This window comes from Acomys russatus, chromosome X (genome assembly GCF_903995435.1).
Source record: "Acomys russatus chromosome X, mAcoRus1.1, whole genome shotgun sequence".
In the NCBI taxonomy this organism is placed as follows: domain Eukaryota; kingdom Metazoa; phylum Chordata; class Mammalia; order Rodentia; family Muridae; genus Acomys; species Acomys russatus.
The window spans coordinates 87,032,399-87,104,487 of NC_067169.1; the positions used below are offsets into that span (position 1 = coordinate 87,032,399).

The 72,089-nt window shown below is 37.5% G+C and overlaps 1 pseudogene; it reads right to left on the bottom strand.

The window, feature by feature from the left end:
• Nucleotides 1-47,475: 47,475 nt before the first annotated feature.
• Nucleotides 47,476-47,885, bottom strand: LOC127185713 (40S ribosomal protein S17-like; annotated as a pseudogene).
• Between the last annotated feature and the right edge of the window lie 24,204 nt (nucleotides 47,886-72,089).

A 72,089-nucleotide genomic window follows, 5' to 3' on the forward strand; every position in this document is an offset into this window, starting at 1 on the left:
TATTTTATTCATTTATTATCTTGTATTTCCCTTGGGGGAAATTCTACCCTAAAACTATTCCCTACCTTTTGGCCAATATCTTATTTTCAGCTGATGCAAACTGGTGGTTTGCTTCCAACCAGCTTTGCAGTGAAAAAAAAATCTTATAGTTCTGCTGGTTTGAAAGATAGGATTATAAACTTTTTGAAAGAGTTAAAGGTTAGGAAAGTTTTATTTTATACCAGAAATTTCTTTCAAGCGTTGGGATCTCTTCCAGAACAAATGAATAAATGGAAAAGTATGTGCTAAACTTTGTCTTCTAATGAAAGGCACTATATTCAGTGTCATCGTAGGAAGTATAAAAGAAGGAAGTCGTATAGAAAATATAGTTAACTTAAACTGGAGAGGAACTGAAGTTATTTGAAAAAGAAAATAGGAATGATTTTGGTCTTTCCACGTCTTGAGGGATGCATGCAGTGTTCTTTTTTATGCTTGTTTAATTCAGAAAGATAGACAATTTTAACAGATAATTGTGTGTGTGTGTGTGTGTGTGTGTGTGTGTGTGTGTGTGTGTGTGCCCTTTTTTCCTAACAGTGACTAACATCTTTTGGCCTTGATTGGGTGTCATTGCCATCAAGAGTATTTTGGGGCATCTTCTGAAAAACTCTATTACTAAATCATGATTTCAGAGCTGCACTCTAAGGAAATTGTTTTTATGTAGTTGTTGAATTTACCATATAAATATTAGATGTAGAGTTAAGGAATAAACCACCAATTAAAAAAATCAGCCTAACAGAAAACAACTTCCTGAACAGTACACCAACAGCCCAGGCCTTAATGTCGACAATTAATGAATGGGACCTCATGAGGCTGAGAAGCTTCTGTAAGGCAGGGGACACTGTCAAGAGAACAAAGCGACAGCCTACAGAATGGGAAAAGATCTTCACCAACCCTTCATCTGACAAAGGTTTAATATCCAAAATATATAAAGAACTCAAGAAATTAAACACCACAAAACCAAACAACCCAGTTGTGAAATGGGGCTTGGAACTTAACAGAGAATTCTCAACAGAGGAATATCAAATGGCCGAGAAACACTTAAAGAAATGCTCGTCCTCGTTATTCATCAGAGAAATGCAAATCAAAACGACACTGAGATTCCATCTTACACCCGTCAGAATGGCTAAGATCAAAAACTCAAATGACACCACATGTTGGTGAGGATGTGGAGAGAGAGGAACACTCCTTCATTGCTGGTGGAAATGCAAACTAGTACAACCACTTTGGAAAGCTATCTGGCGCTTTCTCAGAAAAATGGGAATAGGGCTTCCTCAAGACCCAGCTATCCCACTCCTTGGAATATACCCAGAAAATGCCCTACCACACAACAGGGACATATGCTCAACCATGTTCATAGCTGCTCTATACATAATTGCCAGAACATGGAAACAGCCTAAGTGTCCCTCAGTAGAAGAATGGACTAAGAAACTGTGGTATATTTACACGATGGAATACTACTCAGCTATTAAAAACGAGGAATTCCCAAAATTTGTGGACAAATGGATTGATCTAGAAATTATCATAATGAGTGAGTACACCCAGAAGCAAAAAGAGACAAACGGTATATACTCACTTATATCAAAACACTAGTCCAAGGGATACCTACCATGAAAAGCTTTACTTACCAAGAAAGTGGGTCAGAGGAGAGGACATCTTATTGAGACTTTAGGCAAGAGTAGCATGGAAGAAAGAGGAAATTGTAGGACCCACAGGGTCCTGGAAACCTACAAGAAGAACTTTATGACAGGCAGATCTGGATCCTGGGGTCCTCTTCAAACTAAGGCACCAGCCAAGGAGAATATAGGAAGTAAGCTTCGAACCCCTACCAAGACCTAGCCGACGAACATGATACTCTCCACCGTTGAGTGGAGAGTGAGATCTGACTCTCACATGAACTCTGGTGCCCCTTTTCTGACCATGTCCCCCAGATGGGGAGACCTGGTGGCACTCAGAGGAAGGATAGTTAGTTACCAAGAAGAGACTTGATATTCTGAGAGCATATATAGGGGGAGGAGGTCTCCCTCGGTCACGGACATAGGGGAGGGGAGAAGGGAAGAAATGGGAGGGAGGGAAGAATGGGAGGAAACAGGGGAAGGGCTAACAATCGAGATGTAATATGAATAAATTAATAAAAAAAATCAGCCTAATGCTTCTATAGAGAAACAAAGGAGCTCAATTGTGCAGAAGTGTTTGCAGAGCAGTTCTTTGTACAGATAGTCTATACAGATTGTATCCTCCGCACTGGGACAATTTGTTGCTCCCAGAGATTTATAAGTGTATGTTCCATGGCTATGGACTGGCTGTGACAGTGCATCAGTGACATTGTCTCATCCACCCTCTAAGTAACCAGTGTAGCTATCACAAACATTAATATACTATGTTAAGTCTTTTCTTGAGTTCAACTGTCTCTAATGGCCAGTGTCAGATCACCGGTTAGGGTTAATCCAGAAAGGCAGCACTAGACTTTGCTTCTCTTGTTTGGATTTTCTTATGTGTTAGTTTTGTTTTTTGGAGTAAATAATAAGCCCCTTATAAAAAGGTGCTGTTTTACAAATAAGTTAATTTCTTACCCTTGCTGTATTGGTGAAGTTGTTAAAAACTCAATAACAGAATTTATGGATTCACAAGTCTAGGAATGGAATGAAATAATTTAGGAGAAACATCAAATTTTAGAAATCCCTGGGAAATCTAAATGTATAATCTGGTAGATTTTTATGCATTAACTCTCTTTGACTTGCTTGGTTAGAGTTACACCAAGATATTTTATATTTTTGTGCATTAAATCATGACCAATCATTGACATTATTATTAGATTAATTGACCAAGAGAGTTTAATGAGTGTTCCTAGCTGAGAATATGTTACAGGGAAGAGTACATTTTGACATTGTTTAGCAGGATTCTGGGAAACATGAACTATGTTAAGGAAGTACCAGAAAGGGGTCTTCCACAAGGGTGGATGATAGTGTATTTAATCATCAACTATTTATTAGCTCTGGGACAAATTAGAGTCCAAGAGTGGAATGAGAAGTAACTGTTGGATGAAGAGATAAAAAAAGAAATAATAATAATAAAAAAAACAATATGTGAGACTTGATCTTTGGACATCCAAAGGTTGTGCTTTCTACAAACATGTTATCTCTTCTTGGTTCAGTTTAGACTCTCTAGGAAGTTTCCTTTTCTTTGTGTCTCTGTCAGTTCCTAGTTCCTTTGCCCCTTTAGGTACAGCAGGGCAGTAAGGAGCCACAGAGATTGCTGGCTTCCTGCTTCCCTCTCCAAACCTACAGAAGACATTTTAATGCATTCACTAAATTGCCTTTTGCTGAGCTCGGGAGAGCCACATAAAGAGCTGTGGAGTCGTCATGTGAGATTAAAAGTAGACATTTCCTATAATGTTCAAAACACAAACTACTTTGTTAAGAGGAAAAATTACAATAAATTCATTTCAGGGTTACGGTTGGCTCCATTTTGTAATTGAAGAATTAAATGAAACTTTCTTCCATAAAATACAATAAATGTCCTCATGAGCAGAGCAGAGTTAGTTTTATGAACAGAGAAGATCTGAATGAGAAAGAAACAGAACAAAACTAGATGAGCTCATTGCAAAGTTCTTTTCCTTGTAAAGCCAGGATAGTGATACAGACAATAGAAAAATAACATATAGCTCAATATCAGATTCCCTCAGGTTAAAGCACAGGGATTGTCATCATAGAGATAGAAAATGACCTGCTCAGGTGCTTGACAGTTATCATATTCTTGACATCACAAAAAGCCAAACTAACAAAGTAGTTTTGCTTTGGCAACATAAATTTTGAATTTTAGTCTGGTTTGTTGGGGTCCAGTACAGGATCCCAGCCCCAAATAATGGCCTCCTGTGATTTTTTTTTTTTATTTAATAGCTAATTATTTAAAACTAATCTGTTCTGGGCTAGGGTTGTATCTCAGTTGGTACAGTGTCTGAGTCACATGCATGGAGCTCTCTGTTTGATTCCTGGCACAGAAAAAAAAAGAGAGATTTAAAATAAATAAAAGTAAAGAATTGATCAATTCTTCCCCTTGCTTGCATTGATGGAAAGATATGGTTTCCTGGATAAGGAAACTTCAATAATGCTCTTATCACACATTCTGGTTTTTGGTTGTTGTTTTATTTTGTTTTTTGAGACAGAGTTTCTCTGTGCAGCCTTGCCTGTCCTGGACTTGCTTTGTAGACAGAGAGTGCTGGGATTAAAGGCATGTGCCACCACGCCTGGCTCTATCACACATCCTGAATTAAAAGGTTTATAATACTTGTAGATGAAGCTGTGTTTCTCCTCCCTTCCTTATGACATAATATCTTTTGTATTTTTAAATTGGGGCAATTTCTGTTTAAGCTTTCGTTGTCAGCAAATAGCCCTGGGCACTATTTTTTTGAGCTTTGGTTTTTAGTTGTAAATGCAGGTTTGATTTGAAAACATTTATCAGTTTTATTGGCATTTAACATGGATTGATCCAAATAAAAATCTAAGCAACTCCTTTTATTTATTTATTTATTTAATTTTGGGGAACAGTCTCATCGTGTAGCCCTGGCTGGCCTGCAACTTACATGTGTTGACAAGGCTGCCCTCAGGTTCAAAGAGAGGAACCTCTGCTTCCTGGATGTCGGGATTACAGGTGAAACACCAAACCCAGACAATTTATTTTATTTCTAAAAATAAACCCCAAGTCACACAGCAATTGAAAAACTCAGCTCTAGTGACCATGATTATTCTGCCTTTCTGGAAATTTGACTACTCTGAATAGTTTGTATAGGTGGAATCAGACAGTGTTTGTCCATTTTTGTGCCATGGTTACTTTATTCAGTAGAATGTCCTTGTGATGCAACATGTACTGGGCCTACCTTCCTTTTGGCAGTTCGGTATCATTTCATTCTATGTATACAGAACATTTTGTTTATCCATATATACATATGCTGATAGGTTCTGTTATCCTTTGGTTATTTTGAATGATGCTGCTCTGAATGTGCATGCCTAATTATATGAGTGAGTCACTGCTTCCAATATTTTGTATAAACCTAGAAGCAGAAGATTCATATGCAAATTCTATATTTAACTTTTTCAGGAATCAGCAGCTGCTGTATTTTACACCTTTATCATGCATGTGCAGGATTCCAGTTTTTCTTATTCCTGACAACACATCTTTTATATTTTAAAGATTATATAGGCCCAATAGACTTGCAGTACTTCTGGTTTTGATTTGCATTTCCCCATGGCTAATGATTGTGAGCATTTTTTTTTCTGTATGCTTACCAGCTGTTTGTGTATATTCTTTGGAAAAGTTAACCATTTTGCTCGCTAAAACTTTTTTTTTGAGGTAAGACTGCTTTAGATTTATGATTTAGACCAGGCTGCACCTAAGGCAGTTTCCCAGCCTCTGCCTCCCCAGTGCATGCTAGGATTAAAATTGTGAGCTATCATGATTTCTTCATTCCCTTTGAAAGGGGCTTATTTTTATTTTTGTGTTTATTGTATATATTTGTGCATCAGTGAGTACTTGTGAAGGCCCCTGGATCTGGATTTACACCACCTCACATTGGTGCTGTGAACTGAACTCTGGTCCTCTGCAATAACATGGAGCCATTTCTGCCAGCCTCATCTTTTCTTGTTTCTTTGTCATCTTTCTTTCTTTCCTTCCTTCCTTCTTTCTCCCCCATGTTTTTTTTTTTTTTTTTTTTTTTTTTTTTTTTTTTTTTTTTTTGGTTTTTCGAGATAGGGTTTCTCTGTGTAGCCTTGCCCATCCTGGACTTACTTTGTAGACCAGGCTGGCCTTGAACTCACAGCGATTCACCTGCCTCTACCTCCAGAGTGCTGGGATTAAAAGCGTGCGCCACCACGCTGGGCTCTCTCCCCCATGTTTTTGAGATAGGGTTTTTCTATGTAAATTTGGTTCTCCTGGAACTTGCTATGTAGACCAGGCAGGCTTTGAACTCACAGAAATCCTCCTGCCTCTGTCTATACCCAGCCCTTTGGCTCATTTTAATTCAATTTTAATAAAAATAAAATTAGTTTAAGACTATAAGAAACAGAGCGGAATAAAGCTTTGAAGGAATTATGGAGAATCAATTCCGTATTCCTTGCGAAGAAGAAGAAAGAGAAACCAGGCAAGAGGCCAAATGACGCAGGGAGATGAAGAGACCTAAAATTTTCTTCAGTTTAGTCAGCTAGGAAGGGAAGCTAGTTTTCTTAACTAAGTCAAATGTGTGCAGAATATGACTATCCACAGAAGGTAAGAAAGTCTAGGACAGAAAATTCCAAACAATTGTAGGTATGAAGATTTACATTCTCCTGAAACCTTGGTATATTACTGGAGATAGATAGATTCTATTATAACTTCAGAGAAATGATTAGAAAACCCTTGAATTCATTTATCTGACATTTGTTATATAGTATATGCTTTTGATAAAAGCAAGGTGAAAAAGAATTTCTCATGTCAATCAAATACATCCCTTTTCTTATACCCTGGGGCTCATGGCTAGTAACTGCCCTCTGGTGGTGCTTTGTTGTCATAGCAGGGTTAGATATTTTCAAACAGGCAGGCAAGAGAAACAGACAGCCACTACTTGGGAGCGAAACTTGCAAACCTACAGAGATAAAGTGATAGCAAGTGCCTTTGGGATATAAACTAGTTGGCGAATTATCTAGTCCAGCCAAGACTGCATAGTGAAACCCTCAAAAATAAAACGCATGCGTTTCTCATTTATTATTGGGTCTAGAAAGTTCGCGGCTGTGAGTAGTTTTATTGTCTTGGTGATCTGCTTTACACTTCAACATGCTGTAAATACAAATAGATGATGAAATTATTAAAATAAAAAATCAAGTACATACGAAAGGCAATATGTTGGAAGCTCAAAATTATTTATTTAAAAATTTTAATTTATTTTTAATATTTTTGCAGACACAGTCTTGACATGTAACTCAAACTATTATCCCTGAGTCTCCTCAGTACTAGACATCTGTGTGCCACTACACCCAGAAAAATAATTTATTTTAAAGTTTATGAGTTAAGTAAAATGAAACTTTTAAGAATATAATTTAATCGTTTTTTGTGTTGTGCCTTAGAGCTTGGAGAATGTAGCTTGACAGTAAGTAGATTGTCAGCTTGGCATGTACAAGGTCTGGGTTTTATCCCTAGCGCCACCACTAATAATGAAAGTGTATTAGTATATGCTGGAAAAATAAACTAAAAACATAAATTAGCAATTGAAGCGTGATGATGATTTTATACTTAAAGGGCCTGATTTTGAATTTTAAAGATTTATTTTATGTATCTGAATGTTTTACTTGTGTGTGTGTGTGTGTGTGTGTGTGTGTGTGTGTGTGTGTGTGTGTAATTCCCATGCATATTTAGTGTTCACAAATGTCAGAAGCAAGTGCCATATGTAATTGCAGTTACAGATGCCTGGGAACCTCTATGTTGGTGCTGGGAACCAAATACAGGTCTTCTGCAAGAGCAACAAGTGCTCTTAACCACTGAGTCATCTCTCTAGCCCTAGGATCGTCTTTTGAAAATAGACACAGTGGTGCTGGGGCATAACTCCTTGGTAGTGTTCTTACTTATTATGGCCAAAGTGGAAAGATGGGTGGTCAGCACCATGCATACTCATTATATATGCATACACACACACACATACGTGCGCACGCGCGCGCGCACACACACACACACACACACACACACACACACACAATGTTAGTGACAAATGTAAGGTTGACAAAGATAGAGGATCCAGTCTTTAGCTGTCTTCTTTTTGGAGTCCAGATGATGATAGATTGCCTTTCTCCAGTGTCTGCTTAATTAGCTGCTCGGGGCTTGCAATTATGAAGTGGTCTGCAGGAAACCTGTGGGCTACTCCACTGAATACCACCAGACTGGCAAGGCAGGCTTTCTGGCCTAAGAAAACATAAAGTTATCATTTAGTTTAAGGTGAAGAGCACAGAGTTAGTGAGTAACAGAGGCCTTAAATGGATTTATTACTTCTGAGGTCGAAAAGGTTTTCTCAAGAAATTCTATTTATATAAAGAATATTACTCCCCTGAGGAAAACAGTCACATGATTTTCTACTTGTAATGTGGTTATTTCCCAACAAATCTATTGTAATCCTAACACTTTGGAGGTGGCAATAGGAGGATTATAGATGTGAGGCTAGCTTGACCCTAGAACTCTAGGCCAGTGTGGACTATATAGCTCGATCCTGTTTCAAATACAAAACACGGAGCACCAGCCATTTCCCATTAGGGACTGGGACCTGGGGACCACTGACTCTGTTCAGCATCACAAGAGAGTATCAGACATCCAGACATTGTATCTCCAGCTGGGGAAAATATCCAAACTGAGACTTGAATGCATATCTTTTGTTCTGGGACAAAGTTAACAAAATCCTAAATCAAGTTGTCAATCTTAAATCAGAATATATTTTGTTGAGTAACATTGGTTCAAGTTTTGACTTCAATTTCTTTGCAGGTCCCTTTGTGAGCAATTAGGTTTCTATGTCTTTGTTCATAGTCGGGAGTTTCAGACAATGGAAGAAGCTGAGAGTGACAGGAAGACATTTTGTTCAGTCATCACAAGGGAATTGCATTGGTCATTTTCTTGACCCTTGCTACCTTAAGCAGTTATGTCTCATTATAAATCGTAATTGATACTTTACACATTCATTAAGTAGTACGTTATGGCTCTGACATCTTTAGTGTTAGCACCACACCCCCTGCCGCCCCAATGGGAGTAATTAGATAAGCATCTTTAAAAATAGACATAAGCCTATATTTTTCTCTTTTTTTCCTTTTTTAAAAAATTTTTTATTAATTTATTCTTGTTACATCTCAATGGTTATCCCATCCCTTGTGTCCTTCCATTCTTCCCTCCCTCCCATTTTCCCCTTATTCCCCTCCCCTATGACTGTTCCTGAGGGGGACCTCGCCCCCCCCATATATGCTCATAGGGTATCAAGTCTCTTCTTGGTAACCTGCTGTCCTTCCTCTGAGTGCCACCAGGTCTCCCCCTCCAGGGGACATGGTCAAATATGAGGCACCAGAGTATGTATGGAAATCATACCCCACTCTCCACTCAACTGTGGAGAATGTCCTGTCCATTGGCTGGATCTGGGTAGGGGTTTAAAGTTTACCGCCTGTATTGTCCTTGGCTGGTGCCTTAGTTTGAGTGGGACCCCTGGGCCCAAATGTGCCTGTCATAATGTTCTACTTGTAGGTTTCTAGGACCCTCTGTATCCTTCTACTTTGCTACTCTCCCATGCTTCTCTCATCTAGAGTCCCAATAGGATGTCCTCCCCTCTGTCCCAGTTTCCTGGTAAGTGAAGGCTTTTGTGGGACATGCCCCTTGGGCTAGTATGCAGATATAAGTGAGTATATTTTTCATTCACTTTTATTTCCATCTCCCTCTTTTTAGAGGTGCAGGGAAATTAAGTACTCCAAAGTGCTCTAGGACTGAGCTGTACTCCTTCTTCTCTTCTGTAAAGTTTTTATTCATTTGAAATGAGTAACTTGAACAGTGTTCCCTGATAATCAGTTTTCAGAGTCAAATAGACTGTAGTTACGGATGGTTGTGAGCCTCCTACAATAGTGGGAATTGAACTTGGGTCTTCTGTAGGAGAAATCAGTGCTCTTAAAAACACTGAGCCTTCCCTCCAACCCCCAAGACAGCTTGTGAGGATAAATATAAATGCCTCATCCTCTTCCCTCTGTCTTTTAAATGATGAAGTTACAGGCATGGCAATCATATAGTAATAAATGTCTATTCTTTATGTACCTTTTAAAACGGACTCTGCTCACCAGTGGACATTAGTATAAAATTTGCAATAACTAAGTGGTTTCTCTGCTTCCCATTTTGATCCTACCTGGCTTATGTTACATGGAGAAAGTTACATCAATTTTATTGAGCATGATTTTCTTGTAGTTAAGTTCTTAGAAAGTTTACAATTCATAGAATACAGCCAGATTAAATTCAATGACTTGATTTCAAAATTCTCACTATGGTTCTCATTTCTAATTTCCATAGAATATACTTGTTCTAATTTCAATTAAATATTTTAAATATATACATGTGTGTGTGTGTGTGTGTGTGTGTGTGTGTGTGTGTGTGTGTGTTTGTAGATTTGCGGATGTGGTTGCAGTGCCTTCAGAGGCCAGAAGTGAGTGTTGGATTTTGATCACCTGGAGATATAGTTACATGTACTTTTGGGCCAGCTAATGTTTAATGGGAATCAAACTCAGGTCATCTGGGAAAGCAGCATGTACTCTTAACTGCTGAGCCATCTCTCCAACCCAAGTATATTCTGTTCTGAGTTCTCAGTGTGTGTTCTGTTCTCTATGAGTCCAACATGATATAGATATCGCTTTATCTCATTCCATCTACAACAACTTTGAAATAAGTATTTTTTTTTAATTGTTGCTGTCATTCTTGTTTGTGATAAGGTTTTCCTGTGTAGTCTGGGCTGGCCTTAAGGCAGCAATTCCTTCTCTCTCAGCCTTCTCATTACAAGCCTAAGCCATCATGTCAGGCTATGATTTGAGTACTGATTCTGCTTCTCTGTCTCTGTCTCTCTCCCTATCTCTTTGCCTCTGTTTCTCTCTGTCTATGCCTCTCTCTCTCTCTCTCTCTCTCTCTCTCTCTCTCTCCCTCCCTCCCCCTTCTCTTTTGTGTGTGTGTGTGTGTGTGTGTGTGTAAGATACATATGTGTGAAGGCTAAAGGACAACCTTGGGTGTTTTTCCTCAGGTGCCATGCACCATTTTTGTGAGACAGGCTCTCTTATTGGCCTGGAGCTCACCAAGTAGGCTAGGCTACCCACCATGGTCCAGGGATCTGCTTTTTATTTCCTTAGCCCTAGAACATGTGTCACCACACTTATATTTTTTACTGTGGGCTTTGAGGACTAAACTGAGGTCTTTGTCCTTGCACAGAAAGAACTTTATCAACTGCTCTACCTCCTTGGTCCAATTGTTGTTCAATACTTTCTTTTTTATAGTAATGAAGATTGAACCTAGGCACATGTAAATGTTCTTACACTGAGTTATAACCCCAGTCACCGTTCACTGCTACTTATTCTTTCTTTTCATAGACAAATTAAAGACTTTCTCTTAAAGGCAATGAGACTCGTTAGTATGGAAAACCCTCCAAAAATAAATCTACCATATGGCACAGCTCTATCACTCTTTGTCATGTGCCTAAAGGACTCAACGTTCTGCTCCACAGACACTTGCTAGGCCATGTTTATTGCCACCCTATTCACAAGAGCTAGGAAATGAAAATGACCTAATTATCCCTCAGATGTAAATAATAATAGATTTTTTCCTTCATCCAGAGGACCAAAAACCAAAAACCAAAAACCAAAAAAAAAAAAAAAAAAGCCCAAATATCCCCAAACAACAAAACCAAAAAACCCTACAAAAAACAACAAAGAAACCCATTGTCTATGCTCTGGAATTTTTGACACAAATAAGGTCACCAACTGAGGTAGTTTGGATGGAGAATGCAACAGACTAACACAATAAAAAAAGGTGTAAAGCTTTTCATTATTATCAGAAGAGTAATTACCAGTGAACTGCACCACTTATAGAGATAGCAACAGGTGTGTGACAGGTGAGCTAATGGAATGTCTGGTAAGTCTTTTTCTATAGAATGTAATTCTTTGTGCATACTTTAAAGAAGAAAGTAAATGTGACCAGTCAATTGTCAAATGAAGTGAATAAACATCACCCAGGGGATGTTCTGATCTACTCAACCTAATGCTTTGTTTTCCTTAGCTTGCAAGGTAATGTGGCAATTAAGTTCTGAGAGTGAAACATTTTTACATCTTGAAAGCACATACTATTATAAAGTTATTTGGCAACGAGTTTGCTGTAGTGTGTCGTAGCTTCAGCTTTTACATAAAGGTTTATTTCTTTTAAAGATGAACGTATGCAGACACACTCCCTTCTGAACACTACCATGTGTAAGTATGAATGGCACTGATGTCATTCATTTTGATAGATTCACCGACTTACAATGCTAGAGTATTATCTGAGTCTTGACTCACATAAGAAAGGACAATTAATTGTCATCAAGGATATCAAGTCTGGTCACTCCATAAGCTTGTCACTCAAGAGTTCTAAAATTGTAGTGCTGATCTGTATCATCTGGAGGGCTAGGCATGGAGGTGCATACTCATAATTGTAGCATTCAGGAAACCGAAGCAGAAGGATCACTAGTTTAATGCCAGTGTGAACTATACAAGGAGTTTAAGAATATTTATTTGGGTAAAGAAATGCCCTTTAGTGAGAGTTACTGTCCAAACTTTACTGCAGTTGCTTTGTAGCTATTCTGTCCTCTCTCCTCTATCTCTCTTCTCTAGCCCTCACATGGTTATCCAAGAAGAGTTGCTGTTGAGGGGGAGGGATTGTTTTGCAGTATTGAGATGGGGTCTTTCTCTACAGTACAAGCTAACTCCTCATGGCAATCCTTCTGTCCTGAATAGTACTGGGATCGCTAACATAAGCCACTATACCTGGCTAATAATGCATATTTATTTTGAGGTTGACATTTCTTTTATTGAAGGCAATGAGTCCCAAGACTAGGTCTGGGACCCTCACAGCACAGCTTGAGTCATTAAGCTCTATTACATCTGGAGTCTCCAGTAGAATGGAGAAGGGCTTGATATGCAGAGCCTTAAAAGCATCATATTCATGGAAGATCAGGCTCACTGTGGCTGGAGCCTGTGTATATGCTATCTGGTAGGGGAACTTACACTCTCTAAATATTTTCAGCCTTGAACTTGCATGGGTGCTGTGTGTGATGTCATAATCACTCTGAGTTTTTTTCCAGAAGAGTTTGTATTAATTATTCCCATGCAAGTTCAAGCCAGACCCACAGAACAGTGGGGAGATGGGCAGAAAGTCCCAGCCATGTATGAGGAGCTATTGGTAACTGATAGATGCCTGGAGAGGGAGAGTCAGTTCTCTTTAAGGATGTGGAGTACTTACTCTATACTAATCAAATTTGATATGTTAAAAAAAATGATGTCCAACAGTTGGGTAGTATGGAAAGAGGATGGATTTGGGAGGAGATGAGAAGGCAGATGAAAATATTGAAAATAAAATGTATAAAATTATCAAATATTTAATAAAAATATTTTTAAAGAAAAAATGTTTTCAGCCATTATGAGCTCATTGTCATTGTTTGGCTGCTGCTCCCCAGACAGCCTCCACTTAAGGATGTCCTTCATGACGTACTTCAGCTTGAGCATGCTGTTTGAAGCTTTGTTGTTGGGTAGCATGGGGAATTATGGCATGAAATGATGAGAAATATGTACCTCATAGCAATTGACTGAGATTGGTGAGACCTTTAATAGACTCTCCCTTCTCTACTGTGTCTGTGTGGCTTGCTCAAACAGAATTACCCTAACTAAAGGTCTTGATCTTAATTCTTCCTTGATTATATTCTCTTATTCATTTTAAAATTATTTAGATTTCTCATATGTGTGCACCAATACTTCCATATAACCTAATATACAAAATTCAGAGTCTCCTGTAGCTCAGAGATGATGAGAAATTTGCTAGGTATAAGAAATCTCAATGGTAGACTCATACAAAAATCAAAGAGATGAAGAACAATTAACAGGCTCATATAATAAAAAGAAAGCTAGAGAAGTTCTATCTATTATATATTATATCCACACATCAAAACAAGGTAAAAATTAGGTGTGAAGAAAAGAATAATAAAAATAGGACTGAACTCTCCAAGAAGACATAACAGTCTTGAATGTGTATATGCCTAACAATGGTTTGTTAACATGACAGGCAAAGCATAACATGGCAAAAATAGAGAGAAATACTACATTATAGCTGAAAAAATCACCACCCTCTGTCATAAATTGATAAATCTAGTAAAAATCTGTGAAAGATATAGGTAAACTCACCATCGTCATCAGCTGGAGCTAAGTGACATTTACAGAATATGCTATCTAACAGGAGCAGGTGGCATGTTTGTCTCCAGTTCATAATGAGTATTCACCAAAATAAGAAAATACTCAAAGGCTTTTCAAATAATAATTCTAAAAGACTGATAACCATATACATTCATTTTTAAGATGATGTATTATTCAGGGTTCTCTAGAGTCACAGAACTTATGGAATGAAGCTCTCTCTCTCTCTCTCTCTCTCTCTCTCTCTCTCTCTCTCTCTCTCTCTCTCTCTCTCTCTCTCTCCATATAAATAAATATGAAGATAAAGTCCAAGCATCTAGTTTTTCCGTCCCATAAGGCTGTACATCTCAGTTGATCCTCTGTATATGCTGGAATCTCAAAGAAGTAGTCTCCAATGCCAGTGAAGGAATGGATGTGTTATCAAGTTGCGAGGGCAAACAGGCAAAGAGCAAAAGCATCCTTCTTTTATGTCCTTATCTGGACTTCCAGCAAGAGGTAGTGCCCAAATTAGAGAGGTATGCGTTCCTATCTCAAGATTTGGATTAAAGACACATGTCTTCCCAGCTCAAGATCCAAATTAAAGGCCTGTCTTCCCACCTCAAGATTCATCAAAAGTCTGTGATTTTCTACCTTAAAGGACAGGCATAGATGTGGCTTCACCTACTTCAGGTTAAGAAAAGTATCTCTCACAAGTATTCCCTTCCTTTTTGGATTGCAGTTCTTTCCAGATATAGTGCAGTTGACAAGCAAGAATAGCCATCACAGATGACTATGGATTAAACAGTAGCTCAGTAAGAGAATGATGTATGGAATATTGTAAACATCGATAGTAAACAGAATAAGTCTATATAGGACATGGGTCAAACAAGAAGTCTCAAGGGGACTTTTAAAAGTAATTGGAGCATGCAGAGCATGGTGGGACACACCTGTAATCCCAGCACTTGGAAGACAGAGGCAGCTGGATCTCTGTGAGTCCTTAAGTCCAGCCTGGTCTGCAAAGTGAGTTCCAGGACAGCCAAGGCTACACAGGAAAAAAAACAAAAACCAACCAAACAAGTAAATAGTGCTTAGAGCTTTGAGTATGGCTCAGGAATGGAGCAGGAACTAGATGTGTGTGAGGCCTTGTATTGACACTTACCACCAAAAGAAGTAAATAAACCCTGGTATTTTGAGGAAAAGTGAAAACACAATTTATCAAATTTCTGAAATGTAATAAAAAACAATGCTTTGGGGAAATATTCTGGCATTGAATTTATGTGTTTAAAAAACCACAAGATTTAAAATCAATAACACAAACTTCCACTTTAGACACAGGAAGAAGTTTCTCAGATAAAAATAAGAAAAGAAATACTAAAAATCACAACACAATTTTTCTTCAGAAGATAAAATCAGAGAAAAGACAGCACAACTCATTTTAAGAGGCCAGAATTATGAGAATACCAAACTAAAGATAAAGTGAGAGAAACTTTTACACCAGTATCTTTCATAAAGATAGATGCAAAATTTCTCAATAAAATATGGGTGTATCAGACCCAATGACATATAAAAAGAATTATACACCACAACCACATAAGATTTATTAAAAATATGTAAGGGCAGTCCAACATTTGAAAGTTAATTAATGCAATCCATCATATTGACAGGCTCAAGAAGAAAGGTCATGTGATTATATTAATAGGCATTAAATGTATTTGATAAAATATAAACACAAGGTTACTAGATTATCCTCAACCGCTTTGCTATACAGCAATAGGAATTTGAATTTAAAATGAAAAATCTGGTCAGGGAGATCGCTCAGCAGTGAGAGCTCTTGCCATCAAGCCTGAAGACCTGAGTTTGATCCTGGAACCTACATAGTGGAAGGAGAAAACCCACTCCCACAGTTTGTCCTCTGATCTGGATACACAAACCATTGCACACACCCCCTGAAAAATCTGTCTCTGTCTCTGTCTCTCTGTCTCTCTCTTTCACACACACATACACACACACAAACACACACTTGTAATTTAAAATTTGACCTGCTTTACTGTCATTTTGTTGAGGTTTCTTGTGTCTATATTTTTCTGTCCATGGTGTGGTAGAAATCTATTACCCTGTACTCCAAACAAGTAACAAAAAGGGGGACTAACTCTTTCAAATTGATAACAGAAAACCTACATTAAATTTTGGTATGAAAGATCAAACTTGAGACCTGCTGTATGCTAGACAAACAATGTGCTACTGCGTCTTAATATACTAGTATGTCTTCAATCTCACATACAATTCCCCTTTTTACAAGATTTTTTATTGATTCTTTGGGACTTTCAGATTGTGCACCCTGATCACAGTCACTTTCCAGTCTTTCCATGTGTGCCCCCACCCTTTTGACCTCTCCTCTAAAGAAGTTAAAATAAAAGTAAGAGTTAAAAAGAAGTTCAATTTGTGTTTATATATATATATATATATACACTCAGTGGAGCACGGTCAAACAATTCCTTTTTTATTTGTAATATTATTTATGCTTCTTTGAGAATTTCATGAGATGGATTTTGATCATATTCTCTCTTCTCCCCTTATTTCATATAGATCCTCCTTAGCCTTGTACTTCATGCCTTTTTCAATCTCTTAAAAGAATCTTGAAACAGGCGTCATGAACTTCTGGCACTTAGAATCTTTCTGCCTCCTCTTCCACCATGTTACATGAGGCTGAGTTGAAGGGTTTGCATTGTAAAATGTAGTAATCGAGGACAAGCGCTGCGTAGTCAGTGGATCTCCACATTTTAACAGTGGCATTCTTTAATGATCTCCATCTGTTTCAAAGTTAAGATCCTTTGACATGGAAGTTTCCCCTCTGACGACTAGCTCCCATAGTATTAGAAGGAGCCATGCAAGCTGCCAAGGAAGTAAAGCAGTCAATACTTCTAAGTAACTGGAATGCCTAGGAACCACAACAATGACAGTATATAATCTTCCCTTTTCGAATATCCAGTACCCACTAATGGTTATACCCTTTGGAAAATGCCAAATGGATATATATATTTTTTTCTTTTCATTTAGGATTATGCATTTCTGTTTTATTCATGTCTTTTCATGGCTTGAGATTTATTCTTAAGATTTAGATGCAATATTGCTATGTAGCTCAGGCTGACCTTGAACAAATCAGTCTGTTCTCTCAGCCTCTACAGTGCTGATATAGCAGCTATTTCCTATACACCAGACCTTAGGAAATTTAAGATTTTTAAATCATGGAATACTGTCCCAATTTGATGGGCCCTTTCTTTGGCAATCTTTGAAGCACTACTTTGATTGTTTCCAATCTTTGACAATTATGAAAATTAACTTTCAATAAGCATGTAATATTATGAATCTTTGTGTGGATATTTTCTGTTTATTTGAGTAGATACAAAGAAAAAAAATGCAAGGTCATACAATCAAAGTATGTTTAGCTTTATGAATACTGCCAAATTTTCCTATTCCTACCAGAAATGAATAGAAGTTCCTTTTCCTTGCTAAAATTTGGTGCTGAGTCTCTGATATCTACTGTTCTATTAGGTATATAGTGATGCTTGATTATTTCTTTTAGTCTCACTCTCTATGTAACCAGGTTGGCTTCAAACTCACAGAGATCAGCCTGCCTTTGCCTCCCAAGTACTCAAATTAAAGGCATGTGCCACCATGCCTAGCTTTGCTTTTTTTTTTTTTTTTTTTTTTTTTTTTTGAGACAGGGTTTCTCTGTGTAGCCTCTGCTTTCCTGGACTCACTTTGTAGACCAGGCTGGCTTCGAACTTACAGCGATACACCTGCCTCTGCCTTCTGAGTGCTGGGATTAAATATGTGCACTACCATGGCCGGCTTATTTGATATTTGTTATCACACATGTCCTTGTTGGTTATTGCACTTTTTAATTTGTGATTCATCCAAGCAGAAGCAGGGGACATAAATAAAACCTAGATGTCTTACGCTAAGTAAAACTCTTCAATAGGTCTGAGAACATGCATATTCTTTGGATACAATTCTAGTTAGATGGAAAATACAGACTGCATACAAAATATGTTAAGGAAATGTATTTTGCCAGCAAAAATACCACTAACTTTAAAATGTTTATTGTTATTTATTATGTGTGGGAGTACTTTACTTGCTTTACTTTTTGTTTGTACCATGTGTGTGCATGCTATGTACAAAGGACAGAAGAAGGTAGAGAATCCCCTGGAACTGAAGTTAAAAGTGCTTCTGAGCTAGCTTGTTGTGCTGGGAATCGAACCCCGCTCCTCTAAGAGCAGTCAGTGCTCTTAACCACTGAGCAATCTCTCCAGACCATTAGCGCTTTAAATCTGTGGTCATGTAGTTAAGTAATGGTGAATGAGTCTTCTGGTTCTTAGTCTCCTAGTAATGTACCCAAACCATGAATACAGTATGTGGCATCATGACCTTCCTTGTACTTGATAAAATAAACGGCGGGCATGGTGGCACAAGCCTGTAATCCCTGTACTTAGGAAGCAGAGGCAGGTGGATCACTATGAATTTGAGGCCAGCCTGGTCTACAAAGTGAGTGTAGGACAACCAAGGCTACACAGAGAAACCCTGTCTCAGAAAAAAAAAAAAGAGAAGCAGAGGAATATAGTTTTTTATCTCAAACCAACTGTTGTATAGTGTCCCAAGACTGACTAGTATTTAGTAAAAATGACATCTTTTAATATTTTTATTAAGAAAATTTGTCATCTCTATATAATCAACAAGAAATTCCCAATGCAGGTAGGATTAAAAATGCTCACTCTGCACTTGCCATTAGGATCAATAAGTAGAAAGAAAATCTCCACTATTTTCATTAGCTCTCTTCTTCATCTGCACAGTATTTCCCAATATTCCCTTTCCTGAATCTCCCTGTCTTTTCTAATATGAAGTGCTCCTCATGAGCCTTTCTTGCACAAAGAGAACTTTAAATGTGAACCACCATGTTAATTGGCAGCTCCCTGAAAACTGTTGGCTTGCTCAAAGGACAGTAGTTTCCTGAAAGCTAGAAATGCTCTGTAGACAACCTAGCCTCCCTGCAGGATTACCTTTGAATAATTCCTCCCCTAGTGGCTCTCAATCATTACCCATCGTGTTTTATAGAACTCTAGAGAAGGCCTTGGGACAACTTTGTCCCATTAACGTTTAATGTTCCATAAACTATCTCAGGATAAAATTCTCTTTTCTATCTTATCTACCACTTCAGTGTGTTGCCATTTCATTTTTCTCATGTTTGTGGCTTATGCTTGTGAAGTTCATTCACATTCTAAAAACTGTTACCAAAAACAAAAACAAAAAAGGCACGAAGCTGATATTCTTAGCTCCAGCAGTCAACTTTCAGCTATCACTTCCTTAATCTCTTAACATTACTGGATCCTGGGGTGACAACATTTCAAACTGAAATCTGTTCTTCATTTGTTTTCCAGTACACAGAACTATCCTATTTTTAGTTTTACTTTCAACTGAAAGTTACATTGTTCTATTTATAGATGACATGTAAAAATTGTACACACTTGTAGATTATATTGTGGTGCTCTGATACATGCATATAGTATGTCAGATCATATCTGCACACTTATCATATGTTTGTGATGAGAACACTCAATAGCCTGTCTTGTAGAAGTGTTCTAAAAGTTAACATAGATTGCTAAGTGTAATCTTACTACACAATCTGGATCAGATTTATTCTTTCAATCTTACTTTAACTCAATAACCATGGACCAATGTGTTCCTTCCCTCCTCTGCCCAGCCTCTGTGACTTTCTACTTCTATGAATTCATCTTCTTTAAATTTCACATAAAAGTCATGGGGTCATGTGATACGTAACTTTCTGTAGATGTTTTGTTGGTTGCTTTGTTTCTCCTGTCTACTCAACAGTTATTTATTCTTATCTGACTGTAGTTCATCTCTTATTTTTGGAGAAGCCCATGGTACTGTTCTTGTGCTTAGTTTCTTCATTGTCTATATTTGTTCCACAGGTGTTATCACCCTATGGCATTAAAGATACTCGACTATTTTCTGACTCTTATCTTCATCATGAATTCCTGGCTAATATACATTCACAGCTCAAACTTAACATTATCCACTCTGGTCTCCCGAAGCCACTTCTTGTCTAAGTTTCTATTTCCTCTTTTTCACTCTAGTAAGAAGAACCTTATTTAGTTCAGAATGCAGACAGTAATTCTAAACTCAGTTTTCTTTCAACAACTTTCCGTGTGCTAGAGATTTCTAGGTATGATTGCATGTCTTATTTCCAGCACTTGGGAAGCTGATACTATAGGATTTCCAGTTCAAGCCAGCTAGTCTGAGTTACGTGGTGAGATTTGGTCCACTCTGGGATATGAGAGTCTTTCTAAACAAACAAACAACCACAAAACAAAGTCAAGAAATTTCAATGTGTTCCTCTTCAATTTGTAAAATAACCTTGTATCAATTCTGAAACTATAATCTGTGTGCTAGCTACTGTCCCATCTCACCTAAATGCACCTACTTAATTTCTCGCTAGTTTTCTTGCTCCATGAACATCTTTTCTGAGTTCTGTCCACTTTCCTCCATAGGAAATCTGTACTCTGAATGTCTGACTCCAGCGATATATTTGAAAATGAGGCCTTTAGGGGTTGATTAGGTTTAGATGAGGTCATCAAAGTGAGGCCCTTATAATAAGGTTAGTGTCCTTGGAAGAGACATTGTAAATCCTAGCTCCTTTCTTCTCTTTCTAAGTGTATTAACTGAGGGAAAGCCATGTAAGGATACAAGAAGCTAACTCTGCAGTCAAAGAGCCTTCACAAGACACTGACCTTTATGGCACCTTGACCTTAGACTTTCAGGCTTCCAAATCAGGAAAAGAAATTTATACCATTTAAAACAGTTTAAGATAATTTTGTTACAATATTCCAGATTGATTCTTCATAAAAACATATGAAGGTAGTCACGTACTTTTCATGATCAGGGCTGTCAGCTGGCATCCTATCAGACCTAGAATAATGTCCCCAGACACTGTTCATTCCTTCAACATTGTATATGACTTAGACCCCTGTTACTTCTCTGATTTTTATCCTTTTCTGGGCTTCATCCAATTCACTCCATTCCAGTCATGATAGCTTCAGTCTTTCCTGGTTATCAGGTTTATTTTCCCTTCTGGGGTTTGCACTAGTTAACCCCAACTTTTTCCTCATGATACAGACATCACTCTCTGCCTTTTTTCTTTTTTGTACTCTTCTGCAAATGCGTTATTAAAAAAACTTTCGGATATTGTATTTTTTTATTTTATATGTGCGGATGTTTTGTTGCATGTAGGTCTGTGCGTCACATACATTCACTGCTTGTGCAGGATAGAGGAAGGGAGTCAGACCCCCTGGAACTGAAATTACAGACAGTAGTCATCTGTTATGTGGAATCAAACCCACGTCCCCCTGGAAGAACCGTCAGTGCTCTTCACAACTGCTCCATTTCTCTACCCCAACTACATTGCTTTTCACAAAAACGTTCTTATTTAGTAATGAGGATCAAACTCAGGCCCTTGCACATGTTGGGTAAGTAGTTTGGCTTTATATATTTATCAATAATCGATATTTTCACTTCTATCCTCTGTCTCTTTCCTACTGACTTTCCCTATTGGAATGATGGTAAGTTTCATGTAGGCAAAGTTGATTTCTCTACTGCTCACTATTTCAATCTTGTACTTGGCAGGTGTTTAATACAATTTCAGAAAATAAATGAATGAATTTTAACTCACAAAACATGGATTTCCTGAGGAGCTAATTAACATAATACATTATGATAAATTGCATTCACACAATCAACAGCAACAAAAAGAGATTGGGGAGGCAGTCAAGACAGAGTTTCTCTATGTAGCCCTAGCTATCCTGCACTTGCTCTGTATACCAGGCTGGACTCGAACTCACAGAGATCTGCCTGCCTCTGCTTCCTGAGTGCCTACTTTATAAAGGTGTGTGTTGTCACTTGCCCAGCTAAAAGGGAAATGTAATAAATCAATCCAAACTACATAACTCTTTTGTTACTGCTCTTGGGACATTTAAATTTTACAGTTTGATACCCAGGGAGAAATAAATCAGTACAAGTTTTGACCCTGGCAGGTATATTGGAATTAAACTGAGGAGTTTCTAGACACTTATCTTATTCTTTAAAAAATACCATCATGGTCTCTGCCTTCCATTCTAATTCATTTTTTTCCTACAGAACTCTCTCTGGAAGGAGTAGGAAAACAAAAGCAGTGGTCTTTGTTTTGTTTTGTTTTTAGTTTTGTTGTACATGTACTGACGTTTTGTCTGCATGTATGTCAGTGTACCAAGTGTATGCCCAAAGAGGACAGTAGAGAGCTTCAGATTCCCTGGAACCAGTTACAGGTATTTTTAAGCTGGCATGTAGGTGCTGGGAATCAAGTGCAAGTCCTTTGGAGGAATAGCCAGTGTTAGTTAACTGTAAGGTCATTGCTACAGGCCCTGTGTAGGTGGTTTTAAAAGTTATAAAACTGTTTCAAAAAAAAAAAAAACACAAAGAGAGGGATGGGCTGGATATAAAACATCCATTTTTCCTGAATGGAATTTCAAATACCCAGGGGAGATAAAAGAGAAGCTGTAGTTTTGAAAATACTAGGCTAGAAAGCCATTAGAACAGCTGTTCTTTACCTCTCAAAGTAAAGAATAATGCCTACAGCCCATCTGTCCTGAATCAGGAAGTCATTCTGCAGATATCATGGAGATCTTATATCTAAGTGGGAGAGAAAGAGAATCTGACTGTGAAAAAGAAGAGACTCTTTTCCTCCAGGCCTCCCTGTTGGCTAGATCCTCCCCTTTCCTCAGTCTGAGCTACTGAGCTACAAATATGTGTAAAAGCTAAACTATGACACCTCACTGGGAACGTTTAAGGCTGTTGTCTGTACATGCCCTCAGAACCAACCTGAAAACAGATTTAAAAACAGAGCCTGACAAAAGGGTTCTTTTTTTTTTTTTTTTTTAAAGAAAGCACAACATAAATGAATTTGACGTAGAAAACCAAAGCAATTAAAAGATTGGGAAATTGAAAAATGGAAATGAACTATGAAGAAAGGGGAATGTTTTAATACACAAGCATTTTTAGGTCATATTAACTTTAGGTTGTCTTTAAGTCTTAAGATGGTCCTATTTATAAATTATGAATATTCACATAAACACTCATGTTTCTTATTACTGAAGCAAATATCGTTAAAGAGATGATTGAATCATGAACATTGTCTTTTCTGAAACTGACAATGACAAAATGGTTCTTTAGCCTTAGACTAGAACTATGGAAGCAACTCATATACTTGAGGACATTTAAGGTACAAGCAGGAGTCATTTGGTGCAGGCATGCACATTCAAGATATAGGCATCTCAAGAAAGGGAGTGGATTCCAAGGTAAGAGGTTAGTCTGGGCAACTTTTAAGGAAAAGAGTAATCACTATGATTTCACCTCATTTTTATTAACAAGCATTAACTGGGCAAGTTAGTGGCTTTCATAGAAATTTCTTTACATGTGAATTCTATGTTCTAATCATGCTCACCTTTATTTTTATTCTCTGTCTCTATCCCTACCCACCCTCCTCCTGTCTCTTGCTTCCTTCTCAGTCCCCAACTACCTGTTTCTACTTTTAAGTCAAGAACGTGTACCTTAAGACTTAAATTGTTAAGAAAAACATCTTAGGAAGAAGATTTGGGGTTTTGATGAGCAGAGGAGGAAAAAAGAAAACATTTTAGGTACAGAGACGAAGAATGAGTGAAGGGATGGAAGCAGGAATGTGGAATGTGACTCCAAGGAGACAAGTGTGACAGAATTGTGGCTAGCGTTTATTCTGGGATTAGTTCAAGTCCTGGATGAATAGGTTGGGTGGAGACAATTGATAGAAGACCTGGAATTCCAGTTGATTAGTTTTGACTTGATACTACAGGCATGGCCTTGTAGGAGAGCGACATGCTGAAAGCAATGCCTTAAGAAGATTAGTCTAGCACAGGTTTTTAGGAAGGATTTGTGTGTCTGTGTGTGGTAAGAGCTAGATGGATGTGGGATCATTGAAAGAGTTAACTCCATGCATTTAAGCTTATCAGAAGCAAAGCTTTCAATTCTTTCCTCTGTGATTGGCAAAGGCCACAAACCTTGCAGTTTTCTTGTTTCTTTTCTGTTTGCATTTTCTCTGCCAACACTGTCCTAATTTATTTGAACTTCTTTTTTGCCCTAATTAGATGTGATCCTCCAGGAAAGCAGGCAAGGGGGAAGGGAGGACTTTAGACTGTGTGCTGCCTTCCAAACCTCTGGTCAGCTGGTCCTCCGATGTCCTTGCTCAGTGGTCAGGAAAGGTTTTTTTCAACAAACTTGTGATTGATTTTTTCTAGTCCCTGATGAGTTATTCATCCTGTAACTGTTGGATGCCCCTATGTCTAGGTTTAGTGTCTTTTCTTCAGGCCTCAGTATGGGTACATACTGAGTGGCTTCCTGAGTTTTTTTAAAATTGCTTCTTTGCAGTGTGACTTCATTATTTGAAATTATGCAAAGTCCTAAAGTCCCAGACAGATCTCTATTAAAATGGAAATACAAACATGCATCAAAATGCTAACTAAAGATGAGTTGGGGATTATTTACATTATTGGTTTTCTTCAATTCAGTTCAGGTCAGCTCAATAATTGTTTATTGAACACTCTCACCAGGGATTTGCAGACTCTTCACAGGCACAAAATCTTATTTATTCAACATACACATATATTAGACCCTTCCAAAATGAACTAATCACATAACTTAATAGCAATATAAAGTATAACATTAAGTGACAAAATGAAGGGCCACAAACCATTGCAAGAAAATGTGTCAAGTTATTAAAAAAAAAACAAAAAGGAAAATCTCACAGTCTCTATTGTGTGCAAATTATAGATGCTAAATTATTTTGAATCTCCCTAATTCACACTGATGAATGAGCACAGAGATGGCTCATCGTCTCATTATTATAACATAATTTGCTTTAATCCAACATTTGTTCTTGTGGTTGAACATGGCTCTTACAACACTCGTTCTGAGTAGTTAAATTAGTTAGCCTTTACTGTAGGGAATCTTCCACTAGTGGCCTAAGGTCCTCAACCTTCATAACATTACAACCCTTCAATAGCATTCTTAGTGTTGTGCTGACCCTCAACCCGGAAATTATTTTCATTGTTTCTTCATAACTGTAATTTGATAGTTATGAATTGCAGTGTTAGTATCTGTGTTTTCCATGGTCTTATGTGACCCCTGTGAAAAGGTCATTAACACCTCCATAGACATGGACAAGGCGTGTGATCCACAAGTTGAGAACTATTAATTTAGTGTGTGCCATTTCTACCTCTGCAAGTACAGAGATGGATTTCTCCCTAAAAATGTTTGTGGTATGCAGCAGCCTTATTTTGCTTTGAAGAGTAGAGAAGAGGATTATTCAAGAAGAGATTGTGCCCTATCTGTTGATTAGAGAGGCCAAAGTGAGACCTCTCTAGACCTGTGCTAGACTAATCTTCTTAAGGCATGGTGCTGCACTCACACCTGCTGATAGTGGTTGCTTTTGTTCCAGTTACAATGTACCTGTCTCACAGGTAGCTCTTGAGGATGCTCAAATTTTGTTGACAGATTAAAGAAAGATAAACTGGAATAACTTACTACAAATTGCCTTGGTCTCATCCTGATAAGGAAAGAGTTAGCTGGTTCTTCAGTAGTGTTAAAATGTATTAGGCTGCTTGGCTTAACAGTTAGTAAGCATTCATTTGAATGAACTCTATTCCATATACATTATGGGGATTTTTTTTTTCTGGTTGAGAGAAATGGCCAAATGGGGAACACAATATAGGAAACAATGAAAATAGTAAGTGAAGGATAAGAAAGGAAGGAAAGGAGGAACAAAGGAAAGGAAGGGGAGAGGAATTATTGGTGTATCAAGAAAAAAACAGTGTTTTTAAGTTTCTTGATATTAAAGTACCAAGGACACAGCATGTGAGTGGAAATATGGAAGAAAACCCAAATTTGTCTGCTCCAAGCCTGTCGTTGCTGCAGTTGTTATAAAACTGGTGTGATTGGAGAAATTCCAGGGGTCAAAACAGAAATCCCAGTAGAACTGGAGTCATTTGTGGGTTATATATGACTTATTATAAGCTTACAATTCTTACTATAACCTACTGCTACCTTTTTCAAAAGAACAACAATGTTCAGCATGGAATGAGGCCCCAGAATGCGGGGATTATCCATATTTGAACATTTGTTGCACAGTAATATCACTATATATGATAATATAAGCAATCCTTGTATTTTCCTCTTAGCAAACAGTATACAGATAACTTCCTCATTTTCTGCAGAATATACATTCATATATGATTTAGATACTATGTACTGGTATTTTGAGAGGAGTCTAGTTCTTTGTACTGATAGGGGGCTATCTTAGGGCCTCTGACATACTAAGTAAGCTCCCTCTCACTGAGCAATCCTCTTAGCTTGAAAAATTCTAGTTTTAATAATGAATCTTCTTACTCTAAAGTGTTCTCTTCTACTATTCCAAAGCAAGCCACATTCGTTACCCCAACTCTGAGTTGTTTTTAGATGCTTTTTTCTAAAAATCCATTCTCTTCTGTATCAATTCTAAGTATTAGTGCAGAGGTGGAGATGGAGGTACTGGAGAAAGTAGTACAACTTAAGCGAATCTAAGTTTTTGTAGACCCCTGTTCCTAGAGAAACTCTTGTTGGAAAGATTCTGGCTAATTTGAATGGATTTCTAGAAGCACAAACACAAAACAAGAGCCTATATAAATAATATTTTCTTGGTTGACATAAATAATTATTTTTACTAGTTTTTTTCCTGGCTCATACTAATGTTGAAATATGACAGTGATTCAATTTTCAAATACCAGTTATATGTCATTTGGCTTGCCATGTTGGGTACCTGACAGCGCAGTATAGTACTATCTTAAGTCATTATTTGAAAGTCCCCAGTTAAAACCCTTAGAAATGTACCAGTATGAGATGAGACCTTGAAGGTCATTCTAGGAACTCATAAGATAGGCTGTTGACATTGAAACACACTCATTTATATGAAGGTAAATAAATCTAATACATTGTAAAGTCAGCATTAAAAACGTTCTCTTTCAGAGGTTGAGATCCTAGAAATGAGCTTTCAGCACACCCATGTTCTTCCCGCTGGTATTTTTTTAATAGCTCTACTAGTATTGCCAGAATTCATACCTACCTCTGCTACCTCCAGGGACTCTAGGAGGTAACCTTGCTTTCTATATCTCTGCTTTCACAAGACACTTTCTACACAGAGCTGAATGTAATGCCTTTTATTGCTTCTAGGATGGTTTTTGTCCAAGGGTTTAATGAGACAGATGGGGAAAATAACTTTTCCGAATAGCATGGGAAGGGGCTATTTTCTACATAACTGTCCCAACAAGACTCGAGGTGAAAGAAAAAAAAAATCTCATCTAACTCCAGAAGGAGAAAGAACTTCTGAATCATTTGATCAAGCTTTATCAACTGTAACGCTTTGTTTCTTAGTCAAAACACCATTTGTTAAGGAATTATACTAGGTCCCTCTGCTCAAGGCTGTGGAGCTAATGCGAGTTTCTGTTATGATAACATCAGTGTTTTTCAAAGATTCAAAGGAATAAATTCATCTCAGATCTTGGGGAAAAACTTGCCTTCATTTAGCATGAAAACTCTATAACAAACATTATAAAAAATTCATTAAAATGCTGTGTGAATTACTCTGCTGGCTGTGAGGAATAATCTTTCACAAGTACTAAGGGGAAGAATCTTGAACTAGAACTTTTGTTAATGGGGGGGGTTCTTTGAAGAGTTAAAAGATCTAAAAGAGGATAAGACATTTTTATTATTAGCCATCACTTGCAGACCTCCATAGAATAACTGGTTTAATTCTTTCTTTCGAATGTGCTGTAACTCTCTGCTATTATGGTCTACCAAATGGCGGTTTATTCACATGGAAATGTCAGGCCAATTGAATGTTAAGGTTCCTGAGTCAGGTCCCTTTTACCTTCTCCTTCATCATTTTTTATTTCTAGTGTGATAGTTTTGTAGATGTGATAACAAAAATCTAGAAATAGCCCTTAACTGCATAACTTCATATATTTTGCTTTTTATAATTATAATTATAATACATACATAGAAAAGGCAAAAAAATCATCTATTAGCCTACAATGTTTCCTTAATGGCCCTTTAACTTGACTGTTTTTCCCCATCTGTAGACCCAGGCTACCATTCATGTTTAGTGACATTTAGTTATGTGTTCTCTAGAACATTATGTAAAATTAATATTTCCACTTAGGGTAAGTTTTCACAACCTTAACACTACTTACACTGTTTTGTTGTGTATAGAGCCTATCTTAGGTTGTGTAGGATGCTGAACAGCACTGCTGACCTCTGCTAGTGGCAGCAAAATGGCTGAGATACAGCTCAGTGGTAGAAGACTTGGTAAAACTCTGTGTTTGTACTCATGCGTGTGTAGGAGCCTGAATGTAGCACAGCAGAGGAGAGGACGAGTTGAGAGACTTGGTTCACCCCTTTCACTATGTGAGTCAGGATAACTGAACTCAGATCATGAGACTGGATAGTAAGCGCCTCGATTCCAAGGCTATCTTACAGGCCTCAGGAGCTACATTTGGAAGCACTGTCTTATTCTGAGTGCTTTGAAGTTTGCCAGATAGTTCACTCTGAGGCATAAATGATTATTGGGCACACAAACTTATGATACCAATCTAAGTGTATATAGACATAAAGAGCAGTTTACACAGTGTGTTTTAAGTGCTAGCAGATTTTTAGAAAATGAACTTTAAGGATTGGAATAATCAAGGATACTGTCTTGGGGGCTAGATCCTAATTAGAATTTAGAAGGTAAGAAAGAGTTGAGCAAGAGCAACATTTTCAAGAAAGAGACTGGACAGGCCTCAACATGGTAGTAAGAAAATAGTGGATTCTGAGGAGTAGAAGAATCAAGACAGAATAGCCAGAGTCCTATAAAATTCAAAAAGCTTTGGACAACAAGCTGTAAAGGCTGATGATTAAATCAGGAGAATAGTGAATTTCAGCAGAGATCAGACAAAAATATGCAGAGTTTTAAATTTATGTCATTTGCCACCGTTAGACTAGTCAATGCCTAGCTTCCATAGGTGTGATTCTCATTTATAAAGTAATAAGGCTCCAGATTAATATATGTAGTAGATTATATATTTCCTTGTAGAGACAGGGACTTTAAGGAAAGCATTATCATGAAACAGAATCTTCTTTCCTTTCATAATTTTTTTTTTCTGATAAGATGTTTCTCCATAGAACTATAAACACAGTCCTCATAAATTCAAGCACCAGCAGTAACCCCTGCTCCTGGGCATTAATCCAAGTTCTCTGGTTCATAGATCATAAAATTCAGATTGAGCCCTTTGAACTCACTGGAGAAAATGGTATTCCTCAACAGAGAAGTGAAACTTATTTTTTAAGTTGGCACTCATCTTTCTTTAGCTTCAAATCATTAAAATACTGTGAAATTAGTTTCCCAGCCATCATATTGAGTTTTTAATACATCTATTGTTAAAATGTTTTTTTTTCTCTCTTAGTATGGCTGGGTGTTCCAATAGAATATTTCAAATCCAATAAGTGGATTTTGAGTTGCCTTATTCCAGGAATGTATTTTCTAAGTTTCTCTGAGTTCAATTAAATGAAAGCTCTTAAATATTTCAATCTAAGTTTTACTCTGCTGGAATTGATAAATTCAAATTTATCTGCATATTTTTAAATCAAACCTCTACTTTTTACACTTCTATTCCATACAATAAATCATCAAGGAAAGTAGCAGAAGACAACTTTCATGTGTATATAGGTACCTTTAAATTATGATAAGCAATTTAAGTTGATTTAGTAGTAATAACATCTTTGTACTATTATGCTGTTGGCTTATTCAAGATCACATTGGTAGATAGGTATATTTTGCATTATGGTAGAAATTCTCTTCAATACTGGAGGTGAATATATATATATATGAGAGTAAGCAATATATCTTTAAAATATCACCTTTCAAAGAACCGAGTTTTTCTTTTCCAAAATGTTTTCATTTTAGCTGGCATTATTAAATGTATTTATAGATAGGCTACAGTGTGACATTTCAGTACAGGCATTCAATCTAATTGATATATCTTTCAGCTGGAACACTTATAATTTCTTTTTGTTCGGAACATTTAAAATGGTTTCTCTAAGTTATTTTAAACTATATAGTGAACTCTTGTAAAGTATACTACCCTACTGTGCTATAGAATATTAGAAGTCCGTCTTCCTATCCAAGTGCATTCCAGGATGCCTTAAGCTTTCCCCCTCTAGCCCTTCTTCACACACCATTTCTAGACTCCTGTTCCACTGCTGTTCTAGTCTCATCTTTTTTGATATTAACTTTTTACCTCCATATATAAGTGAGACAAAAACACTTCTCTAAAGAAATTAAAAATTTTAATTTACTGTATTGAAGATCAATAAGTGATAAATCACCAGCCTCAGGTCAAGAACTTCTAAATTTACATAACTATTGATTTATGTAGCCACAGATTTCTCCTTCATTGTGACTTTTATATTGTCAATAGCAGAAATTTATTACTGAATACATCACAGCTCTTAGGAAATGAATGGTACACACATCATAATCGCTGTAGTCATTTTTGAATTTCTGCTAATTGAACTCCTAGTGATGAGTATAAAGCACATTTAGTACATCTCCATAAACGATTTCTTAAGAACTTATGAGATCTGGGGATGGAAGGGTGGTCCAATGGTTAAGAGCATATATTGCTCTTGTAGAGAACCCAAATTTCATCCCCAAGTACCCACATTAGGCTCCAAGCGATGCCTTCGACCTCCACAGACAACTGCATTCACTGGCACATACCTAGCCACATACACTAGCATATACACTTAATTAAAGATACAATAGTCTTTAAATGCATAATTTGTGATTTCTGTTAAAGCACACTATACATTTTTCAATACAATGGACATAGTCAACATTAGTGTTGCTGAAAGTTCCTGTCTGACCTAGAAACCAAGGATTCTTTTTCAGTAATTACAAATTCAGAACAAAGAGGTGGGTGTGGTTGTATCTGCCTTTAATCCCAGCACTCGGGAGGCAGAGGCAGGCAGAACGCTGTGAGTTCGAGGACAGCCTGGTCTACAATGTGAGCCCAGGACAGCCAAGGATACACAGAAAAACCCTGTCTTGAAAAACAAACAAACAAACAAACAGAACAAAGTTACTATTGTGAAACTTTCTTAAAACGATTTTATAGCTATAATTTTTATGATCTGATAATGGCTAATTTAAATGTCTTGATTTTTCGAAGAAATTTTTCATATACAAATGTTACAATTTCCTGCACCCAAAGCTTCATTGCTCTGTTATTTTTACATAAAAGAAAATAAATTTAGTACAGCTACTTAAAAATAACTTCAATATATCAGGAATCTGGCATGAGGCTGACTTAAAAGACTTGTGGACAGTCATATTGAACATGACGACATTAGGGAACAAAAGGTAGAAAAAGTTCTCAATTCACTTGTTAAACTTCACTTAGAAAAGATGAATTCATTCATTTTATTGCCAAACTCTTTCTGGAAATACTAAGAAAATTTTTTTTGACAATGGTAAATAAGAAACTAAGTTTTCTCATTTAGTTAAGTAATGAAATATCATAAACCAGTCAAGAGTGGCAGAATCTTTGAGACTTGAGTTACAGATGCTTATGAGCCTCCATGTTGGTGCTGGTTATCAAATGTAGGTTCTCTGAAAGAACAACCAGTGATTTTAACTACTGACTCCTCTCTCCAGTCCCTTGAAATTATCATTTAATTTTAAATGACAAATGTTTTATTGATTTTCTGTATAATCATTCTTATACAGCTTAATATCTGTTATATGGGAGAAACTATGGAGCTAAGTTGTTATTAAGCAACCGGAGTGCTTGGCATGATATATTACTGCAGTTATAGAGTCTTCTGCGGTTGAAACAGGACAATGAAGCCAGCCTGGATAGTAAAGTGAGGTCTGGTACTAAACATGAATAAATGGAAAATTAAATTAAAAGGACAGGTAAACAGATTCAGTTATTTATAGATGTCAATCACAGTTATAGTATAAAGTGGTGTGAAGCTTAGTTATAGAAAAACATTAATTCTTTATTTCTATTATTAGAATATACATTTAGCCTAAAAATTATTTTTTTAAAGGCAGATTTTTAAAAGATAAGATCTCGTGATGTAGTTTAAGCTTGCCTCCAATTCTAGGGTGTCCTCCTGCTGCATGTACCCCTGATTATAGTAAAACATGCACCACAACAAAAAGATGATAATAATATGTATGTTTTAAAAACATGTCATATGTCAATTAGGTGTGAAATCCTGTAATTAAAGGCATTAAAATTGGAAAGAAAGAAATAAAAATTTTATCTATTTACATATCATGTAAGTATATACAGAGAAAATTCCTTTTTTTGTTTTTTTTTTTTTTTTTTGTTTGTTTTTTTGGCTATACAGAGATTTAATTTTCAAATAGAAGAGGAGTGGTTTTTTTTGCAATCAAACTTGAACTGTGTTCAATTCGAGCTCACATAATTGTTTTTCTTTTTCTTTTTTTTAAATTTAAGTAACTTATTCAGATTACATCTCAATTGTTATCCCCTCACTTGTATCTTCCCATTCCCCCTTCCTCCCTCTTTCTTCCTCTTCCCCTTCCTTAGGTCTGTGACAAAAGAGGACCTCATCACCCACTACAAGATCAGGTCTCTTCCTGGCAGCCTGCTTACTCTTCCTCTGAGTGTCAGCAGGCCTCCCCACCAAGGGGAAAGGGTCAAATAGTGGGCACCAGAGTTCATGTCCAAGTCAGTCCCTGCTCTCCACACAGTTGTGGATAACGTGCTGTCTATAGGATAAATCTGGACAGGGGTTCTAGGTTTACTGCATGTATGGTCCTTGGTTGGTACAGTAGTTTGAGCTGACCCACCTGGGTCTAGATCTGCCAGCCTTAATGGTCTTCTTGTAGGTTTCTAGGACCCTCTGGTTCCTTCTATTTTCCAGTTCTTCCTTGCCTCTCTCACTTAGAGTCCCAATAGGAAGTCCCAGCATCTATCCCAATGTCCAGCTAAATGAAGACTTTCAGGGGACAGAGATATCCCCAGAGACAATTCTTAAAAGTCCTATGAACATTAATAGCAAAATTTTAAGATACAAGATCAATATATGAAAATTGGTTGTATTTGCATACATGAGCAATGAAAAATAAAAACAATATAAGGAAGTAATTCTAGCTACAATGCCATCAAAAGCAACAAAATATTTAGAAATTCATTTAAGCAAAAAATGTTTGAGATGTGTATAATGAAAATGAGAAAACACCAAAATAAATGAGTCAGAATTTGATGTTATGGAACAGTGAAATTTAAATTGAAAATTAAATTACTTTAACAACAGTGAGAAAGAGTTGTTAGGTGGTACTCTGCCTGTGAAAGTCAAGTTTGAGGGGAAATAGGCACTATATCATATAGTTGACAGCTTTAAATCAATAATATCTAGGTATAGCTATACAAAACATTCTTTAAACTTATTACAAATGATGTAACTATCCCAGTGATTCTCACTAAACACTTTCCTCTAATCAAAATCTCTGAGACCTAGGTCTCCTACACAGATGTAGCCCATGGGATGCACAGGCTTCATGTGGGTCCTCTGACATTGACTCTGTTTGCTTTTCTATCACTTCCCACTGGAGGGGCTGCCTCGCCAGTCCACGGGGAAAGAAGATGAAGTCAGTCCTGATGTGATTTGATGAGCTGAGGTGTAATAGTAGGAGTCTTCTTCTTCTTCTTCTTCTTCTTCTTCTTCTTCTTCTTCTTCTTCTTCTTCTTCTTCTTCTTCTTCCTCCTCCTCCTCCTCCTCCTCCTCCTCCTCCTCCTCCTCTTCCTCCTCCTCCTTCTCCTCCTCCTCCTTCCTTCCTTCCTTTCTTCTTCTTCTTCCTGAGTAGCCCAGGCTATTGGCATTGAAAAATACACATATACATTTCTCCTTTCAGGCATAGGCAATATCTCAGAAGATGGATAATGGAAGAGATAAAAGATAGAAGAACTGAAAATTCTATATTTTTGGCCTATAATAGCTATTACAGTCTTGAACTCATAGCAAATATACTTATTGGCATTGGCCTTCTCAAGACTGTAATTGTCAAAAAAAATCAGTTATGGTAAGGGGAGGAGCCCTCCTTCTGAAAATTTGAGGAGATAGGGTAGCCAAGGCTGAATCCACCAAGTACATAGTCACACCAATGACCCTGTTAAACTCATTGACAAAAGACATAAAGAAAAAAGAATGAATGTGGATAGAGATTTAGAAGAAGAAAAAGTAATTGACGGGGTGAGAGTAAGATAAAAGAGTATGGAAAAAACTCCATTATCTATGGGATTGCCAATTAACAGAAGTTAATATATATATATATTTGTGTCTATGTGTGTTAACAAATCTTAAAACCTAAAGAGATAACACAATTCAAAATGAGCAAAGAACTAGAATAGCCATTTTGCCAAAAAATATAGCAGATAACATGCATTATAAAGACAAAAAGATGGAGGGAGGTAACTGGATATGAGGTAATGGGGAGAGAGCAGTGGTGGGTTTTAGGATTAGGGAAAGAAGGGGAGAGAGGATAAGGTGAGAGAAGGAGAATCCAAGGTGGGGGACATCTCTGGGATTTGCCAGAGACCAGGGATAAGGGAGGCCCCAGGAACTCTAAGGGGGTCACCCTTGCTGAAACTCCTAGCAGCAAGGCATATAAAGCCTGAAGTGACCACCTCCTGTGGCCAAGAAGGACTGCCAGTTATGGATAAGGGCATAGATTCACCCACAAAACCTTTGACCCAAAAGTTGTCCTGAAGACAAGGTAAGCAATGACAAAGATGGAGCAAAGATTGAGAGAATAGCCAACCAAAGACTGGCCCTACTTGAGACCCATCCCATGGGAGAGAACCAACCCCTGACACTATTAATATTACTCTGCTATGCTTAGAGATAGGAAACTAGCATAACTCTTCTGAGAGGCCTCTCCCAGCAGCTGATGGAAACAGATGTAGAGCCCTACAGCCAAACATTAGACAGAGCTTAGGGAGTCACAGGAGTTGGAAAAACCATTGAGGGTCAAGGACTCCACAAGAAGACCAACAGAGTCAACTAACCTTGGCCCATAGGGGGCTCAAAAGGACTAAACCACCAACCAAAGAGCATGCAGGGACTTGTCCTACGCCCCCTGCACATATGCAGCAGATGTGCAGCTTGGTCTTTATGTTGATCCCCCAACAACGAGCAGGGATCCTCTTTGACTCTGAAGCCTCCCTTTAGATTCCTTTCCCCTAACTGGGCTGCCTTGTCTGGCTTCAGTGGGAGAGGATGCACCTAGTTCTACAGCGACTTAGTGTGCCAGGGTTGGTTGGTACCCACTGGGGCTTCCCTCTTCTCTGAGAAGAAGAAGAGGGGAGAATGGGAGGAAGAGTGCATGAGGGGGATTGACTGGGAAGGAGAGGAGGAGGGCTGCAATCAAGATGTAAAGTGAATAAATAAATTTAGAAAGAAACACAAACCATTAACCATGAGGGAAATAAAAATAACAGTCACAATATGATACCAATTTGCACTCACTATATTCCTTTTCACTTAATAATTTGGGAAACTACAAAGATTGGCAAGGTTGTATAAAAATAAGAATAAAACATTGACTATGTAAAATGGTTCATCTGTTGTGAAGAAAAATTTGGCAGTACCTCAAAATTTTAAATATGTTAGTTGCCACATGATCCAGCAATCCCAGTCCTGGCTAGATATACAAGTAAATTAAATATATTCAAATAAAAATGTGTACCAAATGTCCACAACACGTTATTTATAATAGTTTTGAAGTAGAACAACCCAAATAGTTATCCACTGATGTGTGCTGGCTAGATTTCATGTAAACTTGACACAGGCTATGTAGTCATAAAAGAGGGGGGGAGTCTCAACTGAGAAAATGCTTCACTAAGATCACACTTTGGACAAGACTTAGGGCATTTTTCTTAAGAATTTACTAATGGGGAAGGGCCCAGACCACTGTGAGTAGTGCCACCCTTGGGTTGTTGGTCCTAAGCAAGCCATGAAGAACAAGCCAGTAAGTGGTACCCCTCCATGGCCTCTACATCAGCTCCTGTCTTCAGGTTCCTGCCTTGTTTGAGTTCTTGTCCTGACTTATTTTGATGATGAGCTATGATGTGTAATCATTAGCTGAATATATCCTTTCCTCCTCTACTTGCTTTGGTCATGGTACTTAAACATAGCACTAGTAACCTCAACTAAAACTGATTAATTAAATCCAGTTTATCACACAATAGTACATCATTCATTCATTCATTCATAAGAGGAATGAAATATTGATCAATCTGCTAAACCAATGATATGGGTTCAACATATTACATGCTAAGTGAAAGAAGTGAGTTTTATTAGACCATGTCACAAGGTCTAATATAACTGAAATTTAGCTTCCTTAATTCTTTACTTTTCATAGCATAGAAAAGAGTGTGATGTTTTCCTCAAGAGTTTTGGCAGTGTTTGTGGGAATGTAGTAAGTGAGAAGGCTACAGAACAACCAAAAACAATACCCAGAGAAACTGCCAGCTTAAATTATATTGCTTTAAAGAAGAATAAAATTATCACAAAGTCAAAATATAAATATATAATTTATAACATCCCCGAGGGACACTTAGGCTGTTTCCAGGTTCTGGCTATTATAAATAAGGCCGCTATGAACATAATTGAGCAAATGTCCTTGTTGTGTCTTGGAGCATCTTCTGGGTATATTCTAAGGAGTGGAATAGATGGGTCTTGAGGAAGCCCTATTCCCAGTTTTCTGAGACAGCGCCAGATAGATTTCCAAAGTGGTTGTACAAATTTTCGTTCCCACCAGCAGTGAAGGAGTGTTCCTCTTTCTCCACATCCTTGCCAGCATGTGCTGTCACTTGAGTTTTTGATCTTACCCATTCTGATGGGTGTAAGATGGAATCACAGAATCATTCTGGTTTGCATTTCTCTGATAACTAAAGAGGTTGAGTTTCTTTAAGTGTTTCTCAGCCATTCGATATTCCTCTGTTGAGAATTCTTTTTTTAGTTCTGAGCCACATTTCTCAATTGGGCTATATTGGGTTGGTGGGGAGGCCTGGTAGCACTCATAGGAAGGATAAGCAGGTTACCACTATGAGACTTGATAGCCTATGATCTTATAGTGGGGGAGGAGGTCCCCCTTGGTCAGAGATATAGGGGAGGGGAATAGGGTGAAAGCCGGAGAGAGGGAGGAATGGGAGGATACAACAAATGGGCTAACAATTTAGATGTAATCTGAATAAATTAATTAAATGCAAATATATAAATAAGTAAACAAAATAATTTATAACATGGAAAAGAAGATAAAGTTCTTGTTTTTCAAAATTAAAGATATTATATTTTCCCTTGGTGATAAAATTTCAAGGATCTACTATCATATTTGATGTGTGTGAATTAGTGGTTAGCACTATAGGGAAAAAACTTACACTTTAATAGTGGAAACAATTTAAAACATGGTAGAGACAATAAGGCATTTCTCTTATATTATAGGACTTTAACTAGAGAGTGTTAAGTGGTAGGAAAGCCCAAATTTCAGATACACAGGACTACAGAGTTCAAGGTCTACATGCTCAGTGGTAAAGATATATTTACAAAAATTGCACTAGAATTTGAAGAATAAATAGGATTAGACTGAAAAAATGAGATGGGTAATTTTATGAAACTGATAAATTGTGAGCAAAGTCTTGACATAAAAATCCTTTGAATCTTTTTCAAAAAACTTTTAAATCAGAATTGTGTAACAATACATCTAGTAATTGGAAGACAAATACTTGACATGAATATAGTCCATAGCTTAGAAAATAGTTTAAATCATTTCATTAAGAAGATCCAATAAATTCTTATGAGTTATCTATTTAAATCTACTTTTAAGAAATATGGGCTGACTTCTGTTTGTGATTCTAGCATGTGTGACCTGAGCAGGAAAAATGCTATCATGTTCAAGTCCAGACTTCACTGAAAATGAGATTCTACCTTCCAAAACAACAAAACAACCTGTAATCCATACAATAATAATATGGTATTGAGGAGCATTCAGCTGTAAATGATAGTTGTGAATTTAGAAAAATGAAATGGCTTATTTCAGACCATGTGTAATGACAAATAACTGATGGACCTTTATACAGTTAGTTGGTGGCATGTAGTTGTGTATGGAGATAATATGGTCACAAGCAAACTCATACTTGAAGTATATGTTTTAGGTTTTATAGTAACTCCACATTGCTGATTTCATGACTACCTCCAGTAGGCACAAAGCAGAACAGCTGTACTTGTATATTTGTGTGCATGTATCAGCTCTCTGAATACAGTATATGCTTTATTTATTAAAGTAACCGAGGGAGCTAATAGCAGTAACTGAGTTAATCTTGCTAAGAACTGCTTATCCCTTTCCAAATCAAGTCTCCTCTTCTGAAAAGCTGTTAGAACTCTAATAAAGACCAAGTTTTCTACTAAATACTTCCAGGTGACTTTTAAGTAGTTTGACGTTGCACCACATACAAAAATTAAGTATTTGTGATATATATGAGCTCACCTACATAGTTAACTTTGATATAATTTCAAATGCAAGTACATATTAATATTAATTGAATTTTGACATGATCACATTATATTTGTGAGCAGATAAGTTTGATAATGACTTTTGTTTTTATGAGACAGGGCTTCTCTGTGTAATAGCCCTGGCTATCCTGGAACTCACTCTGTAGACAAGGCTGCGCTTGGACTCAGAGATCAACCTACTTCTGCCACCTGAGACTTGGGATTAAAGGTGTGTGCCACCACCACCCAGCATTAATATACAGCTCTATAAAATAATCCTCATATATTTGACTCTGAGTCAATAGGTGATTCTAGAGGTGCATGATGATTTGGGGCTACTTGAATAAATACAAGCAACCATATAATGACTCTACAACACACTGCTGTTAGTTTCCACCTTTAGTTTATTCCACATTTGAAAACTTAATTCTATTTTGTAAAGAAAGGTTTCATGTAACTCAGTCTGGCCTCAAACTTGCTGTGTAGTCTAGAATGATCTGAACCCTTATGATACTTCTATAAAATGTTTGCTGAGAATAGCAGTATGTCACTTCACACATTTTAGGCCACACTACAATTTGAATCCAGGGCTTCATGTATGGTAGCAGAACACTCTACCAACTGAGACACATCCCCTGGAAGGTCTACTTTTGATTGATATTGTGTATGAGTGTGTGTATGCATAAGGCATCCCATTAAGTACATCTCAATTATATATATTAAAATACTTTGATTCCTGTGTATATTGCTCACTGATCACATTAGGCTAATTAAGATATGTATCACCTTAAACTTTCACCATTCACTCTATGTTAAGTAAATCCTCTTTTGTGACTATTTTGACTATAGTCACTTATAGTCAAATTATCCCGTATTAAGTCTAACTTTAATACTGTAGTCATTGACCAACCTGTCTCATGCTTCACTTCATGCTTAACAACCAGTATTCTGTTCTCATCTCCTGTAGGATCATGTTTTCTCAGTTTCCACATGAGTGAGGCTATGTGGTATTTCTCTTTCTGTACTGTGCTTCACTTAAAATGTCCTCCAGTTCCAACCATTTTGTCACACGTAACAGGATCTCACTCTCTTTATAGTAAAATGGCATCCATTGTGTATATGTACCCTGATTTTTTTGTCCATTTGTTAGCACTTAGCTTGATTCTATAATCTAGCAATTCAGTTGTGTATCAATGAACATGACAATGCACGTCTCTCCTCAATATATTGAGCTCATCTTTGGCTACGTGCCAAAATTTTACATTGTCCCAAATCTCAATTTAAAGCTTACATTATACTTTTTGGTTTTGTTTTTTCTAATAACACTTAAAGTACTATTTTGACAATTTAAATAATTAATAATGATTTTAAAAATCTTATAAATCGTTTGGTTCTATAACTTATATGTTAACTTTAACTATTAAACTAAACTACTTCCCTATTTTATTTTTATTTTTCCTTTTTCTGATGAGAAAACAGAGGCAAGATAGATAAGGCAATGTTATCCAAAAGTTACAGCTACATTCAGATGAAGAAGCTAAAAATGTGAAATAAGATTTGACTGACTCAAACTGTGTAAACTATAACTCTGCTCCAACTACAAAAGCATATAGTATGTCATCTTTTTACTTTCAAGACAACGTACTATGTACCCCACTCTACCTTCAATTTTTCTAGTCCTCCTGCCTCAAACAGCCAAGACCTGTGATTACAGGTTGGTGCCACCGGAACTGCTAGATCTTAACGTCCTTGCATTTTCATTCTCTCCTTTCTAAGGGCTTTTTTAGTTTCACAAAAACACCAACATGTGGCAAATCATATTTTTACCAGAAAATCAGCCACTGTATTTATTTGCATTCGTGAGTATAGTGATTGTGTAAATATGTTTTGAGATAGAGTCACACATCTCTTGCTGTGTATGCCAGGCTAACTGTCCCAATAGTTTCAGAAAAGAGCCTTTGTCTGTTGCTCCCTTCCTCCCTTAGTAGTGCTAGGACTACAGACACTCACATCTAGTTTTTATGTGGGTCCTGGGGATTCAAATACTGAACTATCCTCCCAGCACCAATATCAGCTACTTTTAATTTCAACTTCTGTAGGCATTTGTACCCTATTTCTTCTTGCTACTTTCCTCAGATCTCTCTCACACCCTGATCCTGGGTTTGTTTTTTATTTTCTTTTTTGTTTGCTTTCTCATCTTGATTTAGCTATTACTGCTGGTCAGCTCTTCTCTGATTGCTTCTGGTGAACCTCTCTCCATCCTACAAAATGGTTCTTTGCAATATCACTTTTTCAGGTTCCTCTCTCTTATATTCACTACAACCTCAATCCATTAAAAATATTTTAACTCCTGCACCATAGAAGAAAAATGCTCCCAATAATAGTTCTTCTCATCTTTATTCATGCTTATACAATGTTCTTCCCATTTCTACTTCATTCTGTTCCAAGATTTGTTTGTGCCCTTGAACTCATTTCCTATCTGCCGCCAATCACTCTATAATTCCTTCAAGATCTATTTTTCCTTTCTCACCAATTACTTTAATCAGTGTATAAGACAGTGGGTTTTTATCGTTTGATGCATCTTATTGCCTCACTACTCTCCACCACTCTACTCTGCCTTTCTCACCAATTCTTTTTTCTCTTCAAATAGCTTCCTTTCTACTTTCATCCCACATATATTTACTCATGCACACATAATTTCTACATATGTAAAAATTAGATATTTATTGTTCATTACACACTTTATTCTTCCCTCCTTCCTCATAGTCATCCTTCTACTTTCTTTCAGGCCATGTATAGTCCCATTTGTTCTTTAAATGGTATAATTTTACTCTTCCTACAGCTACAAAGAAAAACCCATTGTGTATATAAAGCACATTTTCTATACCTGTTCCTGGGTGATTCTAGACCTTGCCAGACTGGCAGTGAAAATCATTGCAGGTTGGTCATATGGTAGCTCTATTTTCAGAAACCCCCATGCTGATTTTCGTAGTCATTGCATCGGTTTACATTTCCTTCAGGGGCATATAACCCTTCTGCTTTCTCAGGATTGTTTCCAGTATTCACTGTTGTTTGTTGTTTTGATAATAGCCATTTTGATCTTGATATATCAATTTTCACATCTCTTTGAGATACTCCTACGCCTAATTTTCCTACTCTTGAATATTTATTTGAAGACAGCAAATGAAATCAAATTGGCTCACTCTCCAGGTAACAATAAATAAAGTAAAAGTAACACAGAAGGTCCTAGAAATCTACAAGTAGAACAATATGATAGGCAGATTTGGGCCCAGGGGTCCCGCTCAAACTAAGGCACCAGCCAAGGACAATACAGGAGGTAAACTTTAAACCCCTTCCCAGATCTAGCCAATGGTCAGAATATTCTCCACAGTTGAGTGGAGAGTGTGATACGACTTTCTCACGTACTCTGGTGCCTCACATTTGACCATGTCCCCTGGAGGGGGAGACCTGGTGGCACTCAGAGGATGGACAGCAAGTAGCCAAGAAGAGACTTGATACCCTATGAGAATATATAGGGGGAGGTAATCCCCCTCAGGAACAGTCATAGGGGAGGGGAATAATGGGAAAATGGGGGGGGGGAGGAATGGGAGGATACAAGGGATGGGATAAACATTGAGATGTAACAAGAATAAATTAATTAAAAAAAAAAGTAACACAGAAAATCTTCTCTTGACCCAGCTTGTCCTTTAGCAAGTAGACTTCACATTTTAAGAAGAGTGTTGTATATTTCATCCATTTTATTAGTTTTGAATCCTCCCTAAACTTGCCACAATCTTCTCATTTTTATCACATATTCTGTAATCATACCTGCTAGAGATTTACCTAATTTGGCAAAGGCAAATACTCCTGGAGAGGCTAGGAAAGTAGGGCAGCTATCATCTTCATTTCTTCCCTATTGTGATTAACTTATATTGGATTGATTTTTATAATGACAGCGAGCAGCTGTTTTGAGATGAGGATATTCTTTGATTAGAGGGCAATGGTGATTTGGGTGATCAGGTTGACAGAAAAGATTAGAAAAAAAAATCTAAGTGAAAATGTGCACTTCCTGGAGCTTTGAAAGTCCAATATGAGAGCAGGGAGTCCTGGTGCTGACTCCACAAGGTTCATCAAGAAATGGCAGAGGGCCAAGTGAAGGCAGTTAGGGTGCTATAGAGAAAAGTTCTTCTTATTTGACATTTTATCTCAGATCAACACAATTGCACTTGAGAGTGGGATGGAGTAAAGTGAAATAGAGTAAAATGCTAGGAATTTCTAGAGTTTGTGACGTTGTTCCATCTTGATTTCTAGGACACTGGTTATATCAAGGAGTTGAATTGCCATGCAGATAAAGGAACATTTGTTCTGGTGCCACACTACTAATCAAAAGTCACACATTGTTGGTATTTTCACCTCAAGAAGATTATGAAGCACTGGAGACATATAATACAAAATTTTCTAGTAACCCTATGGCCTAGAGTCTAGACAGAGTAAGTATTTAAAATACTTGATTTAGTTCCTTTTTTCCCTTTTTGCCGCCTTTGCCCTTTTCCCAACTCCCTGCTCTCTCTCCTTCCCTTGCCCCTCCTCCCATGGCGCTTCCAATAAACCTGCAATTTTATATTACAGCTTCGTTGCCATTAGCTCATTCTGATTATTTAACCAATCAACTGGTGCCTGTGACTTGAGGGAAATTGAATCTCACATAGCCTGGCAGGCGGGATTCGTGAGGCCACTCTCCATACATCATCTTTCTCCACCTGGTCTGATCCCATCATCTTTAAACTTGGGAGAAGTACCCAGTCTGGAGACTCAGGGCTACATGGGGATGCCTTCTCTCCCACCTTCCTCTCTGCCTGATGCAACTTTGCACTTGTTAAGTTATCCTGTGCCCCAGCTGCTGCTGAGAGACACTAAGTATCTCTTCCAGGGGGTCTGGTATCTGTGAAGACATGGTCACAAGATTTCGTTCCAGGCTAATCTTACATTTCAGAGACTTCTGTTCATGGATTAACCTTACCAAACATACCAACCCAAGAATGTTGAATTGGGAAGCCACTTCCATATTCTTGTGGTTTTCAAAGGCTGGAAGACAGGGCTGCCACTGGGTGTCTGCATGAAATTTTCAAATTACATTTGTCCGAGTTTTTAAAAAAGCTTGCTCTTATCTCTCTCCAACATGGTCCAGTAAAATCCCACTCCCTCTCTCCAACCTTGCCTGCCCCTTTCAAGGAAACCCTCCACATTCCTGGCATCTCTGAGGACTGCCTCAACCTCCTCACCTGGAACCACCATTATTTTAGATCAGCTATACTTTAGAGATGATGATCTTCAAGCCTGTCAGAGAATCTGTAGAATAAATACATTTAAATGTTTAATTAAAAAAGCTTAATGTGACAGAGACCCCAGCTTCTAGCGGTGACTCCAAGGCCTCCAAGTAGACTTGGGAACAATGACAGATGACATTTCCTGGATTGTGATGCTGGATAAGTTTGCCCCAACTAGCCTGCTGCAAAGGCCTTGCCCAAACTGTGGACACCTTAGAGAGTTGACTGTCCCGTTTTGCCTAGACAAGATAAGATCTGTCATTTTCCAAAATTCCTCTTCCATGGAAAGGCCTTTTGGATTTGCTGGGCTAGGACTGATGCTGCTATGATGCCCTAAGATCTGTGCCCAGAATAAAGCCACTGACTCCACAGGAGCCTACTGGGAAGGCCGTCTGGATAATGGGTAAACCTCTGTCATATTAATCAACGCATAGGCCGTTTGGATTATGCTCTTGGCAGTAATTTATCCTTCACTAGTCTCTGATGGGTTTACAGATAAGTTTAACAACAAAACCCAAGGCTTCAGCTGCCTTCTCAGAAAAGTATAAAGTTTATATAAGGTCTGAGAATCTAAGGAAGTGTTTGAGGGTCTGAGATGGTCTTTTAAGGTTTGTGACGGTATATAAAAACTCCTCTCCACAATGCTACTGTTGTATTTAGACTGTTCAGAGCTTTAACATTAATCAGATTTTAAATTGTCTCACAAGCCAATTTGTCTCTTTTTGTAAACTTAAAAGATTCTTGTAAGCTTCAGGAAATCCACTTGAATCCACAGGTCACACTCCAGATAATAAGTATTTCCTATTGCAGAGGATGGCATTCTCCCATTCCCTGGTTTTAGGACTCCCTAAACTGTGAAGATCATGGGCCTAAAAGTTTCAAATGTAAACTCCTTAACTTTTTCTTCTGCCCTCAACATGTATATGTTCAAGCATCCTTCCAGGTACTGCATCCAGAACGCAGGTGCTCCTGCCTAAACCTCACAGACTGCATCAGCTGGACCTGCAGTTTCTTAGCCATAGATGGTCTCACAGATCCTGAACAGCAAATACACCAGTCTGCTCTTCCTGGACTTGGCTACCATTCCAGTCTTTTGCACTCCACACCCAAATCAACACCCCTATGCCAGCCATCAGCAGGAAGCAGTCAAAGAACAGATTTCTTCACCTCTTATCCATTTATTATCAGCAAAGGGCTGAGATGATAAGGGTGCTGGGGGTTGCTGTCATGGCATGCCCTCTACCTAGGGGTGAGGCTTCCCCTCTTTCAGAGACTCACTATATCAACCACTTTTGTTTAACTGCCAATTTTTGCCACCCTTGTCCCTTTCCTACCTCCCTGTCCTCTCTGTCCCTTCCCTCCATCCCTCACGTGTGCTCTCCCTTCCTCTTCCCTTCCCTCACTGCTTCTAATAAATCTGTATTTTTATATTAAAAATTACTTGATTTACAGTATTAGCACATTGGATGAATAAATAGCAATTGAATTAGTCATGTTTACAAGGAAAATGCTTTCTTTGTCCTCTTAAGTTCAATATCTGAGAGTCTAATTATTATGATAACTAAACAAATTGTTAAGAGAAAATACACAAAATTTTCATTAATATTTATATTTGTAGAATTTCAGTGGAAATAAATGAAACTCACTGAAGTGCCAGGTGTGTTAAACTCCTGTAATTGCACGGTGGGTAGATAAAAGAGAATAGTGAGGAGTAATTGATAAGCAACCCACTTTACAAACCTAATGAGGCAGGACAAGTTTGATTTCCATACATACCTGGGCAGGCTTGGCTTTAAAAGTCAAAGGAAGTATTTAGGTTTGGAAATTGGTGCTATTTTCACAAATGAAAGTGGCTTGGGCCTTCACGGTATAGTAAATTTCAGGAAAACAACTAGACAAATATATTGAAGAATACACGAGATCTCAGAGGAGTGGGATGCCTGTTGTACTATGGTGTGTGTATGTGTGTGTGTGTGTGTGTGTGTGTGTGTGTGTGCGCGCGCGCGCATGCGCACATGCATGCGCGCTCAAATAAGTTCAGGTAGCTTACAGGAACACATATGAGGGATCACTCACTCACAGGCACATGCGTAACTTCCCAGTGGCTCCACCACTGACGAAAACATGTCTCCCTCCTCCAAAAACTGTTAACTGCTTAGAGATTCTTAAAGAATGATGAGGCTTTGTGAGCTGTTTGCCACTCTGTGACAGAATGTTGACCTGATTAACGTGGGTTGTAGAGTGCAGTGGCTATGACATGTCCAGAAGACAGTGTTCCACGATACCTCCCCCCCACCCCCCCGCTCACTGTTTCCTTTCACTTCACCTGTAATTTTCTCCTGAGATAGATATTCCATTTAAATCTCCATATTCAATAGTTACATATTAGCAGCATTTTGACCAGTTATGAAATTATGTAGTAACTAACAAAGTTGTCATTAGTACTAATTTATGGGTAGACAAATATTTAGAAAGCATGTTCACTTAACAAAACAGTAGCTTCTCAGTAGGGCCTATGAGCTACCCAGCCACACGGTTTTCAGCAGGTTAACAGTACCAGCTGTGAATTTCTTTCTGTGGGGTGGAACTCTAATTTAACCAGGAAGCAGTTGATTACTCCATACTTGTCAGGCTGCTATAGGAGCAGTGGGCAAACCTTGCCTCCAAGGTCCATGGCTGAGTAAGACGATTCCTGTGTGGGTGGTGTCTTCAGCAATAGGGTTCTATCACCAAGGCTGAAGAACAACCAAGAGCCATGGCAGTAGCTGGCACTGATCTGATATTTCAAGAGTCCCACTAGTCAGCATTTTATAGAAAGATATTCCACCCTAGCACTGGGAGCTTTGTTTAATACTCTTGCAGCTTCTGGAAATGGGTTTATCCACCAATGCAGAATACCATCACTCAAAGGTTTTTCAAAACTTTATTTTTTAATTAGCTTATTAAGTAGCAGGTGTCCTTATGTCTTCTTTATGTATACTTAGTTTCAGTGGACTCTGTTTTCACTGTCTTCCATTCCCTATTTTCTCCATTTTACTTTTTATTTTTTTATTTTTAATTTATATATATTGGTGTGAGGGTGTCAGATCTTGGAGTTACAGACAGTTGTGAGCTGCCATGTGGGTGATAGTAATTGAATCCGGGTCCTTTGGAAGAGCAGGCATTGCTCTTACCTACTGAGCCATCTCTCCAGCCCCTCCATTTTATTTTTACATTCCACTCTTTCTACTATTTTACCCCTAAATTCCCTTGAAATCTCTGTTCTCCCTTTCCTGGTGTCTTTTATGGTTCATTGGTTGCTGCACATGCTTCCATATAAATACACATATGTAAAAATGAGAAGGTATGATCGATCTACGTATAAGAAAGAATATGGAGGCTTTGTCTTTCGAAGTATAGATTTTTTTGTTTTGTTTCGTTTTCAATTTTTTTGAAAATATGTCACAGCAGATTTATATGGCTCCTTGTGGTGTTTTGAAATTCATCTCAACTGTAAGCCTAGTGACCTACAGATTGAAGAAACGGCCAAAGTCCAGAAGCTTCAGCATCTCCTTGGTGTCAAGATCTACCTCAATGATCTCCTGGTCTAGGACTGAGAGACCTCAGGAACATAATTATCTCTCCTCTCTCTCTCTTCTTCCTGCTGCTTGATAGAGACATCTCTCACAGGACCTCTCTGAATACGCTTCATCAGATGTCTGACATAGCCAGTTATCTTGCTGCAGAGTTTCTTGCTGGAGACAATGGGGATCTCCTCGCACACACACTTGTTGGTGTAAAAGTCATTACCCAGATGCATGTAGAATTTCTCAATGGTGACCTGGGCTGCCTGCTTCACAGTCTTGGTGTGAACTCAGCCCATGGTAACAGGTCTTGGTAAAAGAGAGGGGTCTAGTATTTTAACAATGAAACATCTTCCAGGTGCACTCATTTCCTAGAAATTTCATGGTTTTTTTGTGGGCAAATAAAATTCTACTGTGAATATCTACCTTATTTTCATTATTCATTCATCTGCTGTTAGACATCTAGGATGATTCCATTTCCTGGATATTAAGAATAAAGCAACAAAGAACATAGCTGAACAAATATCTCTGGCATTCTACATAGAGTTCTTTAGTTATATGTTCAGAATTGATATAACTAGGTCACAGAGTGCATCTATTTTTTATTTTTGAGAAGTTGTCACATTGATGTGCATAGTGGCCATAGTGGCTGTTAGAACCAAAGCATTTTTATGACCATTGAAAGCATTCATTTCGTTACTTTTCCACTAATTTTTCCTTTCTATTTTTCTCTATTGATATGCCTTGTCTCTTTTCATTTTATATGTTAAAACCTAAATTATAGGTTACATAATAATATATAATCATAATAATATAGACTAAGAAAGCTTTATTTGGCAAATAAAGAACCTTGGTTAAAATATTATTCCCAGTTGTTTTTAGTATTCTTAAATCAAAAAGAGAAGAATCTTCTTAATTAGATTGTCTTAGTATAGTTTGGCCATTTTGATTTTTTAAATTATCTTTTTGGCCAAGTAAATTACCATAGTTATTTTGGAGTACTTACATCATTTGCTATTGTCTAGTGCTGCTTAAAAGAAATTCTGAAGCACTTCATCATCAAGAGCTTATACAATGTACTAAATTCACTAACTGTCCTTGTTTTTGACTTAATAATATCAATGCCTAAGCAAGTTGACTAGTTTATTCGTGGAAAAAAAGACAGAATAGTAAATTTATTGAGTAATTTAAATACTTTTTTGAGATTATAATAGGTAAGACATTTTTTCTTTCCCTTGCCTCACTCCAAACCCTCTCATAAACTCCTCTGCAATATCTTTCAAATTCACAGCTCTTTCAAAATTGCTATTACATGTATAAACATATGTACATGAATATACATATATATTCTTAATTATCACTTGTTTGGTCTGTATAAGGCTACCTGGATGTATGTGTTTCAGGGCTGAACACTTGGCACTGGGCAACTAAGTGGTGTGCTCTTCTCTGGCTTTCCTGGGGAGGGCTACCTAGCCAGGTCCCAGCTTTACCCAGTTGCCTATAGTTCTTTGTATAGGAGGCCTCTTAGGTTTTGTCCTGAAGACTTTGGCATGTCTATTGATGCTGTCCTTGCTCAACTTCTTAATTTTTGCTCCTTTGCAGATAACCACTTAATTCTATCATGTTTTGAATCTTAGATGCTTTTATTTAATCAATATAGTTCTCTCTCTCTCTCTCTCTCTCTCTCTCTCTCTCTCTCTCTCTCTCTCTCTCTCTCTCTCTCTCTCTCTCTCTCTCTCTGTTCACCACTCTGATGCCCTCAGAGGCCAGGAACAGGCTTTGGATCCCTGGAACTGGAGTGATAGTTGGTTATGAGCCATCATGTGGGTGCTGGAAACCAAACTCAGGTGTTCTGGAAGAGCATCTAGTGCTCTTAATTGCTAAGCTATCTCTCCACATACTAAAAACAGTTTTTTGTTTTTGAGTTCCTCTGTGTAGCCTTGGCTGTGCTGAACTTGCTTTGTAGATCCACTTGCCTCTGACTCTTTGAGTCCTGGAATTACAAGCATGTGCCATTGCACCCACCTTTATTTTTTCATTTGTAATAAATTTTAAGTACTTTTATATTTTCAATTTTTTTACACTATCATAGTTTCTGTTAATTTTATAAATTAATCTAAGTAAATCTTTAACTGAATGATTTTCAGAGCATTTAATATTAGGATTTTCTTTAAACTCTTAAAATTCTTGAGTACTGGACTTCTGGTTAGGTATGTTATGTCTGTCAGCCCTTCCATAATTAAGTGAAAAGCTGAGAAACTAATACAATATGTATTTATATAAACACTGGGTCAAATGAACACATGTACATTTATATACATGGATAACAATATCTTTTTGAAGAAAAACTAATTTAGGGAAATAAGGCAAGATAGAAAGACAAGGAAAATCAAGAGAACTATGAGAAAGGAAAAGTGTCTTTCCCCCAGATCTGGTTTAAGTCTTTTCCTGGCTGAGTGTCAAGAATTTTAACACACAAGACCAAACCACCTGTGAAAAACTGGATTTGCTTTTCTGAGAAAAACCTCAGAGTCAAGATTATGAGCTATGTTTACAGTTAAAACATATAATTTGACCTCCTTGTAATCTACATGTAGTGAGAGTTAAAAAAAAAAAAACTATAGTTTTATCTTATCAACACTTTTCTTATCTGTAACTCATACTTAATTTCTTCATAAACTAACACATAATCTCACTTAGAAAAGTTTAGATAAAAAGTATTCCAAACATTTGACTTAATCTTTTAAATTTAGATATAAGGTGTATCTTTTAAACAACTTGACTTTGATACATATATACATATATGCACGCATTTGTTTATATACACCATACATAGCACTTAAACACATCCCTATCTTAAAACCCACTTTGATTTTGTCTCTGAGTGCATACGTTGCTTAATAAACCTTGACATCACTTCACAATGACATGCTCTGAATTATTTTATGTGGTATAAGTGAGGATTCCAGCTTCACTGTGTAAGAGTCTATGAGAAAAACTTCTCAGCCTGCATAGATGCCAGTGTTCAGTTGTATCTTCCTTTGTGGTTTAGAAGAAGAATATTAAGGACTCTGCTAATTAATACATTTAAAATCTCTATAACATCTTTTATTTTTATTTTTCCTTTTATTGAAAATAGATTCTTTTCTCATAAAAATTTAACCTGGTTATGGTTTCTCCTCCCTCTACTACTCTCAGGTCTACATCTTTTCTCTCCTCCAGCTCCAGTCCCCTTCTTCCTGTCATTGGAAAACAACAGGCTTTTAAGAGAGCACAACCAAACACAACAAAATAAAATATAATAATATAAAGCATCATATCGAGCCTGGGCAAGACAACCCAACACAAGGAAAAGAGCCCCAAGAGCAGGCACAATCTCTTAGTACATCAACAATTACGTAGCCTCTGAAAATTCCATCATGCTTGTGTAACATAAGAATAAAAATGTTAAATAATGCTTTAAAAATGTATGAAAATTATGAGATAGGGCCTCACTGTGTAGCTTTAGCTAGCCAGAAACACACTGTGTATACCACTATGCATCTTTCAACTCACAGAGATTCACCTGCTTCTGTTGTCCAAGAGTAAAGGCATGTAACACCATACCTGCTTCATTTTTACTTCATAGATTAAAGGTCTCCATGGTGGTTTGAATGAGAATGACACCTATAGGGTCACATGTTCCCCAGTTGGTGGAACTACTTAGGAAAGATTAAGAGATACGGCTCTGTGGCCTGTCCTTCCTCCCTCCCTCCATTCCTTCTTTCCTCCTTCTTCATTCCTTCTTCTTTCTTCCTCCTTTCTTTCATTTCTCTTCTCTCCTTTCTTTCCTGACTTTATAAAGTCATGATCTATCTGTATAACATAGTTGTCCTAGAACTCCTGATCCTTATGTTTTGGCCTCTATAATGCTGAGATTATAAATATGTCCAACTATGCCTGACTATAATTTTCTATTGCCAGTGTTGGTTATGGAGTATATTAATGTTTATGGAAATTGAGTACTTACCATGTTTGAATTTTGGTTTATGTGTATATGATATAACAATTTTAAAAATATATGACTACAGCCCAGATGAGCTCCTATTTGCATTATGTACTTAATGCTACCACTTAGCACTTTAAAGGGCAAAACAAACTGTTTAGATTAACAAGAACTACTGAGTTGTATCTATCCTACCTGGTTCCAAATCCATTCTCCTTACACATGATTTATTTTTATTTCTGTATATTTTTGTGTAGCTGTGTCTGGATATGTGTGGGGGTATTCATGGAGGCAAGAAAGAGTGCTGGATTTTCTGGAGCTGGAGTTACAGATGGTTTCTAGCACACAGGTGCTAGAAATACACTCCAGTCCTTTGGGAGCCCAGGAAACACTGCTCATCTCACTACCTCTCTGGCCCCTCCACCCTAAACTGACTGTTTTCTTTTCCTTCGCATTCCAAATCAAGCCTTTCAGCTGCTCCTCCTATAATGACTTTCCTTCACTTCCAGGGTTAAAAATATTGCTACAGATACTCTTATCTTGCCAGACAATAGCCCTTTAACTAGTTTTCCCACCTTATAACTTCAGAGCCTGCAATATGTCTTTTTAATAGTCAGTCATAAAACACTTTGTTATTCTCTTAATAATCATATTTAATTTATGAAAATAACTGTATTTTATTCTCTTCGGAAGACTTTCAGGTAATAAGTGGGGAAGACACAAACTATAAGGTTACTATTGTGTCTTAGGTAATGCAATCATTGATTTGGGAAATACTGTCATCTGATTCATGGTTGAAAGCACTGATTGAGGAATTTTGTGGAGATTTTACAATAGAAAAGACACGATGCCATCAAAAGACACATTGATCTATCATGGTACAGAGGCATTGCCTATTATCCTCAAGATGAAACATAGAACAACCTATAAAATTGAACCTGAATCTAATTATTGTCAGGACTGACTTCCATTAAAAAATCGTGTAAGTTTGAGAAACAAATTGAATGTCATTATAAGGAAATAAGTCCAGCACATCTGGATGTTTTCCAAGGAAAACAACTTTTGCTCTTCTACCAGATAGTGACAAGGAAAAAGGGAGGGGCTACTGTGGTATAGTGAAAAAGAATACATTTCATATGCATTTGATAGAACTTTTTTGCTTCATGTTTCTACACATCAGTGATGAAAAGGCACGTTTGGTATATTTGGATAAGTGGATTCATTTGATTATTTATTTGTAAATAGATAATAAGAAAGACTCATTATTATTTGTATTATGTGTGATAAAGGGATTATGCCTATGTATAAAAAACTCATATTTCTCAGAGATGTCTTCTAACTTATGTATATAGACTCAAAGTACTTTACCAATCCAGAGCAATCTTTAACTGCATTCTGCATATTTGTCCTTATACTCATAGACAAAAATGGTCTTTACTCCTCACCAAGGAAACTCCTTTTTGCAACAGACAGAGAGGCCCTTGCAGAAAATCATAGCTGATCAGAATGTACAGTGTGGAGCTCAGTGTTTCTGAATATATCCACAATAGATCTACTGCACTGAAGGCTTCAGACTCATTTCAGAAGAGGGGGAAGACAGATTTTACAAGGCAGAGGAATAGAACATTTGCTGTGAAACTGTGGCTTTTAGAAATGTCAGAAGCTACATACATAATGTCTCACCAACGTGGCTGCCTAAACATGAGCTGAACAAAGATCACAATTGACATGTGATGAGTCCAGGAGACCTCAGCTCCATACAAAGAACTATAGGCAACCAAGGAATGCTGAGAGTGGGGAAAATAATCTTCCCCAGGGAAGAGCATATCAATCGTTATCCAATACTAGAAAGTCAACTCTGAAAACATACACACAAGTAACATTGTACAAGCTGAGCAGATTATATTTAAGAATATATATGTACTGTACATATATACAAAGGCAAGCAGCAACAATTAATGAAAAAAGAGGCCATGGGTCTGAAGGAAAGCATGAAGGGGTGTATGGGAGGTTTTGGAGGAAGGAACAGGAAGACATAAATGATGAAATTATATTATAATCTTAAAACCTAAGAGAAATAATTAGAATAACAATATGAAGTTTATTCTATCCTTTAAATACTTAAGCAAATGGAAAATAAGGTCAAATAAAGTAAATATCACAAAACACTGGCAATCATTAAATGTGAGTGATGGCCCTGTGAGGTTAATATTTCCTTCTCTGTATTGTTTCTAGGATTAGAAGTTTTCATTAAAAACTCTCAGTGGCTCCCATAGCACTGACTGTAAAAGCCTAGTCTGCTATCTTGTAAACGTCACAGGATATGCTCTTCTTGACCTTTTACGTGCTTGAACACATCCAGCTCTTTACTTTCTCAGAGCCTGAGTTTGTTTTTTCCTTTGCTTGGATTAGTCTTCCTCCAGAAAGTCCCACCGTGCTCCTCTTCTCACTATTGTGCATTAAACTCAACTGTTGCCTCTTTGGAAATATTTTGTCCAATGCTGCTCACTGAAATTGTATTTGTACTTATGGCATACTGTAATAATCAGTAGGGAAGATCTGGAAGGAAGTATTTCATCCTTCTATTGTTGAGCAGGGCTAAGTTGTTTGGGCCAGCTTGAGGAGCTGAGGACAAGTAAACATGAAATGCATTTTTCCCCTTCCTGATAATCTTGTATTATTAATCCTTCTACTAAGAGACTGAAACTACTATCCACATAGTTAATGTAATTGCCCAAATCTAGCTTGGTGTGTATCAAAGCATAATTGTGCAATAACATTTTATTGACTACATGAATGGATGAGTCAGCCAACAAAAGGTTATGAAAGATCTTGGTTTGTTGTCCTTTGGCCACTGCCTTGGATTTACAGCATAAATGCAGACCCCTGTGTTCTGGGACATAGGCTAAAGTAACCTCGTTCAGCAAGGGGAAAATTCAGATTCCACAGCTTTAACAGCTTGCATTAAAGACTTTATTTGCCCTCCAAGGATGCTTTTTTAAAATCCTTGCTGTGCAGAAGCAGAGTGTTTTTCAGCCAGTAGTATTTCTGATCCGCTGAGAAAATATTTGGAGATGAAGAGAAACTATAGATAACACAATCACCCCTCTCACGATGGTTTCTTGGGTGGATTGTTTATGTACACTTTATCATAATGCAAGAGTCTGTGATAGCTACAGAATAAATATTACCATATCTCTTGCCGCCTTACAGCTTAGAAAACTTTCACATACTTTCAACTTATCTTACTCTTTGAAACCAAGATGTCACGTTGGAAAGTCATAGATTACAGTTTCCCGAGGCTTACTGTTATTTGTGATCTTTAACAAAATTGTATTCAGGAACTAGGTAGTGATCCTTTCCCATGAGTAAAACACAGGAAGTTTTCTACCCTTCCCATGGCTTTCTTGTTTCCCTATCTTGCAAAGAAGAAGAAGTGTGCCATAAATGGAAAAATGAATGTAATTTCTAGGTTGCCAGCAATTCTACTCTTTGCAAGACACACACAGAACAATGAATCTTTGAAGCATGAATATTATTTGACTTCATCAGTTTACTAGTTTTTTTGTCTGCTTATCAGTCTGATTTCTGATATAAAACTGAGATCCACCTCCCTCTGGCTTTGGAGTATTGGGATTAAAGGTTAGAACCAACATGCACTGGTAAGAATTCCTTTACTTAAAAAAATACTAACAATCAACTACAAATCCCCCTTGGAAATTTGGGAATACTTCTCCTACTGAAATGGCAAAACTATGAGAATGAGGAGGGCTCATTCTTCTCATAATTGAAGGATGGGTATTTGTACCATGCTGTTCAAATTGTGTCTTATTTGCTTCTTTGATAAAATACTGAACAAGAGCTTTTACTACATAGAGAAGAAAATACATACTGAATTTTCAAATCATCAAGAAGGATTTTATTAAAGAGTGATATGATCTCAGAAATGACAGAAAAAAAGGTCATAAAGAAATAATATGAATGCTGTACTTACTTAAAATATCTAGCTATAATAAAGCACAAGTAACCTAAGATTTTAATATACAAAATAGTATCCAGAAGGTTCTCCCTCAATAGCACCTAAGTAAGTCTTTTCTGCAGATAGTTGAGACCTTGTCTTGCTACTGAAGGCTAGAAATGCATTAATATTTTCCAGAAGTGAAAGGCTTGCCTTAATAGTTTACACTAGGATAAAAACAATCACTTTTCTATGCAAATTTTATACTATCAAAAAGTTCTATCACAGAAGAGGAAAGGTGATGCTCAATAAAAGACCCACTCTGAGTCATGTGTTTTCAGTACTGAAAACTTTTTGGGCAAATATTTTCTCCTTTACTTTGTTCTTGTATCTGCTGTCTCTATCACATTAACATTAGCATATTAATTGCCTTTGAAACAATGGACTTTAACACTTTAATATATACTTTCTCAATTTGGGGTTGTTTAATGATTGTGGTTCCTCTGGTAGTGTTCAACTGCTACAATGACACATTTCTCCTTTTTAATGTCCAGTGATTCCCTATAGCATCTAGCATATGTCTGCTCACACATAAGGTACTTGATTAAGTGATTGATTAATCAATGTGCTTGGATGAAAAATGATTTGGAATGACAGGAACTGTGTGCAAATTTGAGAAAGCAAATGTGACATTTGGATGTCCTGAAGGATGTGTCATTAGGATGTGTGATTAGTGGAGAATCTTTATTGAATTCATCATCTCATCATTGACCATCAGGCATATACCATGAATAGTGCTACAGAAAATTTTATCCTAGGAACATAACATTATCAGCAATATTTAAAAAAATATGCCCAAACTTTTCTTTTGGTTTGTTGTGACAAGTTCTATTCACTTTTAGCTTTATAAAGTTTCAAATTTTTGTGTAGTCTTAGGTTCAATCCCAGTTCATTTGGGACATTTTAGTCATGTCTGTGTGAATATGACAGAACTATCTTCCTTCAGCTATTATTCTAACTAATTCTGATAGAATTTGTGATGGCTAATTTTACATGTCAACCCAGAACAATACAATCTCATGTGTACTTATCTCTTTAAAGAAGATGCACTCCTGCCGTATTACCACCTTGCTTCAGACTGCCTCAGTACAATGTCACTTGCAAACAGCTGACCTTACTAGAGCTACTTAGTTTCATGTTGAAGCTCCCAATGCCCCAGCTTTTCTTTGTGTTGTTGGGCCTGACTCAGAACTACTGTCTCTTTGGCTATAAAGACTATTATTTGCTTTAAAATGCCAGGACATGGAGGACAACAGTCTGGAAAAGGACACTATTTTAATGGTAACTTTTATTCTCCTGGCCCAATTGTTGTCTGGGAGGCTTAGTACCTCCTACTGCTAACCTAGGCCTAGTTCTGGAAGCTTCTAGGTCCATACAATCTAATCTAGGCCTATAATGTTTTCAGCCTCTGAGTCTTACTGTTTGTTAAGCTCACCCTTTCTTGTCTTTTTCTGAGCTCTGGTCTGGCTGGTTCAATTCAGCCATTTTGGCTCAAACTCATCTCCCAGCTGATTTATTTGATCTGACTTCTCTCTTGATACTGGGACAGCTCTGCTTGGCCTCAAACTAACTCAGCAATTTCCCTTAGTCTTCTGGCTTCTTATTTTCTGTCATGTTCCATCTACACCTGAGTTCTCTCTCCTCTCTGCAACCCATCACTCCATTACTGTCCTGGTAAAAACTGCCTCCTCTCTGAAAAAACTAACTCCTCAGTAGCTTTCCTTTCCTCTGTCTTCTCATGAGAGTTAGGCATATTCATTCTATTCTGTCAAATCCCTGATTCATCACCTCTTGTGCCCCTCAATTAGGCATCACCTTCAAACATGAGTGGTTCCTTCTACAAACTAACTTCACCTTCATTGTTTGGGATTAAAGGCATGTACCACCACCATGCCTTGATCTAAGCTTTTCTTTACCCGATACTTGCTATATACCAAGCTGGCATTGAACTCAGATCTGTTTGTCTCTTTCTCTTGGATAAAAGGCATGTGTGTATTACAGGCATATCACATACACCTAGAAAATCTTTGGATGTGATCTCTTGCCAGCTGGATCACATACAACTAGAAGACCTTTGGATGTGATTCTTGCCAGAACAGCCATGTTCTGAATCAACATTCCTCTATATACTAGGGTTTAAAAGAATGAGAGTCTCATAGTAATTTTCACAAGGGCACTCTATAGGGTACCACTTGTAGCCCACAGTGGTGTTTTTCACCTTCAGTTTAATTTTAACCTTGGTTTTGATATATGAATTAACGGTGCACTATCTCTTTTCTAATTGGGTTCTATGCATAGTGTGTAACTATTCACTTACTGAATTCATGTAGGTAATCCCTCTAAGCCACTGTTTTTTTTACACTAATCTAAGTGGCAGTATAACATGGTTATTCCCAGCCCTGTGAAGATATGACTTTCATTGTTGCTCTTTGGATTATATGCTCCTGTCACATCATTTTGGAGGCAAGTGTTGGGCACACTAAACACTAAATCTAAATGTCTGCAATTTTAGCTGCAGAGGTCATGTTCTACCTCCTCAAATTGCCTTTGCATTTCATTCTTGTCACCAATATTACTGTGCTATAATCAACAAATTCACTGAAAATAAAGATTATGACTTAGTATTAACATATTAAGTATGGACTTTTTATTTTTTTATTTTTTTTAATTAATTTATTCTTGTTACATCTCAATGGTTATCCCATCCCTTGTATCCTCCCATCCCCCCCCCATTTTCCCCTTATTCCCCTCCCCTATGACTGTTCCTGAGGGGGATTTCCTCCCCCTATATATTCTCATAGGGTATCAAGTCTCTTCTTGGCAACCTGCTGTCCTTCCTCTGAGTGCCACCAGGTCTCCCCCTCCAGGGGACATGGTCAAATGTGAGGCACCAGCGTACGTGAGAAAGTCGTATCACACTCTCCACTCAACTGTGGAGAATATTCTGACCATTGGCTAGATCTGGGAAGGGGTTTAAAGTTTACCTCCTGTATTGTCCTTGGCTGGTGCCTTAGTTTGAGCGGGACCCCTGGGCCCAAATCTGCCTATCATATTGTTCTACTTGTAGATTTCTAGGACCCTCTGTATCCTTTTATTTTGCTATTCTCCCATGCGTCTCTCATTTAGAGTAAGTATGGACTTTTTAATTCATTCATGTACAAGGTAGATATTTTCAATAGATATAGATTCTGTAAATATTAAAGAGTTGCTCAAATTCCTATTATTTAAATACTAAAACCTGTTAGATCCATATATATGCATGTATTTGAAGAGAGAAAACACCTATTATTTTCTTAATTATTTGTATTCATTCTCACAAATTTAAACAAAAATATAATACTTGCTTTTCAAAGCAAACGTCAAAAAATACACAGGTATAGAAATAGAATTAAAACTTGTCATATTCCACCCCATTAAAGAGTACAAATTTATAGATAGTAGATACTGTAACAAAGATAGTTAATTTTTCTGTGCATGTTCATATATTGAGACAATTATCTATAGAATATATTTTACTTGTCCATTAGTTACTTAGTGATATAGGAAATTAGCCTTCTAGGCATAATAGTACTTGTGTTTAAATAAGTCTTATGTAGGTGTCTAATGATCTGTCTCATCACCTATATCATTGCTTTTTCTATACAGACATCTCTGTATTCCAACAACTAAACACCAAAAAAATTTAAATTTTAAAATTTAAAAATTTTGCTGGATATGTAAGGGCCTTTTTCCATGTTATCATTTCTAAGCAGTATAGTATATTGATTCTTTATATGTCATTTATTTTGTAACACTTATGATAAGTAACATAGAGACGATTTATGGTGTACACAAGAATTGCAGTTTATTTGCAAATACTATGCCATTAGTAGATAAAGCTTATTTTTACATTTATTTTCTCTTGTTCTGTCTGTTTCAGTCTCTGTCTCTCTTTCTCTCACACACACTCTCTCTCTTTCTCTCTCTCTTTGATGGAACTCAGGTGCTCAAGATTAATATAAAGTTCCTTCAGATGTTGAGCCATGTCAATGGTCCCAAACCATGTTTTCTTTTGAGACAAGTTTTCTCTGTGTCCTGAAACTTGCTTTGTAGAGCAGGCTAACCTCGACTTCACAGAAATCTGCCTGCCTCTCCCTGCCAAGTGCTGGGTTACCATGCCAGGCCCCAAACCCTGTTGTTAACAACACATTGATTGCACTGGGTGATGCTGGGATTTTCACCACCTCCTTTTTTAGGCCTCCAACCTCTTCCAGATCCTTACATACAGGGTGAAAAGAATGAGGAAATCCCTATTAGGCCCCAGTCCCTGACAATGTTGAAGAAGCTGAAACTAATCCCCAAGGACAACCATACAGCACAGGAATGTGCTATGACCTAAGTGGCCCTTTCCTTGCATAGGAAGTTGCAACAGGTTAAACTGGTATTTCTCCCCTCTGGAGATCACTGTCACATTTGCAGACCTGTCCTCGCTGGTCTTTAGCACACTGGAAGTTTTGTGGGTGTTTCCTGAGTTAGTTTACTCTCATCATCATTTAACACACTCACAATGTTGGCTGGGGAGCCTGAGCTGAAACTGTACGGTCACTTTGTTGAAGGCCCAGGGATGACTGTTGCTTCTGCTTCTGTTCAGTGCCTCTTTCGGGCCAGTGTCTTGGGCCTGCTTCTCCTCACTTTAAGAAAGCAGCTGCTGGAGGACCTCCTCCACCTGCTTAGTCACTCCTATGTGATCATTCTGTATGCAAAATATATTGCGCCTTGCCATCAGACTTGGTGTGGGTCCACAGATGCCTAGGTGTAACCCTCACAGGGTACCAGTGGCTCATTCATCCTCTATTCTGCTTCATCAGCACATTGCTATTGATTTGCATCTGTGTCTTTATAAAGCTTCTTTGAGTATAGCCAATGGTTGCTCAGGGATGAAGAATCAGCTTTCTTCCAGGATGAGTCCTGTGATAAATGTTCCCAGACAAAGTGGTCAACCTTAGACTCATGTGCATAAGGACAAAACTAAAGACTCAGCAGGGTGTATGTGTGTGTGTGTGTGTGTGTGTGTGTGTGTGTGTGTGTATGTGTGTGTAACAATATTTGTAGAAGAACAGGACAAGAATTTGAGGAGAGATGTGGCAGGAACACCGGAACAGCTGGAGGGAGGAGAGACAGAATGATGTAAATATAGTACTTAAGCACAAAATTCTAAAATAATGGCATGAATTTAAAAATCAAAGAAAAACATCTTATGAACGGAACTATTTTTTTAGTTCAGAAACAAATTGCCTCAAAGTCATAGTGAAAACAAGATAAACTTTAAAGGTGTTTATTTTATTTATTCATCATTGTAGAATTTCATTCTAGAGCTTAGGATGGACTTGAACTTGTAACCATCCTGCTTTAGTTTCGTGAGTACTGAAGTTTTGAGCATATACTCTCACACCTTATAGTTAAAAATTTAAAACTATAAACATTTTCTTTTTTTTTCTGGTTTATTTTTTTTTATTAATTTATTCTTGTTACATCTCAATGTTTATCCCATCCCTTGTATCCTCCCATTCCCCCCCCCCCATTTTCCCATTATTCCCCTCCCCTATGACTGTTCCTGAGGGGGATTACGTCCCCCTATATATTCTCAACCTCCTTAGTCATCAGGGAAATGCAAATCAAAACAACTCTGAGATTCCATCTTACACCCATCAGAATGGCTAAGATCAAAAATTCAAGCGACACCACATGCTGGCGAGGATGTGGGGAGAGAGGAACACTCCTTCATTGCTGGTGGGAATGCAAACATTTTCTTAATTTACATAATACTTTGGAAATAACTGCTTTCTTGGTGTAATTTTTAAAGAGTGAGTATGGATTTTCCAATTTGCTTTTGGTTATTTTTTCTCATTAACATTACTCAACCGTGGAACTTCACTTTTTATATTGTGATTAAAATCCTTTTTGCAATTATTTTAATATATTGTTTGCTGCTATCAAAGTTTTGGCATTAATACATTGACATTTCACATTCTACCTGTATGATCTTTCAAAAGTCTTATGCTACTCAAAAACCTTCATTGATCTTCACTTTTGCAACCTTAATCCTTTGTTACTATGTGATTGCATATCCAGAAGAGGATTCCTCTCTTCATTTTACTTTTAAAGTACAATGAAATACATTCAGAGGAATTACCTTCCTATCTAAAGAGCCAAATATTAAGTAGAAACCATGAAGGTATATTTAAATATATAAAAAATATACATATATTCTTTTAAATAACGGTAGCATTCTCAGGTTGTACAAGATTTTTCTAATAGGGATATACAATTTATTAAGTAAACTTAAATCATGTATCACTAACAAAAGTGCTGAGTTTTCAAAAAAAATTAATGTTAATTTAATTATTCACAGTACTCAGAGAGTAATAGTTATTTATGTCTGGGAATTTGATATGCTTGCCTTAGTTTTTTTTTTTTTTTTTTTTTTTTTTTTTTTTTTTTTTGCCTTAGATTTTTATTTTAAGTGAATGAAGCTTAAATAAAAAGTGTTGACAGTCAGTTTCAAAAATGATCTTACCAGAGATACTCCTACCTCCATACATACTTGATGGTTCTTCTTATTATACAAGGGATAGATTTTGTGGCCAATAGCATGACAGAAATTATAATACTACAGAGGTTATGTTATAAATGGTTAGGTTTCAAACCTGGGACAAATGGTTGAGGTGCCAACTTAACATATCAAAGCAGACCTGGCCACCAGGCTCTCTACTTATCCCTAAGTGCCAGCTGTTACAGGGGATTCTGGCTGGCATATTCTGCCTTGTACCCTAAAGTTGTAGAGCCTAGGGCCTGGGCTACCTTTCATCCAGATGCCCTTCCCTATATAATCCAACCATTTTGGATACCAGTCTTCCTTGTGCCTCCTGGCTGTTGCACCTGATTCCTCTCTCTTTCCTCTCCTCCCCTCTCCTCTCTCCCTCTCCTCATTTGGCTCAGGGTAATGACCCCACTCTGGACTCTCCCAGATGCCCTTTCCTCTGGCTATGTTCTCCCACATATCAACAATAAACTATCCTCCACCTATGAACACTCATGTCCTTTCTTTTCTTTTTATTTTTTCTAGTCATAAATGACTTAATTTATCTTCCATTTTTGGTCTTTCTCTATAAATACACTTTCTCAATAATTTTTTAAGCATTTATCCCTAAGAAAATATTTTGAATGCTTTCAGTTTGGAGAGGGTGTGAAAAAAGCCACTATGAACATCAATTCACGTGTTTCTCTGTAGAGATATATTTATTCTCTTTGTTATATACATAGGAATGAAACTGCCAGCTTTGTTGAAACTCTACATTTAATCACCAGACTAATTAGACAGACTTCCAAATGTGGTCACTGTCACATGTGATTGTAAATGGATTCTTCAGGGATTGCCTTTTTTGTCAAGAGCTTGACTGCCATCTTCTGGGAGTTCTGGGTTAAACCACCTTTCTCAGTTAGTCAATGATCCTTGATAGTCAGAAATCTTGTTCGATAATAAATACAATTTTCAGGTGCCAAGTTTTAGAGTAACTTGTTACGCAGCCATAGATAACCAATACAAATAGGACAGTTTTAGACTTTCCAAAGAATTTCTAGAATGGGAACACAACACTTGGTACAAGTTTGAAACATTTACATTCATTCTAATTTTTCTAGTCTACTAGATAAGTTTGATATGGTGGAGATATTTTTAAAGCATGGTCATGAGCATGTGTGTCCACAAAATCTCATCATACCTTTCTTCAAGAGACTCTAAGTTCCTGTCACACAGGTCTTTCACTTGCTTGCTTAGATTTACACCAAGAGATTTTATTTTGTTTGTGGCTATCGTGAAGGGTGTTGTTTCCCTAATTTATTTATTTATTTTGTTTTGTTTTGTTTGGTTTGGTTTTTTGAGACAAGGTTTCCTCTTTGTGGCCTTGGCTATGCTAGACTCACTTTGTAGAGAAGACTAGCTTTGAACACAGAGATTTGCCTGCCTCTGCCTCCTTGAGTGCTGGAATTACAAGCATGAGCCACCTTGCCCAGTTGTTTCCCTAATTTCTTTATCAGATCATTTATCATTTCTATAAATGAGGGGTACTGATTTTTTGAAAAATTTTGTATCTAGCCACTTTGTTGAAGGTGTTTATCAGCCGTAGAAATTTTGGGTCACTTATGTATATTATCTTATCATTTGTGAATAATGATACTTTGACTTTTTCCTTTCCAATTTGTATCTCCTTGAACTCCTTTAGTTGCCTTATTGCTCTAGCTAGAACTTCAATTGAATGGCTCTATATTGAATCTTATCTATATTGAATAGATAAGAAATGAGTGGGCAGCCTTGTCTTGTCCCTAATTTTAGTGAAATTGCTTAAAGTTTCTCTCCATTTAAATTGATGTTAGCTATCGCTTTTTATTGCCTTTACTGTACTTAGGTATGTGCCTTGTATGCCTGACCTCTCTAAAACTTTTAACATGAAAAGGTGTTGCAGTTTTTCAATGGCTTTTTTCAGGATCTACTGAGATGATCATGTATTTTCCTTCAGTTTGTTTATATGATGGATTACATTGATGAAATTTTGTATATTGAACTATCACTGCATCCCTGGTTTGAAGCTTATTTGATCATGGTGGATGATAATTTTGATGTGTTCTTAGGTTGGGTTTGCAAGTATTTTATTGAGTGTTTTTACATCAATGTTCAACATCCTTAGTTACCAAGAAATACAAATCAAAACAACTCTGAGATTACATCTCTCAGAATGGCTAAGGTCAAAACTTAAGGGACAGTATATGCTGGCAGGAAAGTGAAGCAAGGGAAATATGCTTTCATTTCTGGTGGGAGTGCAAAGTTGTATAACCACTTTGGAAATAAATCTGGAAGTTTCTCAGAAAATTGAGAATACCATATTTTTCCGACCATAAGACACACCTGACCATAAGATGCACATAGTTTTTAGAGCAGTAAAACCCTGAAGACATCGATAAGTGATCTCCTTGTTGATGCCTGATGGACAGCAATCGAACCATAAGGCACACCTTAACCTCCCCCCCCCACTTTCAGAGGGAAATATGTGTTTTATGGTCCAAAAAATACTGTAGTGCTACCTCAGACCTAGCTATACCAATCCTGGCCATATACCTGAAAGATGCTCTACCATACTACAAGGATACCTTCTCAGCTATGCTCATAGCAGCTTTATTTGTAAAAGCCAGAAACTGGAGACAACCTATATGTCCCCCAACCAAAGAATCAATAAGAAAGTAGTATTCACAATGGAATACTGATCTAGTAAAAAGTAAGGACATCATGAAATTTGCAGGCAAATGGATGGAACTAGAAAAATATCATCCTGAGTGAGGTAACCCAGACCCAGGAAGGCACACATGCTATGCACTCACTTATAAGTGGACATTAGCCATAAAGTACAAGATAACCATGCTACAATCCACAGACCCAAAGAAACTAAGTAACACGGAGAACCAAGGGAAGATTTTTGAATCTCACTCAGATGGGGAAATAAAATAAACATCTGAAGTAGATAGAGGGAGGGATGTGGGTAGAAAAGGGGATGGGGAGAGGAACTGGAATGAGGATCAAGTGTTTGGAGAGAGAGCAAGAGGAGGTGAGAGGGCTAGGAAAGAGATTGGTATGGAGGAAATCTCTGGGATGAACCAGAGACCTAAGACTGTGTAGACTCCTGGAAGTCTATGGGGGTAATCCTAGCTGAGAGACCTAGCATCTAGGTATATGGAGCTCCCTATAGCCAGGAAAGAGGGGGATACAAACCTACCCACAAAAATCATTGACCCAAATTTCCCCTGCCTTTAAGATGTGCAGTGATAAAGTTGAGGCAGTGATTGAGAAAATTTGAGACCCTCTCCATGGGAGAGAGCCAACCCCTGACACTATTAATGATACTCTGCTATGATTGCAGACAGGAGCCTAGCATAATGTTTTCTGAGAGGAAATATATACAGAGACCCACAGGCAAAGTTATGCAGAACTATGAAAGTCTTGTGGAAGAGTAGGGATGAGGATCAAGGGAGCCAGAGAGGTCAAGGAAGACCTACAGAGTAAACTAACTTGGGCCATGAAGACTCACCTAGACCAGACCACCAACCAAAGAGTATGAATGGGTTGAACCTAGGCCCCTTATACATATGTAGAAGACATACAGCTTGGTCAACATGGGGGTCTGTTAACAATTAGAGTAGGGGCTGTCTCTGACTCTTTTACCTGATTTTGGATCCCTTTCCGCTAGCAGGGCTGCCTTGTCTGGCAACAGTGGGAGAGGATGTACTTAGTCCTGCTAAGACTTCATCTGCCAGGATAGGGTGGTATTCATGGGGTATGGGTTCCCTTCTCTGAGGAGAAAAGGAGAGAGAAATGGGTGGAAGGAATGCAAAGCTGTGACTTGGAGGAGAAGAGGAATGGGAGTTGAGACTGGGATGTAAAGTGAATAAATAAGTTAATGAAAAAAAATTCATCATTTATTTTTTCTAATTCATGAGTTTAATTTGTATTCCAGATAGTGTTTTTAGGTTTCTTATGTTCATATCTCTCTCTCTCTCTCTCTCTCTCTCTCTCTCTCTCTCTCTCTCTCTCTCTCTCTCTGAATGTGTCATTGTATATACACATGTGCCATGGTGCACAACTTTTGGGAAATGGTCTTCTACTATGTTCTAGTCAGGTGCCTTCACCCACTGAGCCACTTCATTGCTCCTCAGTCTAGTCTTGACTGAGTGTGTCCAGAGAGGCCTTGGAGTTGTGTCGATCCTACTGTCTCAGACTCCTAAGTAATAGAATTGCATCCAGACCTACACCCATCCATGGAAATAAAAATTGAAATAAATTTCCCTATGGATTCTGGGGATTCTATTCCCAGCCATGTTGGTGCGGAGAACTGACCCATGGTCCATTGTAAGAACATCACCTACTCTTTTTTAAAAATATATTTTATTAATCTATTCATATTACATCTCAATTGTTATTCCATCCCATGTATCCTCCCATTCCTCCCTGCCTCCCATTTTCCCCTTACTCCCCTCCCCTATGACTGTGACCTCCCCCTGTATATGCTCATAGGGTATAAAGTCTCTTCTTGGTAGCCTGCTATCATTCCTCTGAGTGCCACCAGGCCTCCCCATCCAGGGGACATGGTCAAATATGAGGCACCAGAGTACGTGTGAAAGTCAGACCCCACTCTCCACTCAACTATGGAGAATGTCCTGTCTATTGGGTAGATCTGTGTAAGGGTTCGAAATTTACTGCATATATTGTCCTTGGCTGGTGCCATAGTTTGAGCAGGACCCTTGGGCCCAGATCTTCCCATCATAATGTTCTTGTAGGTTTCTAGGACCCTCTGGATCCTTCTATTTCCCCATTCTCCCATTCTTCTTTCACCTGAGGGCATCCTATTGGGACATCACCTACTCTTAACTATTGAGTCATTTCTCCAGCCTCAGAGAGTACCATTCTTAAGGTATGTGTTGAAAACTGGAGTATGGGGGACTGCTTTTAGTTTTGTCACAATGCTTGGGGATGACTTTTACAGTCAACAAGGCAAAAGGAATCCTTGGATGCCAGAAACCCTGCAATACATGGGACAGAATATGCTTGTGACAAGATAAAGACCAATTTCACCTCTATGTTTGAGGTCAAACAAATTTTTGCAGGACATGATTATTTGTACCACCTGTTCTGTAAAGCTTGGAAAGGGACTTGCTTCTAGATTACACATTCACAAAATGCCACACTCTCAGCTTCCTGAGATAGCAGTCAAAATCTGAAAAGCCAACACACATGAATCACTTTCACCTGAACATGGATCCTTGTGCAGACGATAAGGTCAGATGAGACGGAGGCAGAGGTCTGGAGGAGTGTGCAAAAGCCACCAGTAAAGCTGTGTTTGCTGCCTTTAAAATGCAGCCCCTCACTTCCTGCAGGAGTCAGTCCTGGAACCCTTTCAGCATGGCGTTCTTCCTGATGGAGCTCCATTCCTTGAATGGAGTTGCATGCTTCTTTATGGCTTCTCACTCAAACTTAGCTAAAGAGCCAAGCTGGAAAACTAAGACCAGAGCTGGCTACACAGAAACTATTACAATGCAGCATTTACTCCCTGTAATGCCCATGACTTTCATGTAGTTCCCCCAGAGAGAAACTCTAAAATGGAGAGAGAAATCATAGAATTATCTGGACCTAGAGTGTAGCACCATTTCCAGTGAAGGCAAAGTCTATATGTGTGATTTTTAACCTTCCAAAAATGCAGCTATTTTGTAAGCCAAGGGAAGCTCTTTTTCACTTTGTTTAGTTTGAACTTTGTCTTTGATTACATGCCATTTCTGAGTATTGTGTCATCACTGCTTATATTCATTTGTGATGTTTGAGCTGTTGATAAAATCTGTACTTGTAGTTTTCACATATATGGTAATTTTTCATGTTCATGATAATTCTGTGGATATGCTTATTTAGAATGTTTGAAGTGTTAAATCTAAATGTAAGTAGTGATAGTTAGTCTTTTCTTACTAATCTTAAATCCACACTCCTTCATTTTAAGTAGAAGTACCTGACTACTTCATTAAGGTTTCTATTATATGCAGGCCTCAATGCTTGATTCTATGAAGCTCTGTGTGGAGATGGATTATAATTTTATAACTTTTCATTTTAGAATCAAACAGAAGGCATTATAAAAATAGTTACTTAGACAAGGGCATATTGATCTGATGAAGGCAGCATGACTATTCTATAGCTGTGCTATGCATCTGTGGATCACAACCATAGCCCATTAAATATGATCCTGTGAGAGATGAGCAAGGAAATCGAACTTAAAAGATGTTTTTACTTTAGGAGTTTCTTATACATGGTGGAAATTAGCCCATTCTTAGATGTATGGTTTGTAATCTTTTCTTCTACTTCCTATATTGCTTCTCCTTTGCTGCAGAACAGCTTCTTTGATGAAACTCTGCTTTTCTTTTTGTCTTTTGTGGCCTCTGTTACTGGTGTTATATGCAAATATTCACTTCCAAGACACATGGCAAGAGAGCATTGCCTCTATTTTCTCAGGCAGAAAAATCACAGCTCAAAAGCAAAAGAAACCAAGAAAAAAGAAACAAGAAAGCACTCGCATGTGATGCATATATTTATTTCCTCAGTTGTTGTGGTAATAACTCATGTACATATATATGTCTAAACTCATATAACAGTAACGTGCCAATAAAGCTGGGGGTGGGGGTAGATGTTGATATAATTCTGATCCAGTGCTTCTAGTTCATGAGCTGGCATTTGTGAAACATGAACCCTGGTGTTATCACCTTCTGGTTTTATATTCATGCCACGACTTCCTCAGAGAGAAAATAAATTATTCCTTCAATATTTTATTTTTTTAGTACCTTCCATTGGGTCATTTGTCTCTGTCTACAATTATGCTAAAAGAGTTTGTGACTTAAAGAAGTCTTTATTCAACCTTGTTTTTCTTCTTAAAATTGCACTTTATCGTTCCCATCTTCCTTCCTGGATGTCTTGAAAGGGCTGTGTATCATCTCTTATCACAGCTAACATTTCCCCATTCTCAGTGACTTGTAATACATCTTCTGCCCTCACTACTTTAATGAAAACAGTCTTTCAAACTACTCTGACAATGCAACAGCATCTCCTTAGCTCTCATCCTACTGAATTCCTTTGCAGTCTTATGTGCCTTTATGTTTTTATTCGTCTATATTAATTATACATAATAATGGGCCTCATTACTACCTTCTCATACATGTATACATGTACCTTTAAGTTTCTCTTACTACTGGCTCTTTTTTTGCTTGCTTCCTACAAGACTGAAGTCTCCTGGTTTTCTTTTTAAATTTCTCATTAAATCTGACTCAGTTCTTTTAGTTCATCATAGAAAATTTAATAAATAAGGACATGTTTTCTACTTGAATTGCATCATTAGTCTTTTCCTAGGATTCAGTCCTATATTTTTATATATCCTGAGTATTTATTTATACGTAACATCATCCTTATGGCTTTTCAGCATTTTATGTCTGAAATTGAACTCATATTTCCTCAAACCAGCTCCTATTCGTTTTTCCTAGGTAGGTGCTAGAGTTGGATTATGAAATGTGCTTCAAAGGCTCATGTTTGAAAGATTGTCTCCCAAATGGTGTCTTGGGAAACTTTAGAACTTTACATAGGTGAGACCGAGTTGGCAGAATTAGGCTACTAGAGGTGGAATTTTGAAGGTTACCTTCACTCTTGGTTTCTGCTTCATCTTTAGCTTTCTGGTCTGCCACAGTACAAAAGCTCTATCTCATATAGCCGTCACCATGGCCTGAGCTCCTCCACCATGATTTCTCTACCATGAAGAGCTGAAAAGCTTGGACCTGTGAGCCAGATAAATCTTTTCCTCATTAACATCTTTCTATCAGAAACTATGGTCACAGTGATAAAAATATAATGAATATAGCTATTTAATAAACCCACTAAATTACTGAAAATGAAAAGACAACTCTCATCTTTTATATACAACTAATTATCAAGCCCTACTATTCTTTACAAAAAAATTCACAACTAATTTTTAAAAAATATTTTATTAATTTATTCATATTATATCTCAATGGTTATCCCATCTCTTGTATTCTCCCATTCCTCCCTCCCTCCCATTTTCCCCTTAATCCTCTCCTCTATGACTGTGACTTAGGGGGACTTCCTCCCCCTGTATATGCTCTTAGGGTATCAAGTCTCTTCTTGGTAGCCTGCTATCCTTCCTCTTAGTGCCAACAGGTCCAACTAGTTTAAATTCTTACTGCAACCATCACTGTTTCAGGTACTCATTCTTGGCTACTTAGCCTGGGCATTAAACTGGTCTTCTGTTAAGCCCTGATGTGGAAACTGAAGTTTATAATCAGTGTCTGACTTTATCACTTATGCCATTGTCTTGTATAAGGTGTTTAGTTTAGTTCAGTAGTTATTAACCTGTGGGTTGTGACCCCTGTGAGGGTCAAATATCAGATATCATGTGCATCAGATAATTACATTACAATTCATAATGGTAGCATAGTTACAGTTATGAAGTAGCAACAAAATAATTTTATAGTTGTGAGGGTCACTACGACATGACGACCTGTATTAAAAGGTTGCAGCATTAGGAAGGTTGAGAACCACTGCTCTAGACTTTGTTGGTGTTTTAATTCCTCTTTGTACAAAATAAGGAGATAAGTATGTCCAGCACATAGATCGTCTTGAGGAAAAGAAATGGTATTAGACTGTGCCTCCAAGAATGTCTAATATAGGCCATGTACTAGATGGCTGCAATTATTATTAATTTATAGATATACCAGGGGTTTAGCCATATTCATTTTTTTTAATTTAAAACTTTACAAGTATGCTAATTATTTAAGTTCATTCAATTTGACATTTTTGCATAAATTGTGAGAAAATGGATTAATGTTTACTTTACTCCTTTTGGAGTATTTGAACAAACTATTTCATAATAATTGTTACCTAGATCCATGTCAGAAAATATATTAAACATTCATATCTTATAATTTGCATTTTTTGGATAATTTGTATTTTGTGTATGAAATCTGACTGATGTGATCTCACATATCTGGATAAGATATGGTATTTCATGAAGATAATTGCCATCCCTTGATGTGAATACTAACTTATATATTAGAATATATATATGCTATCAGCTAATTAAGTTGCTTCTTAGGAGACAAACAAATAAGTCTTAAATGTCATTCCAAAATGAAGTATCAGTTTTGAGGATGACATTTCTTCAAACAGTCTTGTTACAGACAATGTGAAAATCTTTTTCTTTGGAAGTACAGTTATTTGTGCCATTTATAGTGGTTTTACTACTTTTGTATTTTATGAGTGTTTACTAAGTTATTTAAAGGTAAGTGCTATCCTTTCTTTGATTACTTGCAACTTGGATACTCCAAATGGGAAGCCTTCTTCCACTATCCGTACTACTCTTGTATTGGGCAAACCCTGTGTTTTAAGTGGTTGGAAGGAAGCTGGACAATGATTATGTGCACCTTCTAACCTAGTCAGTGCTCATAGCTAAACAGTCTCAGCTAATAAGAAGAATACAATCTTGTCAGCCTCAGCAGTTCTCAGAACATTCTTGCAGGCAGGCCTGTAGAAAATTACAAAATGTAATGTAGAACTGGAGAGAAAATGAGGAGCAGTGGAGAGAGATTGTAGGGTGGAAAAGAGGGCTGCAGTGTGCTGGAGAGGCAACGTGTTTGGATTCTCATTTGTCTTCTGCCATTTTACCTCTCTCTGAGAAAGAGTGTGTCATTAGATCCTGGAGCTAAGCACTCCATTTAATCCAGAACAAGAAGCTGTAAAGAAACCAGGAAGCAACTGCTGAATACAGTGCAACCAGGAAGATCTCTACCCTTATTACTACCCTATCATAGTTTCTAGGCTTCTAACCTTGACTTTACCCTCCATCTGCCTTCCCAGATTATATCCTTTATACTTTGCTC